This window comes from Delphinus delphis, chromosome 15, assembly GCF_949987515.2.
Source record: "Delphinus delphis chromosome 15, mDelDel1.2, whole genome shotgun sequence".
Lineage (NCBI taxonomy): Eukaryota > Metazoa > Chordata > Mammalia > Artiodactyla > Delphinidae > Delphinus > Delphinus delphis.
Genome location: NC_082697.1, coordinates 52,386,504 through 52,447,451, shown reverse-complemented (window position 1 = coordinate 52,447,451; position 60,948 = coordinate 52,386,504). Strand labels below are relative to the sequence as shown.

The 60,948-nt window shown below is 54.2% G+C and overlaps 3 protein-coding genes across 4 annotated transcripts; all 3 read left to right on the top strand.

Annotated features, from left to right (window-relative positions):
* Positions 1–1,943: 1,943 nt before the first annotated feature.
* On the top strand, positions 1,944–14,094 carry TFAP4 (transcription factor AP-4). Of its 2 annotated transcripts, none has more exons than XM_060033019.1 (7): positions 1,944–2,406; positions 9,698–9,863; positions 9,974–10,072; positions 10,481–10,651; positions 11,255–11,395; positions 12,038–12,193; positions 12,994–14,094. In XM_060033019.1, the coding sequence occupies exons 1-7, from the start codon at positions 2,318–2,320 to the stop codon at positions 13,198–13,200; spliced, it is 1,029 nt and encodes a 342-aa protein (XP_059889002.1). In that variant the 5' UTR covers positions 1,944–2,317; the 3' UTR covers positions 13,201–14,094. The 2 variants fall into 2 exon arrangements, with proteins under 2 accessions (XP_059889002.1, XP_059889003.1); XM_060033020.1 differs by having other exon boundaries at positions 1,946–2,406; positions 13,006–14,093.
* Positions 14,095–23,713: 9,619 nt separating this feature from the next.
* LOC138414275 (polysialoglycoprotein-like) lies at positions 23,714–47,365 on the top strand. Its single transcript, XM_069541386.1, has 2 exons — positions 23,714–23,774; positions 46,269–47,365. Exons 1-2 carry the CDS (start codon positions 23,714–23,716, stop codon positions 47,363–47,365), a joined length of 1,158 nt encoding a protein of 385 aa, XP_069397487.1.
* SRL (sarcalumenin) lies at positions 23,718–56,784 on the top strand. The gene is made up of 6 exons (XM_060033018.1): positions 23,718–23,774; positions 48,929–49,030; positions 50,151–50,246; positions 52,595–52,711; positions 53,701–53,934; positions 55,826–56,784. Exons 2-6 carry the CDS (start codon positions 48,994–48,996, stop codon positions 56,635–56,637), a joined length of 1,296 nt encoding a protein of 431 aa, XP_059889001.1. The 5' UTR covers positions 23,718–23,774; positions 48,929–48,993; the 3' UTR covers positions 56,638–56,784.
* The last annotated feature ends 4,164 nt before the right edge of the window (positions 56,785–60,948 follow it).

The following is a 60,948-nucleotide window of genomic DNA, read 5'->3' as shown; positions in this document are numbered from 1 at the left end:
TTCTTAGATATGGTCACTTGTGTCATATTTTAGATTCCACATGCAAATAACTTTTACACGCCCTTTATAGAAAGAGTTTGCTGACACCTAACTTAGAGCAAGAAGGTGAGGGGTAAAGTCAGGTACCAAGGATAAAGGGGATTTTGCTGAACACCCTTTGAGGGCTCCAGAGGGCACAGTGGACTGAATTAGGAGTTGGGAAGGGATCAGACTAAGGGGTGTACAGAGCCTCCTGGGAATGGAAAACGGCCTGGAGTCTGGGGACTTCTGGTGCTACTGCCGTGAAGCGGGTTAGCGGTGGGAGAGTGTTGGAGTGGGGCGGTGGGAGCAGTGATGATATTTCAGGCCTTGGGGCAGGAGCAGCTGAGCCAGGGGTGTGTGGGTTGGTGCATCTGAGACAGCAGAGGGCTGTAGATGAGAAGACGCCTTTGGCAGAAATGGGGAGGCCAGTCTGAGTGACAGTGTGCTCGCAGGAACTGGGCTCAGGCTGGGTCAAGGCATTTCTGTAGAAGACAGAGCAAAGGGTGGACACGCTTCTCCCAGCTCTCGTTCATTCATTCACCCAGGCACTGTGGACGCTGCTCAGTGTACACAGTTATGTGGCTCTGTATCCTATGTTGTCCCCAGATGTCATCCTTCCTGTCCCAACAGTGAAGCCTCCCAGGGACTGTGATGTTACACGGTCCGGGACCTGTACTTACAGAAGCAGCCTGACAGCTTACTTTAAGGATTGGAAAATATTCACGCAAAACTGCCAGGCATCTACAAGGTGCTCCGAATATCTAATAACCATAACATTTCCTAATAATAACAGTAATCCTTGTTATAAGTAGCAGTATTTCAATTAGGAGGCGCGATTTGGGCGGAACCTGGAAGGCGGATGGGATTGGGAAAGGCGGTGGGCAGGAGGGAGGACATTCCAAGGCAAGCGCGGTCTTCCTGAGCCAGGGGCCAACCTCCAGGAGCCAGGGGAGGGGACGCGGGAAGGGCGGACGGAACTCGCCGCCAAGGCGTCCCTCCCTTACCCGCTCCAGGCCTTCACCCCTAGTAGAGAGCGCACCCTGGCGGGGGAGCAAGTCTCGCACTGGCTTCGCCCTGAATGGGAAGATGCAGCCTTCGCCTGCCCGGGCCAAGCTAGGGCGTGCCGCCTGCTGTCCAGCCTCCCAGAGGAGGGGTAAAGCGAGGGGGCATAGGAGGCGACCCGGCAGCATCCACCAAACCTCCCAGCCGCGCTGGCAGCCCGCCTCCGGGGCCGCTGCTGTCCTGGCCCGCCTCCACCCTTCCCTCCCCGCTGGGGCCCCTGCTTCCTAAGGCAGCCCTGGGATCCGAGGCGCCCGGCGCGCCCCCCTTTGCCCTCCCCTCCCCGGCTCCGGGATTCCCAGGCTCCGGAACCCAGGCTGGGCGGGCAGTGGCGGGCAGCTAGGCAGGGAGCGAGTGAGGGAGGGGGCTGGCCGGCCTCTGAAGTCGGCCCCAAGTTACATGTGGGAAGTGGTGGCTATGACGCAAGTTTCCAGGGGGCCCTGGGCTCGGAGGGAGCGCGCCAGAGCAGCTCCTCTCTGTGCAGTTGCAACCGAAGAAGAAAAAAGCCCGGAGCAGCACCTCAGGCCGCCTTCGCCTTCGCCGGGCCCAGCTGCGCACCCCCGCCCCCCGACGGCCGCCAAGCGCGCAGACCCTGCACGGAGCAGTCCCCGCCGGACCCCGGGCGCGCGGACTGGGTTTCCTCGCTGTGGCTGGCTTTTTTTTTTTTTTTTTGCTACGCTTGCCAACCTGTCAGCTGATGGACCTCATCACCCATAGTGGCGCATGTAGCTCGGCCGCAGCTCGCTCCATTCACGCCGCGCCCTTCAAGCCCGCCCGCGGCCCCCGCACCCGGAACTCGTGGGGAGGCGCGCAGACCCTGGCTACCACTCGCCCCCGGGGGCCAGCGCCCCTCTCGCCCGGGCCTCGCGCCGCCCTGGGGGGCGCTGCAAATAGTCCTTTGTTTACATGCAATTCCTTACTCCGCGGAAGGAGGCCGGGGGAGTGCTGAGTTTTCACCAGCTGTTTCCCGCCTTGAAACAGACATCTGATCAGCTGCAAACACACACACACACACACACACACACACACACATACACACGCCCGGGGAGGCAGGCCGGAGAGACCTCCCTCCCGCCCCTCCCGCCCGCCTCCCTCCCCTCGCCGCCGCCGCAGCCAGCATCTGGGACCGGCCGATTCTGCACCTCCGTCCGGCGCTGCCCTTTGATTCGGATTTCCATCTTGTATTCTCCGGCGGACCGCGGGACCTGGCTCGTGCAGAGGAGGGGGGCCGATCGCTATGGAGTATTTCATGGTGCCCACTCAGAAGGTGCCCTCTTTGCAACATTTCAGGAAAACAGAGAAAGAAGTGATAGGAGGGCTCTGTAGGTGTGTACTCCTCCTCCCCCTCACCCCCTTCCCACGATTGCAGCCCCCGGCTAGTCCGCCTCGGCAGGCGCGCGTGTGCGCACGCATGGCCCGCGCCGCGGACCCTCTCGCCTTTCTTAGCCGCGGGGGTGGCTGCAGCCCTGCGCGCCAGGCTCGGGCCGCTCGGGGACCCTCCTCCCTCTGAACGTGGGGGCCCCCAGCGGCCCCGGTCACTTTTGTCCGCTGCAGGCGGGCGAGTCGCGACGTTTGTAAATTGCAAACAGACCCACGTGGTTCTGCAGCAGTCCCGGCCATGCTTGGTGCTGGTGGCTTTCCCCCCCCTCGCTTCCTCCTCCCCCCTCCTGCGGCGGCTTCCTTCCTCTCCCTCCTTCATCGCTCTCTCTGGGCGCCCCCTGCAAGGGGGTCTGGGGGGCCGGGGGCGCGCGTGGGGCCGCGGCGCGGACGGCTACAATGCAGCTAAGCCGCGGCTCCAAGCGCGGGGGGGGCGGGCGGGGAGCCGGGTGGTGTGAGTGTTTGCAGGGAGCGGCTGCAGCGGGGTCGGGGGGGCGTGCTGGAGTCGGGGTGCGGGAGTGGGCGGGACCCGAGGGGCCGGCGCGGCCCTCCGGGAGCGCCGTGGACCCGGGCACGTTGGCGGCCACTCGCTAGCTTGCCGCCCGCGCCCGGGCGCTGTTTACTAGCGAGGCCTGGACGTGACTCTGCAGCCCTCTTGGAGTAGGCGGACCTCAGCGCGCCGCCTCGCGGGAGCAGTAGTTCTCCGTGCCGCGTCGGTGCGGCATTGTGGGAGTTGTAGGCGTGCCTGGGCCACGCTTTACCCGCACAAAGCTCTGACCCCGCGGGCGGGGTGGGCGAGGCAGGCCGGGTGCGGGGCTTTTGCGGGGAGGGGCATCAGAGGTCGCCCCTAGCCTCACCAGGCCGCTGCCCGCCGCACGTGGGTCTCCGCTGCAAACTTTCTGATCTCGTGCCCCTCCCCCCAGCCATAAACCGAAAGCGTCCGGTTGCCCGGCAGGCTGGGTGGGTGGGTAGATGGGTGGTCCGAGATCCGTAGCCTTCCTCAGGAGGCACTTTCTTAGTTTGGCCCGGGTTGCTCCAGATATACCCTTTACCGAAGAGTTATGGGTTAGCGGAATCGCCCTGAACAGTTGTTAAAATGCACACGCCCGCAATTCCGATCGCTAGGAGAAGGGCCTGGGCCTCTGCATATTGAACACAAGCTGCGGGACGGCGATACTGCGTGGGTTGTTCTCTGCGGGTCCAAGTTTGGGACCTGTGGCCCTTTTCCTGCCGTGCTACTTTAGGAGCGAAATGGCTCCCCAGGGCTGGGGCCACGTGCTCTGCGGTCCTGGGCAGGCAAGGCGGGGATTGAGGGAGGAGGAGCCGCAGGCGGTGTGGCCCAGGCTGGTCGACACCAGGGGCTGCAGAAACCAGGTTGGGAGAAGGTTGCTGCACACGTATACACCCCCAACACCCCCCACCCACCCCCGCCTCCCGCACACACCAGGGCTCCCACCTTAACTACTCTTAAGTTCAAGGTGGTGGGCAGTCAGCAGCACCACCCTGAGTGTTGGCCCTTCCCTAAAGACCACCTGGAGGGCTTAGCTGTAATAAGTGGAAAGAAAAAAAAATTCTGGAGCACATAATGCATTGTAGGGATTCGTTTTGCGAGATTTTTCTCACTGAATTGTCACAATCTTCCCCTGAGTAAAGTGGCTTTATGATTTCTGTGTGGGTGGAGGATAGGTTTGGGAAGGAACAGGTAGGGCAAGTGGTGGGGCTGGGACTTGAACTCTGATCCCAGAGCCCTGCTCTTACCCTGAGCTGCTGATTGCTCAGAGGGTGCCTGGGCAGTAAGGAGGTGGGTTGAGCTGCCCCAGATGCTGGAGTGGACATTCTGGGCCTGATCCCAGGCAGGCTTGGTACCATAGGACCCTCTGGTTGCCAGGCCTGGACCTTGGCCGCGTTCTCTCTCGGCCCCCTAGGACTCCAGCTTGACCTGTTCCTCTTCCAAGCCCTCCTTCAGAGGAGTCCAGCAGTCCCTTAGGGACCAAGTGCCCCAGGGTTGGGCACGGGGACTACTCAGCTTGTCCAGCTGTGAGACAGTTGTCAGCCCATGCACTGGGTGTGGATTTGGGGCTTCTGGGTTTTTTCATTTTCAGGAGGAGCTGCCTGGTGAGGTAGGATTGAGTGTGGGTTGGGTGGGGCCTTCTGGCCGGATATACTCGCTTCTCAGGCTGGTGGACTTTGCTTCATCCCTCAGTGACTAGCAGGGCTCCCTGCTTCTCTCCTCAGTCTCCCCGAGGGGACAGTACCATACAGCGGGAGGCCGTACCCGACAGCGGCACGCACATAAGCTGTGTGGTTTTGGACATGTTGCCTAACTGCTCTCAGCCTCCCGTAAAATGGAGCACCTGTGAAGTTTGGCCATGTGTGTGGAAAGTGCCTGGTAGCTATTAAGTGGCACTCAGATTCTTAGAAGCAGGAGCATGGTGGTGTTAAAGAGTTTACCTACTGCCTGCCATAGGGGGGAAAGAGACCATCTCTCCTCAGAAGGAGTTAGAGAACAATTAGGGACTTTGGAGTGTGTTGGGTCCCTGATCTGGTATTTACGAGGAACCTACTTCGTGCTGGGATTGAGGACACCACAATGAACGAGAACTTGCTCCTGTTCTAAGAGCTGGAAGTCTCATGGTGCTACAGGACAAGTCAGTTTCCTTAGAGCCATGGGTTCTCCTGGGATCCTGGGTACAAACTCTGAAAAAACAAGGCATCCTGTTATCCTCAGTCTGTCTCCCTTATTTTTTTTCCTCCATTTCTTTTAAACTTCACCACGACCCTATGAAGTAAGGCAGTATTCCCCTGTTTTATAGATGGGGAAACTGAGGCTTTGAGAGACTAAGTGGCTAAGCTTGGGGTTCCACAGCTAGTAAGTGGCAGGGCTGGAGTTTCCACTTGAACCCAGTGCAGGGCTCCCTCTGAGGGGCTGGAGAAGCTGTGGGAAGGGGGTGTTTCTGATGGGAACAACCTGGACGTGGTTTGTTCTGGGACTGAGGGCAGGGTGTATGGATAGAAGCAGTGGGGATGGGCGGGGGCCCTGGGCTGCTTCAGTACCTGCTGCAGAGAGAAGGATGGGGGCCTTGGGCATCCTTGATGAGAGGGTCGTCTTCCTCCTGTCTTCCTTTGGGGGTATGGGAGAAACCCTGTGTGGGTTTTCCCATCTCTGACTGTGTAGACATTGAGTGGTGGGTGTGTGAGTGACTTCGGGGCAGTGTGAAATGAGAGTTCTCAGTGGCTAATTTGAGGCTGGAGCTGGGCAGGGGTGTGTGGGGATTAGGGGATACCAGTTTGCCCTTGGGCTAGGCAGGAGGAACAGGTACAGATCTGGATCTAGAATTGAAGAGCCGGCTTCCTGCCCTTGAGCCTCTGGTTGGGATGTGGGCATTATTCCGGGGGATGTCTTGGGGGCACCCAGGTAGAGGGGGTGGCAGCTCTGGTCTTGGCACTGGAGGCTGGTATGCAAACAGTTACTTGGCCATTGGCTGCCCAGCCCCAGGAGACTGGCTTGCTGAGGCTCTCAGGGAGGGAGACAAGTAAGAGAGAGCATCTGTGGACCAGGCCTCACTGCTCACCTGGGTGGGTCTGAAGTTGATGTGAAGGAGGTGGAGGACCTTACAATTACTGTAAATCATGTTTACTTCTGCAAAACTCAGAAAGAAATGTAAGAAACTTTCAGGCGTTTGCAGAAAAATCCACTTTATCTAGTAGAGTAGCAGCTAGAAATGGTAATTAGCCATCCTGCATAGGAACCCCTGGATGGCCATGATTCCACTCATCAGAACCCCTGGTTAGTCTGCATTCTATTAAAGAAACTTCCAGGGCTATTTAGGTGAGTTGGCCTTGGTGGCAGCCTAAGTCCCTATGAGGAACTGTGGCTTTGGGGTGAAGTCTGTTTTCTGGGACTTAAGTCTGTACTAGGTTAACCAGCAGCTGGTTCCTGAACCAGGAGGCTGGGCTGATGGACTTGGTGGTAAAGCGGACAGGATAGAACATTCGGAAGAGCTAGGATGAGGAGGCCCTTTCTCCCTGCCTGGACGCCAGGCCCCTTCCTTCTGAGAACTTCTGGGCTGGGGCCTTCAGGCCTGGGGCCCTGTGGTCTCCTTTGGTGTCTCCCAAGCTCGTGGGCATCCTGGAGAGAAGGGAGGGGCTGAACGTTGGCTTCCCTGGGCTGAGGTTTCATGGGCAGATGAGCTGGCTGGTGGGGCTGCGGCAGTGGTGGAGGGCAGTGGGTGTTGAGTTCTGGCTTCAGCCTGGGGAGTTGGTGGGACTTGGGGGCTGGGAAGTGCAGGAGGTGCGTTGCAGCTGTACCCTGCTATGCCCGCTCTCATGGTGTGATCTTGGGCAAGTCATTTCACTTCTGGGCCTCGTCCTGTCCCACCATTTGTCAGGAGGGCCAGGGCGCTGCCTCTTGAGGCCACACACAGGGCTCTGGGAAGCATGGTTATGTGTGAGCCCTCAGTAGAGGGTGCCACCCCTGGGTGGCAGAGGAGAGCATTCGTTTTGGCTCCTGCAGGTGCCTGTGGTGCCCTGGTGTGGCTGCCTGACCTTGGACCCTAGATTCCTCATTGCCACGCAGCCACCCAACTGGGTGTCCATGGTAGTCAGACAGGGAAAAATATAAAAAGTTCTGTGAGTGATAGTAAGAGCTAACCTGATGGCAGTGCACACCCATGCTCAATCCTTTCTACAGGGGTGACTGTCACCTGTCTCTCGGGGTGTCCGGCTCTGAGGGATGGTGCAGAGCCCACTCTGCCCTGTGGGTAAGAGCAGGGCTCTGGGATCAGGGTTCAAGTCCCAGCCCCAGCGCTTACTGTAGCTGTTCCTTTCCCAAGCGTCAGTGTCCTCATGCCATAAGGCCGCTTAACTCAGAGGAAGATTGAGATGGTTCAGTGAGAAAATTCCAGCAAAGTGAGTCCTTAGCACATTACGTTAAGAACTCAAGACTTTTTTATATTTTATTTTATTTTATTCTTTTGGCCATGTCCCTTGGCTTGTAGGATATTAGTTCCCCAACCAGGGATTGAACCCCAGCCCACCAAATGAAAGTGCCAAGTCCTAACCACGAGACCACCAGGTTAAAACAGTAACTCTATTGCTAGGGTCTCCAGGTGGGCCTTCTGGAAGGGCCAGCACTCAGGGTGACCCAGGGCTGGAGGTGGGTCTCCTTTTTGACCCCTTACCACTCTGGTCAGCTCTGGCCTGTGGGCATCACCAGGGAGTACCCAGGGGTGGGATAAGTGGGGGGGTGGGGCGGTCTCTCCCTGTATCTCCCCAGGGCAGGGATGGGGAAGCTCCCAGACAGATCTCAGTCACTCAGTGGCTTGGCTTCCTAAGGATATTTCTCCCTGTGTCTTTACAGTTTTTTTTTTTTTTTTGGCTGTGCTGTGTGGCATGTGGGATCCTAGTTCCCCGACCAGGGATCAAACCCGTGCCCCGTGCAGTGGAAGTGCAGAGTCTCAACCACTGGACCACGAGGGAAGTCCCCCCTCCCCATGTCTTTAATCCACCTGCCGCAGAGGGTCTGGAGGGCACTGCCAGACCCAGGAGCCTGGACTCAGTTCTGATCCACCCCCAACCCCCGCACCCCCACCCCACCCCGCCTGCAAAGGGGTAGGCAAGCCACTGTGTATCAGGTCTCTGACCTGCATCCTCCCCTTTTCACCATCACCCCCACTGTAGGGGCAGGGAAACTGACAGAAGGGAGGTGCCCCTGGCTCAGAAGTGGGGGAGCCAGATGCCCAGCTGTCTGACCCTAAAATTGTGTCCCTCCCACTCTGAGCCCTAAGTCTCATTTGTAAATAGGGGTCGTCGGCCACCTTTCCAGTGCTGTGAGGGAACTGTATCTTGGGGAGGGTCCCAGGGAGATGCTGGGGGTGCTGGTGGAGGACAGGGCTTCAGACACCCAGCAGCGGCTCATGTGGACCCTGCTCCCAGCCCACCCCCAGCGGACCACCCTCTCTGTGGGGAGAGGAGGCAGAGACCCAGGAGGGGGCAAGAGCGAGTTTAGGGTCCCTCAGGGAGCTGAGGGGGCACAGGTGGGGCAGGCCGGGGGGCCAGCAAGGCCTTGGTTGTATCTAGCTGTTACAGATGTGCTCCTCTCCTAGGTTTCCAAGCAAACTCCTTTTTGCCTAGGGATGGGCATGGGGGCCTGGGCACCTACCTCTTTGAGCCCAGGCTCCCCCACCAATGGAACAAGGCTGCCCAGAATCCTTTCCCCATTCTCCTAGACCCAGAGGTGTGAGCTCTCTTGGCCCAGGCCTGGACCAGGTCACCCCAGGAGGGCCCCTCAGGAAGAAGCCAGGGCTGTGGCTTTGGGTGGGGCTGGTGGCCTCTTCTGGGAGCCCAGCATCTGGAAGCCATCAGTTCAGGGGCGGGGGAGTTGCAGGAGAGGGCCTGGAAGGGGAGCATGCCTCCTCCAGGCCACACACAGGCCCACCTCTCGGGAGCAGTGGCGTTAGGCCCACAGGCCCTGCTGCCGTCTCTGCCTCCTGCCAATGCCTCTCGGCAGGCAGCCTCACCCCCTACCGCTCGCTGCCTTCTCTCTCACCCCACTGGCTGCCGCTCCTGCAAGATGCAATCACATAATATGCAATAACATCGCCTACTGCATGCTGGGAGCCTCGATTCTCTGGCACAGGGTGGGCTTGCCTTTTGGGATGGGTGGGCTTCAGGGAGAACTGTCCCCAGGGGAGGTTGGCCGGGTCCTCTTCCTGGAGTGAGTGGTACCTGTCTTGTCTTTGAAGCCTTAGCTCAGGGTCTGGGTCCAGGCTGGGGGCTTACGTAGTAGCTTGTGGCTGTGGGGGTGGGAAGGGAGGAGGGACATCTCCCTCAGTCCTCAAGCCTGCGACCTTGAAGGAGGGGGTCTAGGTGCATAGCAAGGAGCTCAGAGGTGTCCCAAGAGCAGGTGTCTCTGATTATCACCTGAGGCCACCTGTATCAGAATCACAGGGATTCTTAGCCATGTGGGTTTCTGGGCCCCACTCAGACCTGCTGGCCAGACACTGGGCTCGGGACCTGGGGTCTGCATGCTTATTTTGACACCCAGGCATCCCAGAGCACGCTACTCCATCAGCCCCCGATCTACTGGGGGTGTAAGCATCAGACAGAGCTGGTATCTTCTGTAGTGGGAGGGATGCCTGTTACACTTAGGCCCCTCTGGAGATGAATTGTAAAGGCAGGGGCCACTGGGGGCAGGGCATGGAGGGCGCCCAGCCTGAGCCTGGCCCTGTCCTCCCCGCAGCCTTGCCAACATTCCATTGACCCCTGAGACTCAGCGGGACCAGGAGCGGCGGATTCGGCGGGAGATTGCTAACAGCAACGAGCGGAGGCGCATGCAGAGCATCAACGCGGGGTTCCAGTCCCTCAAGACCCTCATCCCCCACACAGATGGAGAGAAGCTCAGCAAGGTGGGCAAGTGCCAGGAGGACTTCCTGGAGGAGGTGGTGGGCTGGAGCAGGGAGATTCGGAAAACACTGTCAGCCAGGTTCCCTGATTTGTCTGTCCCTCCTGCCCTCAGGCAGCCATTCTCCAGCAAACGGCCGAATACATCTTCTCCCTGGAGCAGGAGAAGACCAGGCTTCTGCAGCAGAACACACAGCTCAAGCGCTTTATCCAGGTAGCGCCCTGCCCTCCTCCTGGCTCCCTCTCACTGACATGGGTGTGTCCGGGCCCAACCACTGGCTTGGGACTGTGATGTGGCTGTGGGTCCCTTCTTCCCCACTGACCTGCCTACTTCTGGCACTTGCGTTCCTGCCCAGGCCCTGATTTAGCCAGGGTCAAGTGCAGTGGAGTGGGCTCTGGAAGGAACTGGGTGACTTTTGGGAAGCAAGTGCATTCTGCCTCCTTTCCCAGCCTTGGCTGTCTGGTGGATTTGCACACTGGGGCTCCCCAGTGCCGGTGCACCTGGGTTTGACAGCTTTGGGGGGCTGTGATGGAGCTTCCCACCCCCACTCCCGGTGGTGGTGGTGGTGGTGGTGGTGTATGCAGTGTCACAGCACACTCACCGACCCCTTGGGGTCCTCAGGAGCTAAGCGGCTCATCCCCCAAGCGGCGGCGGGCAGAGGACAAGGACGAGGGCATCGGCTCGCCAGACATCTGGGAAGATGAGAAGGCGGAGGACCTGCGGCGGGAGATGATCGAGCTGCGGCAGCAGCTGGACAAGGAGCGCTCGGTGCGCATGATGCTGGAGGAGCAGGTGAGGCAGGTGGGCGGGCAGGTGGGGGATGCTGTCCAGCTCTCTTCCTTTTCTCCTGTTATTTACGGGAGCTCCTGCTTTGTGCCAGGCCTGGGAGAGGGGTGTCCAGTGGGGAGCAAACCAGACAGGTCCCAGTCCTTGGGGGTCACCGTCTGCCTGGGGAGAGATGAGTCAATGGCTCTCACATCGTAATTATGCAGCTGTGATAAAGGCCACACCGGATGGGTGGGCATCAGGAGGGGGACCTGGTCTGGTTCCAGATGGGCCGCCCCATAGCTTCTCTGTGGAAGTGACCTGAGCCGAGGGTGGGAGGGCGAGTCTCACCGCTGACCAGGCAGAGAGGGGAGAAGGGTGCTCCAGGCAGAGAGAACAGCATGGGCAAAGGCCTGGGGCTGGAGGCAGGCAGGGAGAGAGCATGGCATGAGGGGGGCTGCACGGGAGGGGAGCAGAGTCAGGGCAGGCCTGGCTGGCTACGGTCAGGACTTTGGTCTCCACCCCGAGGGTGGCAGGGAGGCCAACCTCAGCAGTCTGTGGGCCCCGAGCTGGGGGAGGCGCCAGGGTGTGGCCTGGGTCCTACCCCTGAGCCTGCCGTTCCACCCTCAGGTGCGCTCGCTGGAGGCCCACATGTACCCGGAAAAGCTCAAGGTGATCGCACAGCAGGTGCAGCTGCAACAGCAGCAGGAGCAGGTGCGGCTGCTGCACCAGGAGAAGCTGGAGCGGGAACAGCAGCACCTGCGGACCCAGGTGAGCAGGAGGTGCCTGGAGGGGCAGTTTGGGCCTGGGCCTGGGCCAGGGCTCTCAGACTCAATGTTGGTGCCTCTGGGTGTCTAGCAGGGTGGACCCCGGGCCTAAATCATGGTAATGCAGATGTTCCTGGCTTCCAGGTGTCTTGCATACATTATTCCATTGAATCCTTGTTGTAGCCCTTTGAGGCCTGAGCTGTTATTACTCCTATTTACTGATAAGGAACTGGAGGCACAGAAAAGTTCAGTAACACACCCAGTATCCTCAGCAGTTTGGGGCAAGGATTTGGACCCTGGCCATCTAAATTCAGTCTGAACTCCCGACCACCACTGTATTTGTTAGATGTGAAGTGCTGGCTTGGCTCTGGAGAGGGAAGGGCCATGCAGTCTTAGACAGCCTAAAGCCCCTCTCCAGGCCACGTTTTCTTCATTCTTAAAATAAGAGGGGTGGGAGGGGTCACAAACTGGACAGCCCCCAGCGAGTGAAGGAGGCCGATGGGCTGGGGTGATCGGTGGAGGCTCTCCAGGAAGTGGGCAGAGGGAGATGGTTTTGGAGGGCCGTCCCACACCCTCTGTGGCGGACAGAAGGGAAGGGGCAGCTCCCAGAACCTTCGTAGAAAGACTGAGGGCCTCTGTCTTGCAGCTTCTGCCCACTCCAGCCCCTACCCACCACCCCACGGTGATCGTGCCGGCGCCAGCGCCCCCTCCCTCCCACCACATCAATGTCGTCACCATGGGCCCCTCCTCGGTCATCAACTCTGTTTCAACATCCCGGCAAAATCTGGACACCATTGTGCAGGTACCTGGCTTGGGGAGGGGGCAACGTGTGGGGGGTCGTCCTCTGGGAATGGGCCCTTTGTGGGGAGATAAGAAAGTGGGCGACTGGCGGGGATTGAGACAGAGCTTGAGCTTTGTGGGGAGGAAGTCTGGAAGCCAGATGGGTCTCCATCTCTGCATCTGGGGTGAGGGGCAGAGAGGGGGGACTGGATGGCCCGGAAGACCCCATTCCTTCTCTCCACGTGGCATTTGCTGAGGGGGGTCCTTTGTTCCCGGAGCCCCTGCTTTCAGAGTTCCTGCATCCAGCTCTTGGGTTGGTCCAGGACCTGGGATGGGGGTGGAGGGGGCAGTGACCGGTTGGGTGGCAGTGAAGCCTGGCTTCACTGTCAGCTCTGAAGGTCGAACCTGAAGTCACTATTGTGCCCAGCCTGGGGCAGAGACCTCTTGGGAGGCCCAACAACATTGCAAAGAAACAATTAACCCAAAACGCCCAAACAGAATAAAGGCCATCAACCCCTGGAAATTGAGTTGCACGTAAACCCGAAAAATTGAATAATAAAATTTATAACAGAGACCTTCCATAAGCCAACAGGCAGGCTTTGAAATATATAAGTGAGCGTAAGAAGCTTGTGACTTCACGCAGCTGGGCACTGTCTCCCCTCCAAGTCTTTTTCAGCTCAGCAGAGGGCTTCTGAAGTTTTTCTCCTGACTCTGGCAGGCTGCCCCTGCTTTGCCAGGCTTGCTTCTGGACCTTTCTGGGGGGGGGTGTGGGTGGTGGGGGAGATGGTGGCTGTCCACATGGCCCCGCCATCCTCATGGCAGCTTCTCTGCCAGGCGATTCAGCACATCGAGGGCACCCAGGAAAGGCAGGAGCAGGAGGAGGAGCAGCGTCGAGCCGTCATCGTGAAGCCGGTCCGCAACTGCCCCGAGGCCCACGCCTCCGACACCGCCTCCGATTCGGAGGCCTCCGACAGCGACGCCATGGACCAGAGCCGGGAGGAGCCAGTGGGGAACGGGGGTCTTCCCTGACCACCCCCCAGCCCTCCTCTCCCTTCTGGGGGCTGGAGGGGGCGGGGCAGCAACTGGGAGACATGAGGGTGAACGAGTGAGGAATTTTTACAAAATTACGGCATCATTTGGGTCTCTTTTATGACCTCTTTTTCAATACTGTAAATCGACCTTTGAGTGAAGCCACCCAACCCAAGGTCCGGGGCTGGGGCGGCAGGAGCGCGTGGCAGCACCGGGACACCTGGGGCTGGGCCTCGGCCCCGGAGGCTGGGGAAGCGGACATGGAGGTGCCTGGCCTCTCTCGCCAAAAAGCATTTTTTCATTGAAACATGTTTTTAAGAACAGGGAAAATCAAACAAAACCCCAAGGTATTTCTGCCCTCCCCAGAGCCAGCCCTATGACCGTCAGTTTTTAATTCCCCCTTCCCTCCTCTTTTTGGTGTTCTTTCTCCTTTAAGCACTTACACGGGTTGGGGGTCTGGCTGGGTTGGGGCTCTCGGGGTCCGGGGGTCTCCGTTGCTTCTCGGTTGGGGTTTGCTGCTGCCCTTCTTCCCTCCCCTCCCTGTCTCAGCACTAGGAATCGCCACTCTCCACCACTGTCCGGCCCCCACCTCTCCCTCCAGGTTTCCCATCTTCCACCCCAAAAAAGTCTTTGTCTTTCTCTTTTTGTTTTGTTTGTTGTTGGTTCTTTTTTGGTTTTAGTTTTGTTTTTGTTTTGTTTTGTTTTGTTTTTTTTTACAATCTTGAGGTCTTTGTGTTCAAGGAGAAGCTATTATATTTTGTTAAGAAAGTGGGGGGAAAAAACCAAGAGGCCACTGTGCCTTTATAAAGAAACAAAATAAAGTTTGTACTTTGTTTTTTAGATTCTGTGTCTCCTGGATGTGTGCTGTCATGAGGAGCTGGCGAAGGCTTCCTGGGGTAGCGTAGGGGGTGTTCTCTGGGCCCACTGGAGGGGATTGGATGTGGGTGAGTGTGATGACTCCCCCAACTTATGTGTGGTGTTATGATGAGAAATTGGCGTCCTTAGATTCCCTGGGTTTACTCTGGGGATTCTGCAAAGATGGGAGATGGTGTTGGGGCTGAGGTGAGTGGCTCCCAACTCCTCCTTGGTGGGAGGCAAGGAGAGAATGAACAACCACGCCATAGGTTCCTGTCTCCTGGAGAAAGGACACAAGATGCTCAGTGGTCCTGATTGATCCCTAGGCTTTGCAACTTCCTCACCTTGTGTAACCTCTTGGAACTTCAGTATCCTCATCTGCAGAAGAGAAGTGAGCACTCCCTTATGGTGCGGTGTTTAAGAGCTCAGGTCCTGGGGTTGGTCTGCTGGTGATCAGATCCACCTTGGGCAAACCACTTGATCTTTGAGACTCAGTTTTCTCTTCTGAAAGTTGAGAATCATAATGGCACAAGGACATTACATCTTAATTGGTAAGGAGGTGGTCCTTTAAATTCCTTAATCCTCCATGACCAGAGATTGCTTTATAATGTGTCCCTCTTGACCTGCTTTTCCTCAGGTACATGACAGGTACGTGGGGACTGAGGCCAGAGAGGAAGAATAGCTGATTCACATCTCACCCCACAATGAATGCCTCCAGACAGGAATTTGTTGAATAGAAAGGCAGGCAGGAGCCTGCATTTTTTTTTTTTTTTAGAACTTTTAATACTTTTTTTTTAGTGAAATTCACATAACTTAAAATTAAGCATTTAGAAAGGAACAATTCAGTGGCATTTACTACATTACTATGCTGTGCAACCATCACCTCTATCTCATTCCAAAACATTTCTCACTCCAAAATGAACCCCTTACCCATTAATCAGTCTCTCCCCATTCCTCCCTTCTCTGAGCCCTTGATAACCACCAATCTACTTTTTGTTTTTTAGTGTTTAAAGAAATTAAAGTGTGATTTAACTTCGGTAAAAATTCACTTTTTAGTTTTTGCTTGTGGGAGTTTTGACAAATGTGTAACCATCACCATAATTAAGATATAGTTTCTTCATCCTTGTGTTCCCCTATGTCCCTTTGTGGTCCACCCAGACCCTGGCAACCACCGACCAATCTATTCCTATGGTTCCTATAGTTTTGCCTTTTTCAAAATGTCATATACTATAAATATATTCATTTACAGTATATGACATTACATATTTAGCTTGAGTCTGGCTTCTTTCACTTAGCATTATTACTGTAGTTTTCTCTTTTGGGATATATTTAGATATATTTACATAAATTAAATGCGTGTTTGAGGGAACCGTCTTCGCTAGGATATGGGCAGGGACGCCCCTTCCCAAGGCCAGCAGAGCGACCCCTTTTGGCCAGGTGCAAGGCGCGTCCGACGGGTTCTAGGTAGCTCCTGAGAGGGTCAATAGAGGGCGCTATGGAACCAGGACGTCTGGCCCAGCAAGGCGGAGGCTCCGCCTCCTTCCGGTGTCTGTGGAACTACGCAGTTCCTATAGGCCAGAGGCGCGGCTCAGGGGCGGGGCCAGGGGAATACCCCAAGCCCAGACCTGTCGTGGCGCGCCCAGCGGCCGTAGGCTGTCTCACCAGCAGGCGGCGGGAATCAGGGGCGCGGCCTCCGTCCCGCCTCTTCCCGGACTCGCTCCGCCCCGCCCCTCGGTGCGCATGCTCCTTGGTGCCTCAGGCCATCTCGCGCGCTCCCGACTGCAAGCTCCTCTGGCCCAGGCTCGGCCCCGCCCCGCGCGCTGTCACGCACGCTCCGCACGCAAACGCTGCGAACCCGCCGTTCCTGCGTGTCCTCCGCGTGGAGGCGCTCGCCGGCTTTCCCGCTCGCGTCTCTCGGAGGACGCGGCCATGGGTGGTGGGGCCTGCGCTGCCCGGCGGAAGTCCGGCACGCTGCACACGTGACTTACGACGGTCTAGAGGCAGCGGTCAGAAAGGAACAAGAGACGTTAATTTTAATAGCACGTTTCCTTTTAACCCACAGTGTCTGAAACGTTGCCATTTCCGCACAGGTGATGAATGCAAGAAACTACCCACGAAGTATCTCATTCCTTTCTTCCTGCCGACTCTGGGAGCCCTGTGTGTATCTTGCACTGGCTACACCTCCATGGGTACGGCCGCGGGTCCGGGCGTCGGGGGCAAGTGGGAGCCAGGCCAGGGGGTCGGAAAGGGCACGGTATCCTGCGGGCAGTGCGGACACTGGCCTGGGAGGAGGAAGAAGTGGAGACGATGTGGGAACCAGATCGTAGAGGACTTCCAAGCCACGCTAAGAAGCTTGGACTTTATTTTTTGTGATGGGAAGGGGTCTAGGAGAGACACGATCAATGCAGAGTTCAACAAAACCTGTCTTAAAAACCTTTTTATTGAAGTACCGTATAAAGTACACTCAGAAGAGGGCTCATAACTGAAGTGTTTGGCTCCGTGAATTTTCACAAACTGAATATACGCCCGTGTAGCCGGCACCGCACCAAGCCCTCAAGTGGTTTGCTTCTTAAAACTTAATTTTTGGAAGTACAGAAATGTACAGGGAGGCCCCCTGCACCCTTCACCCCGCCTCTCCCAGTGCTAGCGTCTTGTTTGCCTAATGTATGGTATGGAAACCAGGTGATCGCTGTCAGTGCCCACCACAGGGCTTATTCAGATTTTACAGTTTTACATGCTCTCACTTATGTATGTGTGTGTACAGTTGCTCTGTACCATTTTGCAGCAGCAGTGTTTGAGAACTGGAGTTGCTGTGCAACCTCATCAGCACTTGATATTGTCAGATCATTATATTTTTCAGTTTTTTTTTCAGCAAATTTGGTAGGTGTAGAGTGGAATCTCACCACAGTTTTATTTATTTATTTATGTTTGTCCACACAGCCTGGCATGCGGGATCTTAGTTTCCCGACAAGGGATGAAACCTGCACCCTCCACAGTGAAAGCACAGAGTCCTAACCAGTGGATCATCAGGGAATTCCCCACAGTTTTAATTTCTGTCACTATAGATTAGTTTTGTCAATTTAATTAATTTATTTTTAAATTTTGGTCGTGCCACACAGCTTGCAGGATCTCAGTTCCCTGACCAAGGATTGAACTCCAGGACACAGCAGTGAAAGTGCTGAATCCTAATAACCACTAGACCACCAGGGAACTCCCTAGTTTTGTTTATTTTAGATCTTCATACAAATCATACAGTATATATACTCTTTTTGTCTGGCTTCTCTTAATATAATTTTTTGAGATTCATGTATGGTTTTGTGTATATTAGCAGTTTATTCATTTTTATTGCTAAGAATATTGCATTGTATGAACATACCACAAAGTTGTTTAGCCAGTCACCTAACAGTGGACATTTAGGTTGCTTCCAACTTAACGGCTATTATGAATATATTTTAGTAGATGCTGTCCCCCAAATAGATTGTGCTAGGCTATTGATTCTGCCACCAGTGTGGCTGTGGAGGGACATTCTAAGCGTGTGACTCTCTTTGGTGATGGTTTCTTCGGGAGAGAGCTAGGCATTCTTGGTTCCTGGTGGCCTCCCTCACCCTATTTTAAGGTCTTTGTTAGGGATTAAATCTCATGGGAAATGTATGTCTGCTCTGATCTCAAGGATCATTACATTACACCGTGTCCTCTTTGTGAAGATCCTCAGAAGAAATTCCTGTTGAGTCTCAGCAGCAGAAATAATTTCAGTTCTCCCGAACAGTTGTCTTGTTCTTATTTTAAGGACACTGTGAATTGGCAAGTGATCAAGTTACACACATGGGAAGACTTACGTATGTAGTGCCGTTTGCTTTTGTATCAGCCTTACAAATGGCTCCATTTTGTGTGCCTGCCTTTGTGTGGTTTTCATCTCCTGTTGCGTCCAATTCTTGCTTTCTTGGTGTACTTTATGGATATTTGGGAGTCATCTTTATGCTTTCCTGGCACAGGGTGGGTTATGATAAATAAATGCTGCTTGTTGCCCTGATTTCGGGGCATCCCTGTCAGCAGGGCATTCGCACCAGCTCTGTGAGATGTTTGAAGGGTTGTCTAGTGGAAAGGGGTGGGGGGGGCGCTTCCTGTGACCTTGGCCGCCTTAGCTGTTGGTTAACTGGCCTCAGACAAGTACATAAAGCACATGCAAATCCTCCAGCTGCCTCTTGGAGCTGGCTGGCCACGCTGTCCTTAGCCTGAGACTTTGTAGTCTCTGGCTCTCCCCTATCCCACCCGAGCCCATCCCATGGGTCCTTCTTTATCTGGCTGCCTCTCTGTGCTTTCCTGGATGCTACCATCCTTGTGGCATTTGTCTTTTTCCCTCTCTCTGGAGTTCTGTGTGCCTCCCTTGCCCTGCAAGTCCTGCGCTAGGGGTGAGGTTAGTGCCATCCCCTGCCTTGGTCCCCTCTCTCCTCTTGCCCTGCTGAGTTGCAGCTTCTGGTGTTGACTGACGTGAGCGTGTGCTGGCTGAGAGGAGGGGTAGGACTGGGGGCTGGGGGGCAGGTTGGGCCCTGAATCCGGCAGCTGTAGGAAGGAATGAGCTCCCCAAACCAGCTCTTCCCCCACCACACCCCTGGTGTTGAAAAGGAGCTAGGAGTGACAGCTGCAGAGTTTCCTGAATTAGGGGGCCTAGGTCACAGGTTCCTGCTGGTACGGCCTGTCTCCGTGGCAGCCTCAGGATCAAGTTCAAGAGGAAATGGCAAAGTGATTGGAGAAGGCTGTGGTGCTGTACACATTCCAGAGATTCGTTGTCTGCCTCACGTTGCCTCCCCTCCTGTGGGAGATAGAGAGGATGCTCTGAAAATTTGGAAAGAGAATTGACGAAAATCTGTTCCCTTGTAGGGAGGAGGAATTGTCTGGGGTGGATGGGCGCAGAGGGTTAGTGGGGGGCTGCATGTTTGAGATCAGGGGAGAGGCGGTCTCCATTCTCTAGGGGACTCTTGTGGTGCATGTCCCTGGCTTCCTGCGGGAAGGTGCGGTGGCAGGTGAGGAGGAGATCTGGAGCATTGTGGCTGGTTGTGGGCCTCACCTCGTATTCAAAACAGCAGAGTTAATGCTCTCTGGTAGTGAGTTCCCTGTCACTGGAGGTATTCAAACAGAGGTCTCTGTCAGAGCTATTGTGGGGGGGATTCCTGCACTGGGTATGAATTTGGGTCCTTCTAAGGTAGATAGCCTCTAATTCCTGAGGTAAATGGAAAGGTTCTCTCAGTGAGGGCTACTTCAGAAGAAATGAAATCTGCTGACACCTTGATTTTGGACTTAAACAGCCTCCAGAACTATGAGAAAATAAATTTCTGTTGTTTAAGTCCCCAGTCTGTGGTATTTTGTTATGGCAACCCTAGCAAACTAATATACTGTCCTTTTGTGACTTTTGTTTCACTTAGCATAGCATTTTCAAGGATTATCTATGTTGTAGCATGTATTAGTTTTTTTTTTTTAATGGCTGAATAATATCCCATCGTATGGATGGACCACATTCTGTTTATCCATTCATCTACTGATGGACGCCTCGGCTTTTTTTCACCTTTTGGCTGTTGTGAATCATTGCTGGCTGTACAAGGATCTGTTTGAGCTCAGACAGGGCATGTTTAAATTAAATGCAGTCAACCCTTTAAGCAGTGCTGGGCTCACCCTCCCCGTCTGCCTGGCTTGGGTTCCTGTGGTTTCTCTGACCCTCTCTCTGTCCTGCACCCTCCGCCCCCTGTCACAGCCCTCCACTCTCTTCCCTGCCCTGCTAATTCCTCTCCCTACCCCCCCATGGATGACATTCACTTGATTGATGGGAGAAGCCCCGGGTTTGTGAGTCGGGCAGATCCGGGTTCAGGTCCAGCAGCTCCGTTCTGAGTTGGTGACATTGAACAAGTCCCTTCAGCCCTGAGCCTCGGGCTCCACTGTGAGGTGGTGACGTCCGCCTCTTGTCCCTTGAAGCCCCTGGTGGGGCGGGCGCCTCCTTGGCTTGGACGTCCTTTTCTCTCCCGTGACCGAGCGCTGCCTCCTCCCTCACGGGGAGCGCCCCCCCAGCCCCCCAGCGTGCACATGGGTTGGAAGACTCAGTGTTGGTGTGTCAGTCAGGGTCTCCCGAGAAACAGCCAAGGGGACATGTGTTTACAGAGGGAGGTTGTGGGGACCGGAAAGTCGGAAATGCACGGGGGAGGTGGCAGCTGGAGGGTCAGGCAAGTCCATGAGTCCAAGTTGCTGTCTAGTCCAAACGCAGAACTCCTTCCCCTTGGGGGACCTCAGTCTTTTCTCTTAAGGCCTTCAACTGATTGGGTGAGGCCCACCCACATTAGGGAAGATGGTCTGCTTGAGTCAGAGGCTGTGGATTTAAATGTTAAGCACGTCTGAAAAACACCCACACAGCAGCACCAAGACTGATGTTTGACCACACAGCTGGGCCACATGGCCTTGTCAGGTTGACACATAAAGTTAACCATTGCAATCGATAACTCATCAGTTCTCTTCAAACTGATCTATAGATTCATCCTAATCCAATTAAACTCCAAGAAGGCTTTAAAAAAAACAATTGACAGGCTGATTCCGAAATTCATGTGGAAGTGCATGAAAGGGACGAGAATAGTCAAAACAACTTTAAAAAAGAAGATCAAAGTTGGAGACTTCACACTACCTGTTTTCAAGATTTATTAGGAAGCTATGGTGATCAAGATAGTGAGGTATTAGTGAGGGGATAGACACATAGATCAATGGAACAGAATGTAGTCCAGAAATAGATTCACACATATATGGTCAATTGATTTTCAAAAAAAGATGCAAAGGTGATTCAGTGGCCATTTTAACAAATGGCCAGTTGTGCTGGAACAACTGGACATCCATTTGTAAAAATCTAAATCTTGCTCCACATCTTGCAACATATTAAAAAAAATGGCAGAAAATGGATTATAGGTCTAAATGTAAAACCTGAAACTATTACATTTCTAGAAGAAAACAGGAAAAAAATCTTTGTGACCTTGGGTTAGGCAAAGAGTTCTTCAGTATGACACCAAAGGCGTAATTCATAAAATAACAAATTGATCAATTGTACTTGATAAAAATTAAGAACTTCTGCCATTTGAAAGACATGTGAATGAAAAGTTAAGCCACAGACTTGGAGAAACTATTTATGAATGATGTTTCTGATAAACAGCTTGTCTCCAGCGTATGTAAAGAACTCTTAAAACTCAATAAAAGAGGGGTCTTCCCTGGTGGCACAGTGGTTGAGAGTCCGCCTGCCGATGCAGTGGACGTGGGTTCGCGCCCCGGTCCGGGAGGATTCCTCGTGCCGCGGAGCGGCTGGACCCGTGCGCCATGGCCACTGAGCCTGCGCGTCCGCAGCCTGTGCTCCGCGGCGGGAGAAGCCATAACACTGAGAGGCCCGCGTACCGCAAAACAAAACAAAACAAAAACTCAATAAAAGAAAACAACCGGTAAAAAAGAGGCAAAAGGGGCTTCCCTGGTGGCGCAGTGGTTGAGAGTCTGCCTGCCAATTCAGGGGACGCGGGTTCGTGCCCCGGTCCGGGAAGATCCCACATGCCGCGGAGTGGCTAGGCCCGTGAGCCATGGCCGCTGAGCCTGCGCGTCCGGAGCCTGTGCTCCGCAACGGGAGAGGCCACAACAGGGAGAGGCCCACGCACTGCAAAAAAAAAATAGGCAAAAGATTTGAACAGGCACTTCATCGAAGATGCACTGAAGAAGTGGATGACAGGGACTTCCCTGATGGTCCAGTGGTTAGGACTCCATGCTTCCACTGCTGGGAGCCCGGGTTCAGTCCCTGGTTGGGGAACCTGCAAGCCGCATGGTGCGGCCAAAAAAACCCGCAAAAAACCAAAAGAGAAGTGGATGACAGATATACACATGGGAAGATGCTTAATATCATTAGTCGTTAGGAAAATGCAAATTAAACCTACAATGCAATATCACTACACACCTGTAAGGATGACTAAAATTTGAAAGACTGACCAAGTGCTGGTAAGGATGTGGAGGAAGTGGTGGTGGGAATGTAAAACGGTACAGTCACCTTAGAAAAAAATTTAAGGGGGCGAGGGATAAATTAGGAGTTTGGGATCAACATATACACATTACTATATATAAAATAGATAAACAACAAGGACCTGCTGTATAGCACAAGGAACTATACTCAATACCTTGTAATAACCTAGAATGGAAAAGAATATAAAAAAGAATATATATATATATGTAACTGAATCACTTTGCTGTACACCTGAAACACAATATTGTAAATCAACTATACTTCAATAAAAATTTAAAAAAATTAATTAATAAAAGAAAGAAAAAATTTAAACACCTACCAGCCAATCCACTCCTAGGTATTTACCCAAGAGCAATGAAAGCGTATGTCATAATGAATTGTACACGAACGTTCATAGCAGCTTTATTGGTAATAGCCAAAACTTGGAAACCACCCAAAAGTTTCTCAATAGATGATGGATAACAAACTGTAGTCCATCCAGGCCATGGAATCAGGATCAAAAGGAGTGAACTATCCATACGCGCTGCAATGTGAAGAAATCTCAGCGTAATTATGCTACGTGAAAGAAGCCAGATAAAAAGAGCGCATATGGGGAGATTCCATTTATATCAAAATCTAGGAAATGCAAACAAACGTGTAGTGACAGGAAGCAGATCAGTGGTTGCCTGAGAAGGGGTAGGAGGGAGGGACATGAGGAAAATTCGGCAGTGAGGAATCTTCGTTATTTTGATGGTGGTTATGTACGTGTGTCAAAATGTATCGAATTCCACACTTTTAATACGCTGTTTGCTGTGTGGCCGTTGTACCTCAATAAAGCCATTTTAAATGTGAAGCACATGAAAGATGCCAAACTGACTTTCGCCCTTTCCTCCACAGCCAACTGTCACCCCCACAGGGACCCCCCTCCCCAGCAGGACCAGCCAGTGCTACCCCTCCTAGAACTGGCTTTCGGGGCCATCATGTGCCCTCAGGAAAAGTGCATTAAGTAGCACATAGCAGAGGCACCGCTGGAAAGGGATCTGTCCCTCCACTGTCTGACCGACCACACTCAGAGCATCCAACGCACCTCCTCGCTCCCCTTTTTTCCCTCCCGTCAGCATTCTGTCTCTTCCAGAGGCCTGGGAAGGTGAAGCTCCTCACCATCGACCTCAAAGGTCGGGTCGCGGGGTTTCCTTAACTAACCATCGAGGCTCTCCCCTCCTGACCTTCGGGGAGGGGCTAAAACCTGTGTCAGTGGCTGTCGAATAGGCCCTTCGTTCACAAAACTGAAGCATGTGAAGGTCACTGATTGCCCAGACTTCAGCTCAAGTTACTGCAGATGCTGGGAAGACTCGGTTCCTGAGTCCCAGACCTGACCCAAAGGACGCCCCACGTTTTCTCTGTTACCCTGCCCCGTGACCCCTGTCACGTGACCCCAGGCAGCTAGGGGAGAGAATCCAGATGGGACCTGCCTTCCGGGGTCGGCAGCTGGCGCAGCAGGGTCACAGCAGCCTCCTTGCAGCCTCTGGGGTCTGAGCTGCTTGCCCATCATGTCCGTCCAGTTGCCCTAGTGACTGTGTGACCCTTCTCCCCCGCCCCGCGCTGCCACCCACCCTATAAATAGAGGCGAGGAGCAGCTGGGCTCTCTTGGCAGTCACGATGAAGGCGCTGGTCCTGCTCTGCTGCTTCGTGGCCTCGCTTCTGCTCCCAGGACAAGCAGGTATGACCCCTGCCCTGTCAGCCAGGCCAGACTGCGACCCCCACGAGCCCCCGAGGTTTTATGTTTACCATGGGGTGGGAGGCTCGGGCGGGAGATGGAGGATGAGGCCTCCGTGATTCCTGGAGCTGATGGCAGACCTTTGCTCCCAGCCGGTCTCACCGAGAAGGCACAGGGTGTGGAGACCTGAGAGCACTTGGGGCTTGTGGGGAGGCCAGAGGGAGCGGAAGCCGTGACCCGAGAGGTGCAGGCAGGTGCAAGGCCTGGAGCAGGGGGCCAGGGCCAGAGACAAGGGCTGGCCAGTAGATGTTGTGGAAGAGAACCCCAAAAGTCAAGACTAGAGCCTCCTAGATGGACAGAGACCCCGATCTTGGAGGTGGAGGGGCCCCTGGATGTCGTTGAGTTGACACTCCCACCTGGTGGAGATCGCAGAGGCCTGGCTTTGCATGAGTGAGGGCGGGGTGGGGGGGGGCACAGCTTGGAAACAATGGGACAGAGTGGGGGTCAGTTTGGGATGGGATTGGAGATAAAAGTTGGGGATCAGGCTGGAAACCAAATTGGACACAGTTCAGAGGAGGAATGGAACCCACTCGAGTGAAGCTGGGCTAGGCTGGGGGCTTCATTGGAAGGGGGCTGGGGCCTGCGTGCCGTGGTTTTCCTTTGACATCTCAGCACTTTGTGTGGCAGAGGCAGTGGCTCTGGTTACGGCATGGGGGTTATTTATAGGCATGGAAGGGGTACTCGAGCATTTTGCCACCTTTGTTCCCAAGATTCCTGGGGCTGAGTTCCTCTCAGGGATGCTCCAGGGGTGCTCTGGGGACCCCCAGGAACCCGGAACTCCTGCTTTGCCTTTTCGCGACGTCTGGCTTCCTCTGCGCTGGGGATCGTGGGGCCTGGGAGCTTCTGTTTCTTGAGGTCCCAGACCCAGGCAGGAGAGCAGCCATTCCCTGGGGGGTTAGAGACCAAGGTGGGGGGCTCTGGCCTCGCGTGTGCCGCTGGGCCCTGCCCTTGTCTGTCCTTGAGTTAATTTGGGCTCCGTGGGGCTGCAGTGGCTGGGGTGGCGAGGATTCCAAGCGGCTGTCAGGCGGCTAAGTATGGAAACAGTCGTGTCATTTGATCCTGAGCCCGGGATCCACTGCCACCCTCTCCCCAGCTCCGCCCGGCCCCAGCTGCCACCTCGCTCTGCTTCCATGCCGCTGCCCCAGGAACTTTTAGCCTTTTAGGGACATCCTTTATCTTTCCTTCCACGAAGGGAACTGGACATCTGGAATGTTCCACAGGCCTCATTGGGGGATCTTGCTGTTGGGAAAGGAGGCGGGTGGGTGCTCTGTGCAAAAATCCTCTCTTTGCAGGCCCTTTCCTTCGCAAACTCTGCGGTGTGACCCTGACCTGGCTTCCGGGAAAGGGTTGTCCACCAGTGTGCGAGGTTCCGCCCTCCTCACCCCAGCTCAGGACTTGGGCTGTGCGTTCTTCCCGGCGGTGGGCTTTCTCACCCCTCCAGATGCATATTGCACACCCCAAAGACTGCTTCCTCCTGCGATACCTGGGGGAGATTTCAGCCATAAGAGTGGCTTCCCCCCACCCGCATAATGACAGTCCTTCCTACTGGTTGACTTTCCCCTAAAATATGCCACCCGGTAAATGCCACCGTGCCCACAGGCAGCAGCTTTGGTCCTGAACTTCCCACCCCACTGCTGAATCCTCATTTCCATTCCCGTGTCACTCGCCTCTCACCTGTGGCAGGCAGACTTCTCTCTAACTCCCCATCCTGCTTCCTGGGGGGACCGTACAGAGCTGCCCTTCCTTCTCTTGTGCCCATGTTGCTCCCGTGGCCCTCTGATCTGGGGTGATGGGCTCCACAGCCTCCCCCCTGAACCCTGATCCACCCTAGTCCTTGGTCTCGGGGTCCTCCTCTTTGTCTCAGGGACCTGGCCTGGGGACAAGCCTGCTCAAGGACAGAGGAGAACAGCCCCAAGAGGGTTTACTCAGTCTGCTCATTGTCCAGGTAAGGGAGTGAAAGCCAGAGGAAAGAGAGCCATGTTCAAGGTCAGACAGCAATTCAGTGGCAGGCACACCCAGCCAGGGCTAGTCTTAGCCCACCTGGGAGTTTCTGTCCTCCCTCAGCTGCTCTCTCTCTGACAGGCCTCCTTGGACGCCCCAGTCCCTCTGTCTGTGGGCGTGAGGCCACAGGAGGCTAGCTTCCCTCGGGATACAGGTCAAGACTGATGCCTTTGAACTTTGACTCCTCAGAGAGCATGTGGGGTGGGATGGGAGAGGGGCTGAGAAAACATTGCTTTGGGCTTAAGCTGCTGGCATTTGTTAGGCCGAATTTGGGACATCCTTGTTTCCCATTACCTGCTTGAGGCAGAGATGGGGGGATGGCAGGTGTCCTGAGTCTGCTCATCTGTTTCCTCCAGCCCAGCCCTGGTTTGCAGACTTGCCCACCTGTTCTGGCCCCACCCTGACATCCAATGGAGAGAGGTTGGTTCACACTGGGGCTCCCCAAGGCCCTCCATGAGCGATGGGGGTCTCTCAGGAACTCCTTCGTGACCCTTCCTCACCCACCTGGAAGGAGGCGGTTTTCATATACCCTCCGCACGGCAGCCCAGATACCACGATCCACCGTGGGGAGGGCTCTGAGAAAAGGTCATGTGCTCAGGGGTCCTGGGGAGATAGCAGACCCCAGAAGCCTCTCCAGCCCTCCTGCAAGTTGTGTCCCCAGCAAGGTCCCCGACTTCTGGCTCAGTGCAGCTGGATGAGCCATAGGGAGCACGTGGTCCACCGTGTGAGGCACTAGTCTGGATTTGCTCAATGGATGCAGCCCTCAGATGTGGGCACCTTGCCTGGTGGCCTGTGGAACCACAGTTTGGGAAATGCTGGCTTTGTCTCCCATCTGGGTGTGACAGTGAAGCTCAGACAGCTAGTTCAAGGGCCAGAGCTGGAATTCTGGACCAGAAGGAGGCCCTGACGAGGCCAGTTGCATCCACCTGGCCCTTTGGTGCTCGCTTAGGTGTGGTGGGCTGGGAAGGAGCCTAATCCCTTTGGACACAGGAGAAAGATGGCTGGTCCTCCTTCAACATGGTCTGAGAGGCCAGTACAGGGCATAGATATGATGCCTTCTGGCCTGGAACAAGGGTGGTGACTGGGGCAGGGGGAACGGGTGGGGTCTGCCGCTGTGGGATGCCCCTCCCCTACTCCAAATCCAATCTAAAGCTGGACTCACAACCCCTTACATTTAAATATTGCTCGAGGATAGTGTAGGTCACAGCTGGTATGACCTTGCCAGAAAAAAAAAAAGACCAGGATCATAAAAGAACCAATTTTAAAAGTTCATCTGGGGTCCTTATGAATTTTGGGTTCTGGGGGACATCTGGATGGAGATAGTTAGCTTAGGAGGAAAGTCAGGTCTGGGGATCCAGAGATGAGATTTGTTTGAGTAAAGATGAGGGTGAGGCTGTGAGATTGCCAAGGAAGCTGTCGCAGAGAAAGAGATTCAAGGACCGGACCCTGGGGAGTGGGAAGAGGAAGAAGATAAATGGATTTCAGGAAGATGGAATGAGATCCAGGCAGAGGTGTGACCTGACAGCGGAGCGGAAGGATGCTTCCTGGAGAGGCAGTGAGTCTCACGGAGAAGCCATGGAAGGTGAGGTGTTAGCTTGGACACCAGGAAGCCGAGAACTGTCAACGAACGGCTCATATTATTCAGTGAGGACAGGGAGGCAACACATTCACCCAGTGAGACTTTTAACATTAAGTCTGTGAAGGATAAATGACCCTAAGAGGAGGTGGCGGTGGGTGGGTTTGCCAGAGGAGGCTGTGTGTTTATGGGCTGGCAGGAGGGCTCAGAGGAGCAGGAAAGGCTGATGAACACAGTGGATGGAGTGGCCTGGACCTCAGAGCTTGAGTGGGATGCACAGGTCCTAGGTGGGTCTGAGGAGACATGTCGTGGAGACCCCAGAGGGACACCATACACTCGAGGTCCCCTCAGCAGCCCTAGTACCCGTCAGGGAGCTGCACTAGGAAGTGGGGATCCTGGTCTATACTGGGGATTGCTATGGAGTGGGGAGGGCCATGGAGGGGAAGGAACCAGCTGATCTGCCCAAGAACCCTGTGGGGTGGAAAGGGAGGCTGGTTGTCCCAAGATGTGTGGACTTGCACAGCAGGGCCCAGACCAGAGCCTGGTCTCCAGTCCCGTCCGAGATGAGGCCAGGAGATGGCCAGTGAATCAGCATTTTAGTCACAGTGGATGTTGGTCTCTTGCTGTTGGTTTACCAGCCCCAAAATCCGACCCCAGGCTCCACACCCGAGGTGTTCATTCCGCAGATGTGCACTGGGCCTGCACCCGAAAGCGCTGTGTTCAGACTCGGGTTAGATTACCTCAGTGGAAGCCGCTGGGGGGCACACAGCCCAGAGGCAGCTGGGCTCAGGTTTCCTCCAGGGTGTTTTCCCGGTGGCTGCAAGGCCTCCCTCTGTGGCTCCCTGGCCCATCGGCGGGACTCATTTTGGGCTGAGGGGACCCACGATCTGCTCTGGGAGGCCAGGCCCCTCTAAGACCACTCACCTGCCTCACTTGCCTTCTCAGGGGCCATCTGGACTCGGGAGCTAGAAGTCTGGCTTCAGAATCCTACCTCTGCCCTGTCGGGTTCCTTTTCTCCCTCTTGGTGGTTCCCTTCTCTCCCCCAACACCGGCCCTGCTCTGTCCCCCCATAATATATGCCCTGAAACTTGTTCCAACAAGGGTCAATGGCTCAACACTTAAACTGTCACTTTCCCAAACCAGTTGTTTCAAAAGAGTCAGAAGATTTTACCTTAAGGAATGCATCTCTAACATGGAATTTCTCATTGCTCTGGTGGGCAAGGTCTTACCCAAAGTCCCTAATCACGGCATTGAGGCAATAGATAGTCCATCGATTTTGAGTGCCGAGGGGTGAGCTGTAGAGCGGGGCTTTCTCTACTGGACCCTGAAAGAGGGAGGCAGGGAGTGGACTGGAGCCACGGTGGCCACAGCTGCAGAACTTGCTCAGTCCTCAGGAGGCCCCATCCTCTCTGCTCACCCCCAGCCTTTGTGACCTCAGCTGGAGGTGAAGCGGGTAGCATAATTCGGCAAATGGGATGGGTCAGTTTTAGCTGAGTTTCTGGAGACATCCATTTCCTGGTCTGTGTCACCTGTGCTGTGTCTTTCTCTGGGTTCAGGGACATCCTGTTCCATTTGGTTTCAGCCGCATCCCTCTCCAGCCCCAAAGGAGGATTTGTTCAGAGTCAAGGTCCCAGGTACCCCTCTGCCCCGGGGACAAGCCTGCACTCTTTGCTTCCTTGTCCTCCCTCTCAGAGAGCTCCAGATTAGCCTGTCCTGAGCTGCCCATCCTCAGCATGAGGGGTTTGGTGGAATCTGCTTTTAAAATGCCTGAGCTGTTAGGTCAGCTGTTCACAGCCCCAGGCAGGGCCTACAGTAGCTACCTCTCTACCCTCCAGCTCTTCCCCGGCTGGGCTGGTGTGGAGGGGAGCCTGGTTGTGGGTGTGCCCAGAGGCCTGCTTCTGAAGACCAGGAGACCACGGGGCTGGCTGGCAGCCGCTGCCTGGCCCCATCCCAGGAGCCTGTCTTTCCTGGGATTGTGTCATCGGGACGACAGGAAGGCACAGTCGCTCTTGCTCTGTCCAGCTCTCAGTCCAGGACCCAGAAGGATTTTGGGTGGGAGGTTGGCCCAGCTGGGGCAGGCTCCCCAGGTTCATTTCAAGGCTGTTAAGTGATCAGAAGAGGCTTTTCTCCTCTGGCCGTTGGGTGGGCCCTTCCCCAGGGGTCCTTGTCTTTCACAACCTGGAGAGCACTTGACCTCTAGCCCTCTGTCAACTCAGAGAGAGTGCTCAAGGGCACAGAATGAGCACAGGCTGTGTGGCCAGTCCTGGGGAGAGGAGGGCTCCTCAGAAGCAGAGGGTCCTGAAGAAATGGGTGATGTGGCCATCCCTGGGGAGCCCACCCTGGGTCGGGAGCCAGGATGGACATGTGACTTGGGGTGACAGGCAGTACGTGATCAGCAAGAGGCATGAGGGTGCAATGTGGATTTGGACGCAGCAGGAACAGAGGGGAGGAAGGGTGGGGCTGGTTAATCACACAAGGTGGGCACTTGATGGGAGAGGCCGGAAAGATGAGGCGGATGGGGGCCCTTCTCTGAAAGGCCCAGCTCTCCAGCCCCAAGGCCAGGCTGTGCCCATTGTGAGGTCCCAGCTGGCCACGCTGTGCAGGCAGGAATGGGCTGTGGCCCTGCCCCCAGGAGCCACATTCTATTTAAGGAGACGACGCGCACTGAAAAAAAGTGTAACTAACACCCCCGGCAGCTCTGGTTGGAGTTCAGAGGAGGGCTGGAAGGTTGGCCTCATGGAGGGGCAGGGTTTCAGCTATACTGGGAGGAAGGGGACCATTGCTGGACTGTCAGCTGCAAGAGGACAGGGCTGCGCATTTGTTTAATTTGCTCACCACTCCATTACCAACACTTAGCACTGCACCTGGCTCACTGGAGGCACTCGACAATGTCTGATGAATGAGGATGCAGAGACAGTGGAGTATCTGAAGATGGTGATCAAAGCCAGGAGTGGGGGAGCTCGGGGCATTGCGCTGGCAGGGATGGGCTGACACCGGCTCTGGCTAGATTGTGGGGCTCCTGTTTGGGGAGATCAGACCACCCTGATGGGTTGGAGCCCATTTGGAAGGGCCTTGAATGCCAAGCCAAGTGGCTCTCTCCCTAGCCCTCAGCATACTCTAGCCTCCTCCCCTTCCAGTGAGCCCCTCCCCTTCTCCTCCCTCTCAGATATTTTTGGATACTTCTAGAGTGGGGACTGCATTTTGAGCTCAAACAGGTGCAGGCAAAGTCTGGCCTGGAGTTCTGGGCCTGCAGGAATTGGGTTGCACTGGGAGATCAGCCCACAACCAGGCCAGGGGAGAGCCCTGGGGTTTGGGAGCAAACCCTCCCTCCCGCACCTGGTCGCTGCCAAAACTGCTGCTCCTGGTTCTCCTCCAAGTGGCCATTCATCTGCCTCCCATAGAATTTTCCCTAGATGGCAATAGGTGAGGACAAAGCCATCGCCTTGATCACTAGGTCTCTGAAGTGCATCTGATTCCATAGCTGCCTGCCCTGTACACCTGCACTCACCAGAGAGGCTTTCAGCCACTGCTGGTTACTTGGTCTTTCCTTCTGCCCTTTGTTCCAAGGATCAGGTAATAGAAGATCGCTTATTTCTCTAGCTTATCCCAGGAGGCGAAGACACCAGGAATGCTCCCTGGGACCTGGGAAGGGGTCTGGACAAACTGGTGAGGGGTCACAGCCCTTGCTGTGGCCTGGGGGAGCCCATCCTGGCCTCAGGCTCCCAGCAGAAAGAGCCTGGGTCCCGGCTGTGACAGAAACAGAAGTCCTGTGGCGAATCCACCTCCTTCTCCTGTCTTTTCCTGCCTCAGTTTTGTTTTTGAGTGGATAGTTTAGGCCAGTGGCCTCTCCATCCAGACCCCCCTTCCCCAAGGCTGCCCACACGTGTGCCTGGGGTGGGAGTGGCATGCACTCTGGGACTTGAGGACAGAGCAAGCCCTGGCATTGTCATAATTCGCCACCAAGCCCCTTACCATCTCTGCACCTGTTTGCTTGCCCGTAAAACAGGATAATAATACTTGCCCTATTTACAGCCTGGGGTTGTTATTTGACTAAAATAAGAAAATGGTTATTGGATGCTTAGGATGTTTTTCGATCTTAGACACTTCTTAAGGTTAAAAGGACTGTGACAATGAGTACAGGGTCTCGCTGCGGACAGTATTCCTGTAGCTTGACATCTGCCTCTGGTTTCCTCAAATATCATGAAACTTGGACACCTCGGGGAATCCATCAACACATCTGCCCCTTCTCAGCACTGTTAATATCCTCGGGATTCTCTGTCCTCAAAAAGCTTACAAACCAGGAGGGGAGGCTGTCCCCGCTCATGATAGGAGTAGGGAACCATATAAGGCAGATGTAATCAGGGGCTAAAAATAAGTAGTCAGAGCTTGCCTGGAGAGGGGGAGCAGGGGATGGGGCCGGGGCCCTGGGGCTGGTGAGCGTGACCAAGTTAGCAAGAGAGGGACCGGGAAGCTTTTGTAGGGCTGAGTTAGGTGTTGGTTCCTATATTATTTTCCTGGGGCTGCCATAACAAATGACTCCAAACTGGGTGGCTTCAAACAACAGAAATGTATTCTCTCCCAGTCTGGAGGCCAGAAGTCTGAAATCAAGGTGTGGGCAGGGCCGCGCTCCCTCTGGAGGCTCCTGGGGAGGATCCTTCCTGCCAGCTTCTGGTGGGTCCGCAGGCCTAGGCCTTCCTTGGCTGGTGGCTGCATCTCTCCAATCTGTGCCTCTGTCCTCACATGGCCTCTTCTCTGTGTGTCTCCTCCTCTTTTTTTTTTTTAATATATATATATATTTTAAATTAATTTAATTTATTTATTTATTTTTGGCTGCGTTGGGTCTTCGTTGCTGCACACTGGCTTTCTCTAGTTGCAGCGAGCAGGGGCTACTCTTCGTTGAGGTGCGCGGGCTTCTCATTGCAGTGGCTTCTCTTGTTGCGAAGTACGGGCTCTAGGAGCGCAGGCTCAGTAGTTGTGGCACATGGGCTCAGTTACTCCTCAGCATGTGAGATCTTCCCAGACCAGGGCTTGAACCCGTGTCCCCTGCATTGGCAGGCGGATTGTTAACCACTGCGCCACCAGGGAAGCCCTCTCCTCCTCTTATAAGAGCACCAGTCATTGGATTCAGGGCCCACCCTAATCCAGTATGACCTCATCTTGACTAATTACCTCCGCACAGACCCTATTTCCAAATCATATCACATCCTGAGGTTCCAGATGGGACGCTCTTCAACCACTATGGTTCCTTAGCTCTGGACCCAGGCTGCTGAGCAGTTGCTTGCTATGAACAGATTGTTCTCGTCTCTCTCCCAGGTGGTCGCACCTGTTTCCTTGGTCCTCTCTCGGGCCCCACTGCCTATGCGATTGCACTAGCGGCTAACCTGGAGCTCTGCTGACATTCCCTGGACAAGTGTGTTGAATGAATGGATGGACAGCTGGCCAGGGGCAGGGGATTCCAGGAGCAGCACCTAGCCTAGCGGTGGTGCTGGGGAGGACAGTGGGGAGAATTTTCCAGGAATAGACATGTGCTGAGGGCAGGGGGTCTGGTTTCCGGCTGGTCGTGTGATGGGGAGAGTGGTGAGCTGAGAACCCAGAAACTCTCCTGGGGAGTGAGCACCAGCACCCACCCCTGCACTGTCTCCTACGTGCTTGGCAGGGGAGGAGGAGGATGCAGGCCCCTCCTACTACTCTGCAGACGCCACTTGGAGAAAGAACTTCCCGGTGACCCTCTGCCGCCATCCACGAGGGGTCCACCTCTCAGCTTCTGCCTTCCTACGCTCTCCTTGCCGGCAGGAGCCCCTAGCTGGAAGGTGTCTGGGTTTCCTCACAGCAGAGTTAGGGGTCCCCAACCCAGAGACTGGGGTGTCGGCCAGCTCTGGGAGCTGGTGACTGTGGCTCTGTGGCGCTCTCTGTGGTTTGTCCTGGCTCTGGAGGAGTGCAGGGGTGGGGGCAGTTCTCCAGGGGCCCCTCGTCTTTCCAGAAATGCTCACCAGCATTTTGCTGGTCATTTTGCATCCAAAATACCCTATCCCTCCTACCCCAGGAGCTCCTACGATGAGCCCCCGGGGTCCACATCCCTGCCTGGCACTGAAACTCTGCAGCCAGGAAGCAAGTTCTCTCTTCCTGTCTGCCCGCCGCCGCTCCAATTAGCTGCTATTTCTTTAAGGGGAGGATCTTTATATTTAGGAATCCAGATCGTGGTTATCACAGCAACCTCCTGAGCTGGTAAGGCAGATACTCCTAGGACCCTTGATCACAAAATAATAGGACTGCGCAGGTAAAGTGACCTCGCCCGTGGGTACTTCTCTGGCTCTGAATCCTGGTCCTGAATCTCCTGTCTTCTGGAACTTTGAACTTTCTGAGTTAAGGGAAGGCCTCATGTTTTGCCACCATCCATCCATCCATCCAATGGCTGTTCAGGTGCTGAGATACAAAAATCTCTGATAGACAGGAAACCAGATAAGTAAGTTATCTAGTTCATTAGATATTTATAGGTGCAGCTGAGAAAGAGACTAGGCTGGAAAGAGGGGAAGGTGGGTTGGGAGGTAGCCTCACCAGGGTGGCCGGGAGGCCTGGCAGAGAAGCTGACCAGAAGCCAAGACTCAGGGAAGGAGCGGAGAGAACTAGGCAGTTATGTGGGGAGCATTCCCAGCAGAAAGCACAGCACAGGGAGGAAGGGGGGCCTCACGCTCCCCGGAAGAGCGAAGCAAAGAGACAGAGACGGGTGGGGGTGGGCAGCGTTGGCGGGTGAGTGCAGAGGGGGGCAAGGGGCTCAGGAAGGGGCTGTTCCACAGTCCAGGTGAGAGACAACAGCACCTGGGGCCAGGGCTGGTGGGGGCGGGGGAGAAACAGTTAAATTGAGGATAGATTTTGAAGGTAGACAACAGGTTCAACTAAGGTTTTGGAGAAAGAAAAGAAGTGTAGATGCTTTATGTGCTTTTTTTTTTTTTTGGCCAAGCCCCGGGATCTTAGTTTCCCGCAGTGAAAGTGCCACATCTTAACCACTGGACCTCCAGGGATGTCCTAATGCTTTTTTTTTTTAAATTTATTTATTTTTATTAATTTATTATTCTTGGCTTTGTTGGGTCTTCGTTGCTGCGTGCGGGCTTTCTCTAGTTGCAGTGAGCGGGGGCTACTCTTCGTTGTGGTGCACGGGCTTATTGCGGTGGCCTCTCTTGTTGCAGAGCACGGGCTCTAGAGAGTGAGGGCTTCAGTATATGCAGCACATGGGCTCAGTAGTTGTGGCTCGCAGGCTTTAGAGCGCAGGCACAGTAGTTGTGGCGCACAGGTTTAGTTGCTCCGCGGCATGTGGGATCTTCCTGGACCAGGGCTCGAACCCGTGTCCCCTGCATTGGCAGGTGGATTCTTAACCACTGCGCCACCAGGGAAGCCCCATTTTTGGAACAGCTTTATTGAGATATAATTAATATACTCTACAATTTGCCCATTTAAAGTGTACAATTCAATAGTTTTTAGTATATTCACAGAAATGTGTAACTATCAGCACAGTCAATTCTAGAATATTTTTCTTCACCTCAAAGAGAAACCCCCGTGTCCATCAGCAGTCACCCCACCCCCTGCCCTGTTCCACCCCTGCCCAGCCTCCCATCCCCTGGCTGCCACTAATCTGCTTTCTGCCTCTCTGGGTTTCCCTGTTCTGGACATTTCATGTAAATGGAATCATGCAATATATGGTGTTTTGTGTCTGGCTTCATTCACCGAGCATCATGTCTTCAAGCTTCATCCACCGTGTAGCCTGTGTCAGTGCTTCATTTCTTTTTATGGCTGATAATATTCCACTGTATGGATGGACCACATTTTGTTTATCCATTCATCCATTGATGACCATTTGGGTTGTTTCCACTTTTTGGTTATTGTGAATAATGCTGCTGTGAACATCGGCGTATATGTTCTTGTGTGGAGATGTGTTTGGGTGAGAGTTTATCCTACCAGTAGAAGTTCCGTATACTTTTCTAGTAGTATCGGCTTTCAGAATTCCATCACATGTCATTTAAGCCTCCCACCCTCTGACACGCAACAGGTGCTCCATCAGTAACAGTGGAATGAAGGTAGAACGAATCTGGAGGTGGGGAGGGTGCATATTTTTCTCTTCTGTCTTATTAGTGATGAAACGGGGACAGAAAACTAAAATACTTGTTCGAGGCCCACCTGCTGATTAGGGGAGCAAATTCGAGTCCTGACTCTGTCCTTCTCTTTTCTTCTTCCTCCCCAGAGTCACAGAGTTTCCAGGGCTTCCCCCCCGAAACTGCAGCTCTGCCTGGCCACTGGGGTTCCATCCCAGGGGTAAGGACTTCCCACCCTTTTGTGCTCTCCTTCCAGAAATATCCCCTGGAAGGGTAGCAAGGCCAGTTAGACCCCAGACCCACGATGTTCTTGGAGCTCATGGGCATCAGCCCTGCTGGCCGCCTGTGGCCTTGGAGATGGGCCGTTGCCTGGGATGGCGAGCCAGGGTCAAGCCTGCTACAGCCTCCTGCAGGGAGGCTCCACTGCGCCACCAGGGAAGTCCTGAGCATGATTTCTTAAAGAATGCCGCAGGCGTCTGTTGTGTGAGTCTTGGTGCTCAGAGCTTTCTCAGGCTCTTCTGTGGGGTGTAAAGAGATAATGGGCCTACCTTCTGCGCTGGAGGGGATGACAAACTAGAAGGGAAGGAATGACACCCTCCTCTGCCCCGCCAACACACACAGGTCACAGCCACACAGGGCAGGGGCTGCGTCACCTGGCTCAGTGTGGACAGTCGTGGACACTGAGTCAGCTGAGGTCAGCGGGCCCCGTGTAGCCTGGGGTAGTGAGGCCCGGGAGGTGTCGTGGGGCGGTGGAACATAGCTGGTTTGAGGGACTGGGTGCGGCTGGATCCACAGGAAGAAGAGGGCGACCCAGGCATGTGGTGATGTGGCCGTCAGCAGACCTGTTACAGGTTGGATTGTGTCTCCCGAGAAGATATGCTGAAGTCCTAACTTCAGCATCTCAGAATGCGACCTGTTTTGGAAATAGGGTTGTTGCAGATGTAGTTAGTTAGTCTGACTGGTGTCCTTAGAGGAAAAGGATAAGAGACACAGAATAGAGGTACAGGGAGAAGGCCACGTGTGATGGAGGCAGAGACTGGAGACACCCGTTAACAAGCCAAGGGTTGCTGGGAGCCACCAGAGCTGGAGGAGACAGGAAGGCACCTCCCCTAGAGCCTTTGGGGGAAACAGCGCCCTGTGACACATTGATATTGGACTTCTGGCCCCAGAACCAGGAGAAAATACATTTCTATTGCTTTAAGCCACCAGGTTGTGGCACTTTGTTATAGCAGCTTTGGGAAAGGAATACAAGACCAGGCTCAGGCTTCAGTGCAGGGATTTGGGACTCCTATCCGGCAAGGGTGGGAGGCCCTTTGGGCAGGCAGCCTGCTGGATCCTCAGGTGCGACCTGGCAGAGCCTGCATGGGGCCCATGGTAATGACCAGGAAGGGTCACCCTGGGGACAGCATGTGCGGAATGTCCACTCGCTCTTGCCCCGCTCTCCATCCTGCCCTTGGCTTTAACCTTCCTCTCTCCAGAGGAGCCACAAGAACTAAGGAGTAGATGGCCCGTCTGCATGGCCACCAGGTGCCAGAGGAAGAGAAGGCTCATGCGTGGTGAGAGCCTTGTCTGGTTTCAGTATTTGAAGAGACGAGATGGAGAACCCAGGGCCTTGGTGACGCTGAGCCCACCTGAGAAGGAAGCTGCTCTCGGGTTTAACTGCTTTAATGATTCCTCCCCGGATGGGATGTCCCGAGAGGGAGCCCCCCTAGAGGGCTGAGAGTCCTGGCCTGCGGGAGAGATGGAGCCCGGGCTCTCCAGGAAAGTGGGGCCCACATGTCTGGGGTTCAGGTGTATTGGGGATACAAACCGGAAACCAGTCTGCTTCCAGTGGAGATGTGAGCTCTCTAGGACATTCCACCAGAGAGCAGCCTGGGTGTTCTAGCCATCTTTGTCTGTGGTGTCCAAGCTCTGGAGCCATAACTGAGGGTAACGGATGGATTTGCTCCGGAGGCTTTGGAAGTTTGTACTGCTCAAGGAGCAGCATGTGGGAGGTGGTCTTCTGCCCTTTCTCTGTGACCTGGACGCTGGAAGACTCCTCTGGTCCAGTCTTGTGACCTCTGCTGTCCTGAACTCAGAGAACTAAAAGCTGGTCTCACGCAGCTTCGCAACAAGAGAAGTCACTGCAATGAGAAGCTCGCGCACCACAACGAAGAGTAGCCCCTGCTCGCTGCAACTAGAGAAAACCCGTGTGCAGCAATGAAGATCCAATGCTGCCAAAAATAAATAAATTTATATTTAAAAAAAAAGCATAAAAAAAAAGATGAGGATTTCCCTGGTGGCACAGTGGTTAAGAATCCGCCTGCCAATGCAGGGGACACAGGTTTGAGCCCTGCATTGGGAAGATCCCACATGCCGCGGAGCAACTAAGCCCATGTGCCACAACTACTGAGCCTGTGCGCCTAGGCTCCGTGCTCCACAACAAGAGAAGCCACTGCAATGAGAAGCCCGAGCACCACAATGAAGAGTAGCCCCCGCTCGCCACAACTAGCGATGCACAGCGATGCACAGCGATGAAGACCCAACGCAGCCAAATAAATAAATACTTTTTTTTTTTTTAAAAAGATGAGGTTTGGGGAGCCTGTCTGTCTCAAATTTGGGGAAGCCCTTTGTGAGAGAAGGTGGAAAGATCTGGCATCTTGGCGTCTCGGTGGCAGTTTTTCTGGAAGGCTCTGTGGGCCAGGCACACAGGGCGGAATATTCATGTGTTATTGCTGCCCTACCCTCTCCCCTTGGCTTGACCTTCCTGCCTAAACTCCTCTGAGCGGACCTGGTGTCGGGGGCTCCTGGGGGTGAGATTTGCTAAGGATGACGCCTCACCCCTGAGCTGGCATGGTGGGGGGAGAGCTGTGGAGGTGGGCAGAGCTGCTGGCGGTGCCAAGGTGAAGGGGCTGCGGTAGTCGGGGCATGCAGGCTGGTGTGTGAGGCCCTTCCAAGCCATGGAAACATTAGCTCTGATTGCTGGACAAGCAAAGTGCCGCTGAGGGGGAGATGGAGCTGCTCTCCCTTGTCTCTGGGATGGCCATAGCAGTGTCCTGGAAGCCTGAGTCGCTCCTGAAGGGCGTACTGTTTTGCTCCTTGCGCTCACTGGTCTTAAGGACGGCGGTGAGGCCATGTGGGCAACTCGAGTGGCCTATCTCCTATCATGCTGCCAGTTCCCAGAGCGGGGAAGGGCCCTCACCCGTTCTCACACAGATGTGGCCCTGATATGCCTTTGCATTGGGGCAAAGTGCAGGGTCACCTCACTTCAACAGCTGGATGGGAGGGGCCTGGGAGGCAGAAAACAGAGGGGGAGGCAAGTGTGGTCGCGGAAGTTTCTGGGTGAGTCAGGGCTGCCTGGAAGTGGGAGTCAGTGGCCGCAGGAATTAGCCTGGGGCTGAGGAGGCCGAGGACTGGGCCCGGGAGTGTTGGTAGCCAGGTCTGTTCCCGACCCAGGCCAGCGGGAACCGTGGAGAGCTGGGTCACCCCCAGGCGCCCACAGCTCCTTGTCTGAGCTGCTTCCAGTTGGAAGAAGGGGAGAAGGACCCCGGGCAGAAAGACCTCTCCTGACCCACTGACTGACCCCCAGAAACAGGGGGTTGAGTGGAGTAGGGTGCAGGTGAGCCAGCTTGGTTTCTGTCCAAAGCTCGTTCTGTTTTTGTCCTGGCATCTTTGCTCTTCTAGGAAATTATTATTATCATACCTGACATTCATAGAATGCTTTTTTTTTTTTTTGGCCATACGACTTGCAGAATCTTAGTTCCCCGACCAGGGATTGAACCCAGATCCCGGCACTGAAAGTGCTGAGTCCTAACCACTGGACCACTGGGAAATTCCCCATAGAATGTTTTTAAACATCATCTGATGTTTAAAATACTCCAAAGGGGTTGGCAAAGCAGGTATCATTCTCTGCGTTTTATGGGTGAATGGAGCTGGGTGTGGGGAGTGAGGGGCAGCCCATATACTAACCTGCGTGGCAGTGAGGAAGGCTCCAGGGAGCAGAGCCCAGCTCTCCTGGCTTCTGACGGTGTCCAGAGAGACCAGTCTGGCTCTGGGTCTCGCGGCAAAGGAAAGCCCTGAGATGTGGGCCTGGCCCAGGAAGGTGTCAGATCTGGTTCCTGAGCTCGAGAACCAAGCTAGCTTCCTCCCACTTCCCTGGCTCGGGGAGGAGGTGGGTCTGTGTCATTGCTCCCCCACACCCGCCAAGCCCATGACGGCTCCGACCTGAACCCAAGGCGTTTATCTGACGGCGACCTTGGGGAGCCACACTCCTTTAGCCCCCAGTGGGTTGCTCCCTGCCTGGTACCCCAAAGTTAGACCATCAGCCCTCCCAGAGGTGGTCTTCGAGCTCTCGGGTGAGGAGGTGGAGGTGGGGGAAACCACCCGCCTGCCTCAGAATCCAACTTGCACTCCTCCCTCCTTCCTTTTCCTTCCCACCCACCTCGGCCCCTCTGAATGGAGGAAGTATTGCCAATGACTCCTGCAAGGATCTGTGCTCACTTCAGGCAGGGAAAGCTGAGCATCCCTTTAATGATCGAGTCACACCCAGGGCTTAGGGCTTAATGTTTTGCTTCTTCCAAAGGTACTTGCCTTTTGAAAGTGAGTACTCACCCATATTCATGAATCCTCCGGGCGTCAGTGCTGAGCACGTGTGTACACCATGGCTGTGGGGTCCCGGGCGATTTCTCTGTGTACCTCCCAAACCAAGAATTCCCAGGAATTAGGGGTGGGGAAGAGGGATGGAGTTATTCTGTCAATCTCTGGACTTCATGGGTTAAAAACAATTGTCTTGAAGTCTTGAACATCCTTTTCAAAGGGAGGAAGAAGAGGGTAGGCAGAGAAGTCGCTGTCCGTCTGAGGCTGACTCACCCCCTCTCATTTCGGGGTGGGCGGGGGAGTGGCCAGATGCTGGGACAACTCAAGAGACCTGGAATTGGTGGAGAGCTGGGTTCCAGAACCAGCCCACTGCTAACTAGCCTAACTAGCCCTGTGGTCTTGGGAAAATCACTTATCAGAGTTTTAGGATCCTGATCAGTGAAATCAAACCAGTTCGTCTGTGAGGAGGTCCCTTTTGACCCCCATCCCATGGTTCCCACTGACTGCTGCCACATCATTGTGTCCTATCCCTTGGGTGAATTATTTTGGGGCTAGAGTCCAGCCCGGGACAAGCTGTCCTGGTGGGATTAGCCTTGACTTTAGGAACTTGGCCAGGAAGTCAAAGAACCTTCCGTGAATGGCTGCCTGGTCTCCTTGTCTGGGGGGAGGACAGAGGGGCCCACAGGATGGTGAGGGAGAGGGTCTCAGGGTCCCAGGAGGTCCCACTTCCCTCCTAAGTTCCTTTTCAGCATCAGCGTCTGTAAAGCCATCTGAAGACTCATCCAAGAGGTGAAGAAACAAGGGGCCCTGAGCAGTGAACATTCACTCTATAAATAAGGCCAAGAAAGGGCTTCCCTGGTGGCGCAGTGGTTGAGAGTCCGCCTGCCGATGCAGGGGAGGCAGGTTCATACCCCGGTCCGGGAGGATCCCACATGCCGCCGAGAGGCTGGGCCCGTGAGCCATGGCCGCTGAGCCTGCGCCTCCGGAGCCTGTGCTCCGCAACGGGAGAGGCCACAACAGTGAGAGGCCCACGTACCGCAAAAAAAAAAAAAGGCCAAGAAAAACTGTGATGCCAGAGGGGTCGCTGCCATTGGCTCAGTCCAGGAGTGCTCAGGGACAGGATCTAGAACACGGAGGGGTTGGGCTGCCGCTCTGGCCTCGTGAACTTTGATTCTGAAGTGCCCTCCACTGCACCTCAGGCACCGCAGATGAGACGTCCAAGTGTGTGGGCAGAGGACAGTCCCCTGTGAAAGACGGGGGACTCCCTGGACGACCAGACCACTATTCCTGACTCCCAGGGACAGGTGTGTCCAGAGGTAGAAGAGGAAAGTGATTGTACCACCAGGACTCTTTTTTTTTTTTTTTTTTTACTGATGACGCATCTGCATAATCATGTATGAGTAATGGTGTATTCTACCTGTGTGTGACTTTGCACTCAATGGTTTCACTTCAAACGGATGAGAAGTCACGTCGACAGATGCTTGGAAACATGTGCTAAGGAGACTTGGAAGGTTGGAACTGAGCCTACATTCTGGTCCGTGAAGAGGTCGGCCAAAGCAGGTCAACCAAACAAAAGATCTTGGGCGTTGACCTCCCTTTTCCCGAGGTCCAGTTCCAAACTCGAGACAGACTCCCTGACACTTGGTACTGAGGGTGACCCAGAGCAGGGATTCTCAAACTTTGGTGTTCATTAAAATCACCTTGTGAAACACCCAGATTCACACTGACCCAACCCTGGAGATGGGGCATCTGTGCCGAGAAAGCCCTTGGAAAGGGCTTGGATGCCACTCGCTGTGGTCCAGAGAGCTCAGCTTTGTTTCTTGGCCCGAGTGCTAGCCCAGCCCTGGATGGCCTGTTGAGCCAACACTTGACTTTGCTGTGTCTGCTTTCTCATTTCAAGAGAAGTTAATAATCCTTGCTTTCCCTGCTTCAGAGGACTGCTGGGGGGGATGAAGAACATGAAGTTACTTGGGGAAGTATGAAGTTCTGTGTGAAGGTCAGATGTCATCTAGCTCTGTGCCGGGTGCATGTTGATCAGCAAAGTGAAAAGATGCTGTGACAGGGGGCTTCTTGGGCTGCTGGAGAAAATGATCAAGAGGAGGAATTTTTAGGGAGAAGGCAGGGGAGGCAGGAGAGTGGTTGTCAACCACCCCACCCCACCTGACTTAGGCAGTGGGACAGACAGACCCAAGGAGAGCTGCTGGGCAGGAAGTACCAAGGCAGTGGCTGAACCCCAGCTCCTTCATCTCCCCTCACCCACTAGGCCCTTCCATGGAACCTAAGCATCTCATGGGACATGGTTTGCAAACCATGTGGGAGCAGAAAGAACTCTAGACTGAGGGCCATGAACTTGGGCTCTGTCCCAACTTTACCCCTGATCTTGGGCAAGTCTCTAAAGCTCTCCAGCCAGAGCTTCCTCCTCTGCAGTGGACTCACCAAGTCCCCTGGCAACTCCACAGTAACCTGAGTCTGCACAAAAGTGTTTGGGAAGAGTTAGGAGCTGGAAAAAAGTCCAGTGTTTGGTGGTGGAGAGAGGAGAGAGGAACTGAGCCTGGGGTTCCCACTAAGGCTGTGGGGGGGGGAGCAGCTGAATGGTTGCCCCCCCCATCCCCCAGAGAACGGCTGACGGCAGAGGGGGCGTCAGGAGAGAAAGCAGAGCCAGTTTATGCTGTGTTTTGCCTGGGGCACCAGCCTGTCAGGCTCAGGGGCCTTCCCATGATCGCCCAGGCTGGGCTGGGGACTTGCTATTCACGTACCCTGTCCAGGGCCCGGGCGGCTGCCTTGACATTAGCACATACAGTGTGGTACCACGTGTCCTGGGGTAGACTGAGACTCATCTTACCAGGCTCTCACACTGGCCAGCATGTCCTGGGTCCTCTGCGTCCCCCACCCCTCCTCCAGGGCTGCTAGGGGGCTTCAGCAAGACCCTAGGGAGGCCAGGGTGGGTGGTAAGACACTGGGTTTGATTTCACAGAATTGAACTGAGTTTAACTGGAGGCTCTTGAAGCCTCTGACTGCCTCCTGGAGGAGAGATTGGGCCCAATGGCACAGCTGCTTCCTGGGGATTGAGCTCTGCGGACCCAATGGCATGGCTTGTTCCATTGAGAGACTTTCTGTCAGAGAAGTTATTTTTAGCCTGGGAAGGAAGGTCACAGGGCATGAAACCATCACCCTGGGTTTTTTTTTCACTCCAAATTGCTTAGCGGAAGGGCAAGGGCAGCTTGGCACTAAGTCATAAAAACCAGGGAAGAGTATGGATGTAAATGTGTATACACACATGTACCCACTTGACTTCCTGTCCGGGGTCCAGGCGTGGAAATACACAACAGTGAGAAGGTCACGTATACCTCCAAAGTCTGGGGTCCTTATCTCCCTACAGAGGATGCAGCTCTCTCACCCCCACCAGGACAGATGGTGTTTTGACAATATTAGAAATGCCACAGGCATTCGGACCCACAGTCTCTTCAGCCCGGTATCATCACCATCAACAACACCATCAAAATCACTATCACCACCATCATCATCACCATCATCATCAACAACATTAATAGTAGAGGGTGACAAGGCCTGTTGGAAAGGGCTGGATTCCCTAGAGGAGAATCCTTGACCACTGCTATTTCAAGGTCAAATGCAAAGGCCTGTTGACCCATCTAATTTGGGAGCCTCCAGTGGGCACGCGAGCGGGGAGGGGCCAAGAGCAGAAGCCTTGAGGTCAGGATGATTTGACTGAGCAGAGGTTTGCAGCTTTGGCTGCATGTTAGAATTGCTCCCCAATTATTTTTTTGGGGGGTGGTAAATTCTGATGCTGGGGCTACACCCTGGACTAATTGAATCAGAGCCTCTGAGGAGGGGGAGAGGAGTGGGATCAATACACAGCCAGTGTCAAGAACCACTGGTTCAGAGGCAGTTTTCTGAGCTCATGTAGACTGTGCTTCTCAAACTGTAATATGCAACAAATGAATTGTTAAAATGCAGATTCTGATTCAGTGGTTCTAGGCTGGGGCCTGAGAGTCTGTGTCTCTACCAGGTTCCCAGGTGATGCTGATGCTGCAGGGGCCTGGACCACACGCTGAGTAGCACGGGGGAGGGGGGGTAGGATGGGGTAGGGGGCAGGGTAGAACCCTTCTGTAGGGTCAGGCAATCTCCTCGGCAGCTCTGGAGTTAAATGGCCTCAGCCAGTTGCTAGCTGTGTGATGTTGGGCAAGGCATTCAGTGCCTCTAATTCCAGTCCTCTCATCTGTAAAATGGGGATGAGTAAGACTTGTTTTACAGAAGTAAGCAAGTTGAGTAAGATCAAGTAAGTTCATGTTTTATACATAAAGTGCTCAAGCATTGCCTGGCACACTGAATAATTGTGCAAATGTATCTCACATTTATCTTGCTGCTCAGAGGCCTGTCAATCTCTTGGATTAAACCAAATTCCTGCCATAAGATTTTTTTCCAGAGGTTCTCGGGGGTGGGAGGGTGGGGGTGGGGGGGAGATAGAGATGCAAGCAAAGGAATCAGGACTTACAGGTATTCAGGTGGTAATGAAAGAAAATTTTAATGAGTAACCTCCAGCTCCCCCCACTAAGAGACCAGGAATTCCTATTGTACCCAAATCTCCCCATGGACCTCTTCATAGCACTTTCTGGGGGTCAGGCAGTGTCCCAGCTCTGGGAACAGAGGGAGGATTAAGCCTTGGTTCCTGCAGTCCAGGGGTCAGAGAGGGCGCATGCAGGGAGGGGCGAGGTACCAGCGGGAAGGGGTTCCTCTATGCTCCCCTCAACACAGTGTAGCATGGAAGGCCTGGACAAGGAGCAGGCAGTTCTGGGTTCCACTTGCCCTCTAGCCACCTGGTGTTCTGGGTAAATCAAAGACTTTCTCTAGACCTTCACTTCTGAAACCTGGCTGACAGTAATAAGGGAGGTGAATGTGGTCACAAATGCGAAGGTTGTTGGGGGAAGTGTTATATCAACATGTGGGCTCCTTTATAATAAAAGGCACCCAAACTTCCCATCCTTCTGAATTTGACAGTAGGTTGTATCAGTGAGGGTTAATGAGAAAATATTTGTTCCTGGCCTCTGGAGGCTTCCGCAGCTTTCAGGGAACAAGGGGGTGGGTACCCCGAGGCAGAAGGGGTAGGTACCTCCAAGAAGTGGTTTTTCTTTGTGGGAGGCAGAGCTGGGCCTGAGAGAGGAGGCGCTGTACCTAGCAGGGAGGAGGGATGCTGCTTCCTCAGAAAGAGTCCTGTGAATCAAGGGAGACCTGGGGATGTCTCAGCTACCCTGAGGCAGGGCACCCACGGTCCCGTCCCCTCATCCCCATGTGTCGGCAATGTTCCCCCTCTGTGGGTCTCCTCCTTAAACAGGTCCCAACCTGGGTGGGAGGGGGCAGAAGGGTTAGGCCCCACCCTCTCTTTTGACCCCATTGTCCAAATAAATCACACTTGTCCCTTGACAGAGGCATCTGACACAGATTGGGCCCCTTCCTGCCTTCTGCTTTGCTCTCCCAGTGCCCTTGGCTCTCCCCGTAAAGCTCTGGGCCCTTAGAAGGGGATCCCCTCAGGAGGGGTTTGCTAAGGCCACCAGGAAGCCCAGGCCTGCCCGTTTTGTGTATCTCTTCCTCCTCAGGCCATGTCCCCTCTAATCTTAGGTAGAGAGGCCAGCAAATGCCTGCCCTTAAGGGGACAGAATTGGATGTGTGACTTAAGGTTGAGAGCCACAAGTAATCCCCTAAGTGCTCTGCTCCTTAAGCTAAGAGGATCTGGCCAGCACACACCTGTTTTCACTACTTTGCTGGTAGCAATATAAAAAGCACGCTGGTTAATGACTCTAGGAACTGATAAGGGGTGGGGTGGACATGCATCTGTCCTATCCTGGAAAGATCTCCGGGTAAGCCAGGCTGCACGTGTCTGCCCGCAAGGCTGAGGAAGGGCTGGAAGGGCTCGCCCAACTTCCATCCCCACGGGGAGGCTGGAGAGGCAGGGTCAGGGGCGGGGCTCGGGGTGGGTCAGCTGTTCGCTCTGAGCCACGGCTCCCATCAAGAGGGAGGCTCTGCCGGCCACGCAGGGCGGTAATGAAGACCAGGGAGGGAGGAGCCCCACAGTCCCGCTGGTCCGCACCGCTCTCCTGGAGACAGGAGCTAGGCTGAGTTAGACTTTTGAGAAGCAAAGCGTGTGCCAACCCCTTGACATTTACCAATCGTGTTCTAATCATCTAGAACTGCAAGTTTCCGCTTCGGGTGGCACAGAAGATGTTGGCAGTTTGTTGGAGAATCATTTCTCTGCTGGAGACCCAAGTCTAGAGGAGAAGGAAAGGGCGCTTCAGGCAGAAGCGTCCCCTGGAGAGACGAACCCGCTCCTTCACCCCACAGATGGCAGGGAGGCTGGGGGCTCGGAGAAGACAGCCGCCGGGGCCCCCGCCACCAACCGCCTGGGCTCTGATCCTGAAGCCAGCCTCTCCAAAGCCTCAGCCTCCGAGTCAGCTCCCCCCGGGGAACCTGCGGGGTCTGGGGAGGAAGATACGGGCCCACCTGGAGCAAGCGCCCTTCCCCCAGGAGGGGAGGGGGCGCCCGGGGAGGAGGGGGCGCCAGAGCTCAGCTCAGGAGAGGGCCCAGGACTGGAGGCGGAGGGACAAGCTGGGAGTGGCGAGGTCTCCGAGGAAGCCGCGGAGGCGCTAGGGGACGACCCCGCGCAGGAAGCAGCAGCAGGGCCCCCAGAGCCTGAAGACTCAGGGGACTCTCCCAGCAAGGAGGTCGAGACAGGAAGGGAGGGCAGCCCAGGGCCCGGTCAGGAGCCAGAATTGCCAGATGGAGTCGCGGACTTGGACGCAGAAGCCGCGGAGGGGGCGGAGGACCAGGGGGAGCCCAGCCCCAGCCCAGCGTCGGACACGCGCGCAGAGGTGGGGGGTGCGCAGGAGGACCGCCCCGCAGAGGGGATGCCCGAGGACCATGAGGACGCGGCCTCCTACGAAGAAGAGGGGGGCGAAGAATCCGAAGAGGACAGCGGCGACGGGGCTAGTTCGGAAGAAGCAGGGGGCTCCTCGGAAGAGGAAGAAGCCGGGGAGGAAGTCGTGGAAGGAACCCAGGAAGCGGCGGGAAGCGCGAGCAGCGGGGAGGAGGGGGCCCGACCGAGCGCTGAGGAGTTGCACGCGGGGCCCGAGGGGGCCGAGGCGCAGGAGCCCAAGGAGGAGGGGCCTCAGGGTAGGGGATCCCAGGGCTGCTCCGGGCACCTCCGCGGGGGAGGAGGGCTGGCGGGGGCGTGGCGGCTGCTCTGGGAATTGGGACGGCTGCCGTCTTCCCGGAGGTCTTGTGTTTAGGGGCAGGCAGGGTCCCACAGGGCGGGAGAGCCCCCAGCCAGCCCCGGGTTCGTGGGGTGGAGGCCCCATGGGGGTTGCCCGGCCCTTGGGGTGCCTTCGGGCTGTTCATTAGCCACTTATCCCCACTTCGGAGGGACCCTGGAGAGCCCAGAGGAACCTGATCACGTTATAGGCCATCAGAAACTTACCGGTTAAGGTCCCTCAATGCACTTTAACACAGACCGGTTCCTTAACCCAAAGGACGGGGTGGCGGTGGGGGCATAGTGGCAGGATTTCAGGCCCAGAGGCAGGCTGGTGGGTGTGAGGGGGCACTGCGGGACCATGTTGGTGGGCTAGCTCCTGGGATCTCCCCTTGAAGACTAGGCCATGTCAGGATGGTGATAAGAAACCTCGGGCTGTCTGTGACACTGATGTCCCACAGATGTCCGTCCACCAGCTTGCTCTCAGTGCTGGGGAACGGGGTGGGGGGGGGGGTGGGGGGGCAGGGCCAAAGCTGCTGGGCAACATTGGAGGCTGTAGCATCCTAGGGAGGTGTGGCCTCATCCACCAAGTACACTGACCGGGACCAAGAACTGGCTTGTAGGATGGAGGCACTGGGGTCAATCTTCACTTTCCAACACAGGTTTTCTTGCAGAGTTTAGTTTCCACACCTGTCAGGTACTCACGCTGGGGGAGCAAGCCCCTCCCCTTTCCCTGGCCTCCCAGTTCTGGATCTGATCTCAGAAAGAATCACTCTTTTGAGGTGCTGCATGAGGCACATTGATTCTTCTCTTCTCCCCTCCCTCCTGGAACTGGTCTCCCTCTGCCCCACAGGCCAAGTCTATCCTCCTTCTATCACCTAAAATCCTTTGTGCAATCAGCCCCCGTAGAAACAGCTGTGATGTTAGAGGCCCAGGAATGTGAGCACCCCTCCCTGGAGCCTCAGGTGGTCAGGGACATCTCTTGCTGGGTCAGAAGCAGCAGTGGTCCCGCCTCTCCCTCCCCCCTCCCCACCCCGCTCCCCAAGACTCCCTGTAGCAGCTCTTCCTGATAAAATGCACACCTGACCAGGCCAATGGTTCTCTTAGAACCCCAAATGCAGACTCCTATAAACCACTCCTCTCAGGAAGTTTTCTAACTCCCCCTGCTAAGACTTCGTAGGCACACTTCTTAGGCCCTCCTAGCTTCTGGAATCTTTCCTTCCGTACGTACACACATCGCTGTCTGTAATTATATTACTTTCCAGGTTATTTCACCCCCTCTCCCCTCCAGACTGTAGAAAACTCCACAAGGGCAGAGCTGGGTTGGTTTTGGGCACCACGGCATTCACAACGCCGTGCTCCGTGCTTGGTGTATGTAGTAGGTGCTCAATCAACAGTTGTTGAATACCTAAAATGGATCGAGGAGCTTAACAAGTTGAGTTTGAATTTTAAAACTCCCTCCTAGAAACAGGGCTCCTTGCAGTTGAAGTTGGCAAGCCTTGGTCAGCACTTGCTCACAGCCCCACCCTTGCCTGACTGGAGGGAACCTAGAGCCACTGGCTCCTAGTTCTGCCCTAACCCTGCTCTCTGCTTCTCTCCCCAGAAGAGGCGGAAGATGTGAGTGAGGAAACCCCGCTGAGGGACCGCTCCCACATTGAGAAAACTCTGATGCTGAATGAGGACAAGCCAACTGATGATTACTCTGGTAACCAGGGGCAGGAGCTGGGAGGTGGGGGGGCTGGGGTGGTAGGGGTGGGGCGGGGGGTGGGCTGTGTGGTGTGTTGGTGAGGACCTGGGCTGGGCTGGGAGAGCCCTGTGGCCAGCGGCCACAGAGCACCTGGCGGGGCATGGCTGCAGCTCTGAGACCAGCAGGCACCCCAGGGAGGAGGAGTGCCCTGGAGATGGGGGGCTTCATGGAGAAGGCTCTGTGCGCAGCATCCAAGGCTGGGGGGCTCTGGGTTGGTGGGGAGGAGGAAAGGCGATCCAAGCAGAGGGACCAGCGAAAGGGTGGGAGGCAAATCCCAGTGCTGCTGCCTGGGGACGGTGCAGCCTCCAAGTCATGGCCAGGGAGGGTTGTTCATCACTTTGGCTTTGATTTTTTCAGTTGATAAAGCCCTTTGGTGTCCAGTATTTCATTTCATTCTTGTAATAACCCAAGGCTTTCAGCAGGGCTTACTGTCTCCTCTTAATCGATGAGCTGGTGAAAGCTCAGAGCAGGGCAGGGCTTTGCTCTGGCACACAGCTGGAGACGGGCAGCTCACGGGCAGGGGCTGGAAAGACTGACCCTCGGTGGCCCCATGTTCTTCCCTCCCTGTGCCTCACGCCACGAGTCCCTTCTCCCTGGAGCCACACTCTTCTCAAGAAGATACTTGGGATGTTTGAATCCTCCCAGGGGCACCGAGGATGCGGTGAAGGGTGCAGGGCTGGGGCGGCCATGCCTCCTTGCCCTCTAAACCTAAGGCAAGCATGAGTACAGTTTGCGGGGGCAGAGAGAAGGAGATGGGGTTCCCATCTGCCATAGAAAGGGCCTTCAGGTAGCTGCAGGCCGAAGTGGTGCTTCTGGACACACTGTTGAGGGGAAGGAGAAGAGGGTTAGGTTAAAAAAAAAGCTCTGGAGACTTTCAGGGGTTGGGGGGATGCCTTTCGGTTTAAAGATTTCTGAGGGTTGGAATGTGCACCAGCTCCCCCCAGGAACACTGATGTACTGCACGGCCCCTGCTCCCCACCAGGCGGGGCCAGAGCCGCCCTGGGGAGTGAGATGGATCCACAGCGGTGAAGCCGCCCGGTGAGGCCCCTGCCTGACCCTTGCCCTTCTCTGCCCCCAGTGGTGCTGCAGCGGCTTCGAAAGATCTACCACTCATCCATCAAGCCCCTGGAGCAGTCTTACAAATACAATGAGCTTCGGCAGCACGAGATCACAGGTACCTCTAGTGTCCGGAGGTCGGAGGTCGGGCCTATACCTCTGACTGTCCACACTTCCCTGAGCCCTCAAGGGGAGTTCTCCTGAGTTATCAGGGAGGGGCAGAGACCTCAATGGCACGAACCATCCTTTCCCAGCAGGTGTGCCCCTTAATTTGCACAGGGCTTTATGGGAGAGCAAGTGTTTCATCTGTGAGCATGAAGGGCTCCCCATTCACATACAGGTGGTGTCTTCAGTCCCCTGATTGGCCTAGAATCCTTCCCTCCTCCTAATGGCTTCTCAACTCAACTTCCCTTGGGTCTGGATTCTTTCAGAAATTGATTTTCAAAATCGTAAATATAAGATATACTTGTTGCCAAAAAAGTTCTGTGCAAAATAGTATAGATTGAAAAATAAAAATCTCTTTCTTGATTTCCAGCCTCTCTAATTCCACTCCCAGAGACAGCTGCTGCTATGGTTTCTCATGAATACTTCCAGATAGCGCTCTGCTTACATGAGCATATCCAAGGGTGTCTTTTCGTTTGTTTTACAAAGATGGGATGACACCACAGAGCTGCTCTTTCTGGTCCTTGTGAACCCACCACCCTAAATAACATACCCTGCTGATGGAACACGGGGTGTTTGCCATGTTCTGTTTTTAAAGCGTTACAAACACTGCTGTAAGTGTTATGTATTTCATGGAAGTATATTTGAGGGATACATTTTTTAAAGAAATGCTGGAATTCAGTATTTTGATAGTTGTTGCTCAGTTGCCTTAGGTTGTCCTCTGTGTACCCACAACAACAGGATAGTGTTCTTGTTGCCCCACAGCAAGGCCATTTTTAAGTGTCGCTTGTCTTGGAAACCTGTTAACAATGGCATCTAATTGCCATTTAATGGCTAGTGGTTTGCACGTCTCTTCCTGTGTTAGTTGGCTGTTTCTGTATCATCTCCGTGATGTTCCCAATGGCTCTACAGCGGATGCGGTGTTGTAGGGCCTACATTATTCCTGCTTTACAGAAGGTGGACCGGAGGCCCTGAGAGATGCTGGGCTACTCAGACCACACAGCTGGAATTAGGAGTGGTAACTTTCTCCTTCTTCCTTTTTCACAATTCCCTTGCAATCTTCTTCGACAGGCGGCCCAGGGGGATGGTTTCTCTGTAGGGAGAGCATCCCAGTGTCCTGATCTCACTTTCCAGGCTCCCTCCTCTCCCTTCGTCTCTCGCCAGTGCCAGGGCTCCTCTGTGCCCCTGGGCAGCCTCCTGTGTGACCTCCCTGCTGGGTCCCTCACTTGCAGCCTCCTGCGTGTGCCAGTGCCGCCCCCTGCTGCAGAGAGCGGGAACAGCAGCCAGCAAAGCCTGCTGGAGTGGTCTCGGGGGAGAGCTGGAAGGCCCAGTTCCCCTTGGCGTGGCCTGGGCCTGGGGAAAAAGGCTTCTTGTAGGAACTCTGTGGCTGTAACTGGGGACTCCTGCCACCCCCAACCCCCAGCCCGCCAGTCCCTTCCTGTCCCCGAGCCAGGGGTTGACACCCAGCAGTGCGAAGGACTCACTGAGTGTCTTTACCAGCAGGGAGGAAGGGGCATGGCCTGGTACCAATTTCAGGTAATAAATATGTGCTCTCCCCTCACAAGACACCATCTTGGTCTCAGGGCTCAAGGAGGGGCTGTAAGTCAGCAGGAAGAAGCCTCTCACTGCCCCTTCCCTGAGCCCTGGAGAATTCTGCTTTTCCTGCTCAGGGACCCCAACTGGGGAAGCCCAGGCAGGGTGTTCTCCCCAACATGGGACAAGAACCCGAGAATTGCCGAGTCAGCACTTGGTCTCGGAGACGGGCAAATGTGCTGTGGACTTTGGAGACTAATATTTGAGACCGGCCCTGGAGCCTGGCTTGGGCTGAGCCTGAGGAGGGGTGTCGAGAGGTGCAGTTAAGGGGAGGCAGGCAGGGGACAGGCAGCGCCCGAGTCCAGACCATCCAAGGGTGTATAAGCCTCTTCTGTGTCCTTTGTTTGGTTACCAATCCAGATAGCGGCATTTCAGCCTCTCCCTGCATGGCTGCTCTCTCCTGCCCCTTTTATGAACCGTTCGCCCCCAGATCTGAACCAGGAGGAGTTGACTTCAATTGATCCCTTCCACTCTGGGGCCGGTGTGCTGCGGATCTGTGCATGGCCCAAATGCTGTCTTCCCATGTCCTCTAACTGGGTCATTGCACTAACATAGCATGAGATGTGCCCCTGATGGTGACACGCTCTCTGGTCCAGGGTAGAATCCCATAACTCAAGATGGACTGTCTGGGACGCAGAGTGAAGAACCCTGTCCCTCCTCAGTAAGGAGCTTTGTGAGTTCACCTCCATGTCTCATCCCTGCTGCCCACAGATGGAGAAATCACATCCAAGCCAATGGTGCTGTTCCTGGGACCGTGGAGTGTTGGCAAATCCACCATGATAAACTATCTCCTTGGGCTGGAAAACACTCGCTACCAGCTCTATACAGGTAACAGTGAGACTTTCTTGTGTGATTGTTGGTATTTTAGTGTCATATGTAAAAAGCATTTTGAAGAATGAAAACATTCAGGGGACGTAATGTATAGCACAGGGAATATAGGCAACAACAGTGTAATAACTTTGTGTGGTGACTGATGGTAACTAGACTTATTGTGGAGATAATTTCGTAATGTATGAAACTATTGAATCACTCTGTCATATACCTGAATCTAACATAATATTGTAAGTCAATTATACTTCAATTAAAAAAATAAAATATGACAGATTAAAAAAAGAAAAAAGAAAAATTAAAATATTCATACGTGTCTTCAATATAATAATGAAGATTACATGCAAGACACCAGCAGTTACGCCCATGTTCACAGAGCATTATTCACAAGGCCAAGAGCTATAAACAACCCAAACGTCCATCAATGGATGGTGGATAAAAAAACATGTTCCATCCATGCAGTGGAATATTATTCAGCCTTGAAAAGGAATGAATTTCTAATACATGCCACAGCATGGATAAACCTTGAAGACATTATGCTAAGTGAAATAAGCTAGACACAAAAGGACAAATATTGTATGAGTTCACTTATATGAGGTCCCAGAGTAGTCAAATTCATAGAGACAGAAAGTGCAGGAGAGATTCTAGGGGCGGGGGGTCGGGGAATGGGAGTTAGTGTTTGATGGGGACAGAGTTTCAGTTTGTCAAGATGAAAATATTCTGGAGATGGATGGTGGTGATGGTTGCACAACAATGTGAATGTTCTTAATCCCACTGAACTGTATACTTAAAAATGGTTAAAATGGTACATTTTATGTTATGTATATTTTATCACAATTAAAATAAAAGAAGCCACTAGGTTAGCAAACATAGTATCCAACGCCTGTGGCAAGCCCTCCGTGAAACATCTTGCTTGTCCATGTCCTTGGTGGTGGATTGCTTCCCCAGAGATGACTGTGTTCCCTTTAACCCCATGCCTGTGTGTGCAGGCGCCGAGCCCACCACCTCCGAGTTCACGGTCCTCATGCACGGGCCCAAGTTGAAGACCATCGAGGGTATCGTCATGGCTGCTGACAGTGCCCGGTCATTCTCGCCCCTTGAGAAGTTTGGCCAGAATTTCCTGGAGAAGCTGATCGGCATTGAGGTTCCCCACAAACTTCTGGAGCGGGTCACATTTGTGGATACGCCAGGCATCATCGAGAACCGCAAGCAACAAGAAAGAGGTAATTTAACAATCATTTCTGAACAGCATGAGCGCTGTCTTAGAAAACTGTTAATATTTTAGACAGTGGATGGTAGGCAGACGTGGGAGAGGCTAGTGTTGTCCAAGACCAGGGGATGCATTCTTTGCTTCCAGCCCCTTGTTGTCACTGTGGTGCCTCTTAGGTGTGGGGTACCTCATCCTTTTCCCTTCCCAAGGACTGATCAGGTTTGGAGGCCATCAGCATTTTCCCAAGGGGAAGCCTGGTCTTCTCTGTCAGGAGCTCCTTGAGGTCTGTGCTGGGGCTGAGCTGTCTTTGGGAGGCCCATGGTGTCCGGGTGATCGAGAGCCTGGACTCGTTGGATCCCAGTCCACATGTACTTGACCTCTGGCTAACTTGGATCTGAGTTAAACCTGACTTTCAACTCTTCCTAGTCCCAGTACCTGCTTTACCAGGCCTGCTTCAATAGAAGCCTGTCTCAGACTTTCCAAAGCTCTGCTTGCCTTCAGGTGGCAGGGGAGTGCCACTTAGTGTCACTATGATGCAGGGCCGTCTGCAGAGATGAGTCATAACGGGGCATTTGTAGGAATATATGACCAGATGGTGGATCTCAGTTTATGGTTATAACTCTCATTTTGGTTATAACCAGAACCCTGTTTTATGGCTAGTAATAATATTATCACTAATAATTATAATAATAAATTAATCTTTATTGCACTCCTATAATGCATAGGATAATTTTATGCATTACTGATTGATCATTGTAGAAACATTTCAAGACAGGTATTCCTAGTCCTCTCATTGTGGAAGTAAATTAAAGGATGTATTGAGCTGGCTGTGTGACAGGCTGGCAGTTTTAGTTTGGTGCTTTGCTAAATTTATAGCAACATCGTAATCTTTATATCATCTTAGGTGTTATTGTTCTTCTTGTCATTTTGCAGCTAAAATGCTAAGGCTTAGAAGCATTTAATATTCAGCTGGCCAGTGGCAGGGCCCAAGTTCTAGTCCAGGTCTTGATGGCAGGTCCATGTTTCTTTCCCCTAAGTAAGGCACCTTCTCTTTTATTCCTTCTAATTCCCTGACATTTTTCCTTCAGCATCTTTGCCACTGCCCAGATCTTTGCAGACAGTGGGAAAATCTCCATTTGGAAAAAGTGTTTTGCTTTCCTGGAGTCTTGGATTCCATTGTGGATTAAAACAAGGATCAGGCCATTCTTTTTTTTTTCCCCTGCCTTGCCATGCGGCTTGTGGGATCTTATTTCCCCATCCAGGGATTGAACCCTCAGCCTCAGCAGTGAAAGCACGGAGTACTAACCACTGGACTGCCAGGGAATTCCCCAGGCCATCCTTTTTTTTAATAAAAATAAATTTATTTATTTATTTATTTATTTTTGGCTGCGTTGGGTCTTCATTGCTGCCAGCAGGCTTTCTCCAATTGCAGTGAGCGGGGGCTACTCTTCCTTGTGGTGCACTGGCTTCTCATTGAGGTGGCTCCTTTTTGTTGCGGAGCACAGGCTCTAGGCGCATGGGCTTCAGTAGTTGTGGCACGTGGGCTCAGTAGTTGTGGCTCACGGGCTGTAGAGCACAGGATCAGTAGTTGTGGTGCACAGGCATTGTTGCTCTGTGGCATGTGGGATCTTCTTAGACCAGGGCTCAAACCTGTGTCCTCTGCATTGGCAGGCAGATTCTTAACCACTGCGTCACCAGGAAAGTCCCCCCACCAGGCCATTCTTGATTGAGGGTTGACAAGGGACAGGAGATATGTAATTAATTCTTTAAAAGTCTTTAGAAACCCAGAAACTCCCTGATGCCGTTACTCCCTTTGAGCCACGGAGTGGTCTGGTTCTGGAAAGAGGGGTGAGGGGCTTGAGGTGGCGCCTGCCCAGCCTGACTTCTCGCTTCCTCTCCCCAAGGTTACCCGTTCAACGACGTGTGCCAGTGGTTCATCGACAGAGCGGACCTCATCTTTGTTGTCTTTGACCCAACCAAGCTGGACGTGGGTCTGGAGCTGGAGATGCTCTTCCGCCAGCTGAAGGGGCGCGAGTCCCAAATAAGGATCATCCTGAACAAAGCCGACAACCTGGCCATGCAGATGCTCATGAGGGTCTATGGGGCCCTCTTCTGGAGCCTGGCCCCGCTCATCAACGTCACGGAGCCCCCAAGGGTGTACGTCAGCTCCTTCTGGCCATATGACTACAAGCCCGACACCCACTGGGACCTGTTTCTCAGGGAAGAGATCTCCCTCCTGGAAGACCTGAATCAGGTGATTGAGAACAGGCTGGAGAACAAGATTGCCTTCATCCGCCAGCATGCCATCCGGGTCCGCATTCACGCCCTCCTGGTCGACCGCTACCTGCAGACGTACAAGGACAAAATGACCTTCTTCAGTGATGGGGAACTGGTCTTTAAGGACATCGTGGAAGACCCTGATAAATTCTACATCTTCAAGACCATCCTGGCAAAGACCAACGTCAGCAAATTTGACCTTCCCAACCGCGAGGCCTATAAGGACTTCTTTGGCATCAACCCTATCTCCAGTTTCAAGCTCCTGTCCCAGCAGTGTTCCTACATGGGAGGTTGCTTTCTGGATAAGATTGAGCGGGCCATCACCCAGGAGCTCCCCAGCCTCCTGGGAAGCCTTGGGCTGGGGAAGAATCCAGGTGCTCTCAACTGTGACAAAACAGGGTGTGGTGAAACCCCAAAGAATCGCTATAGGAAACCCTAGGTTGCTGTGTCACCATTCTCGGGCTCCTGTTGGTGAATGAGCTTGTGTCCTAACTGTCTGAGAAGTCCTGGTTTATTAACCCTTTGAGCCACACTGGCAGGAACCGTTACGTGTTGGAGATTTGGGAGTTAATTGAGGCCAGTTGGTGGGGTAAGGGGTGGGTCGAGGTGGGAGAGTGGAAACTGTGAATTGTGGCATGCTTGTCTTGTTGCTTCAATTAGGGGCCTGACTGAGGCACATCAGGCCACACCTGCTTTTCCTGGCTCCCCTCTTGGAGGGACAGAGAGCAGCTAAATTCTAGTGTAAACTGGATTAACAAGCATCACATGAGCTAAAAGCAGCTGAAATTCCTTTTTCCCCCTGGTAAGCTGGGAAACTAGAGGAGATTTGAGTTCCGTAGGGCTGTCTGCTCTGTCCACGTGGCTGCCTTCCACACAGTCTTCTGTTTGTCCCCAGCCCTCGGCTGCCTCTTGAGCTTGGGTTGGATTCAACAGGAGACAGTCTCTCAGGGTCTGAATCAACCTGGGTGTTGAGCCTACCCCCAGGCCTCTCCCCTTTCCCCAAGGGGTGTGGAACGATTCAGGATACCAGAATGCTAAGACAGAACAAGAGTTCCCGGCTAGAAGGATCTGCCTCCCCCAGGCCATTTCTCTGGCATTGTTTTCTAAGCCAGCCAGGAAGCTCAGTCCCTTCCTTGGCCCCAAGAGGAGGGTGACTGTTCCATGCATTCAGGTAATTTACTTGTTGGAAGTGACTTCAGTGAGAGTCCCGGCAGGGCTCAGAGGGTTAATTGGTTTGCAGTGTGTCTGTGTCTATTGCATGTCTTGGAAAACTCAGACCCCAGAGGCTTTGGGTTTCAGAGGGGACAGTGGAGAGCTTCTTGCTGTTGCCACAGCTTCTCCGTGGAGACACTTGGCAGAAGATTCGTTCCTTCCTGGTTTTCATCACATGGCTTTTCCTTTCCCTTCTTCTCCATTCCCTGATGCGCTGACACTCAAAACTCGGAGCAATTTCCCAGGAGTCAGAACCAGCACCAGCCGCTTGGTGCTGGTGGCAACCTAGGCCTGACCTTCAGTTTCCCACCTGAACTTGATGCCGATACCCACCGAGCGCACATGGTAGGGGAGCCTGGCCTTCAAATACCAATGAGTGTGAATGTGTGTGTATTACGTTGTCCAAGAGAGATTAGGGAGACAACAGATGCCTGAGGGCACAGAGGAGGAGCTAGCTATGAGAGTCACGCCTGCCTGGCGGAGGGCAATGGGGATGGGGGACGGAAGGAAGAGCCTGGAGGGGACAAGCCTCTTGATGGGAAGTGGGTGGGTGAAGAGTCTAAGTCCAGGAGACCCGGGCCGGCCCGGCTGCCCCAAGGGCCTCCTCCTGCCAAGTGACAACTGAGCCGGCCCCTCCTGGGAGTGACCTGTCTTCACCAGGAGGACCCACCAGCACCAGGGGGTCACCAGGACCAGAAGGACAGTGAAGACGAAGCAGAGGGAGAGGCGCCCTGAGGATTAGGCAGTGGAGGCAAATTGGCAAATTGGTGATCAGATTAGGCCCACATGGAGAACTGCAATCCCGGAATTCCTGTTTCTCAGAACGATTAGCACTCCAGCGAGTGCTGCATCAGAGGCTGCCTCTTTTGGCTTTTTGGAGGACCCGGGACCTCCCACAAGAAGACCAGAGGCCCCACTGCCATCAGGACGTTGTCTCTAAGGACAGAGGCAACCAGAGAAGCAAAGTCTGCCAGGGGCATCCAAGGAGCCTGGTGACCAGCACCTGGGGAGCTGCTTCCTTCTCATTAAAAAACAGCCCTGGCTTCATCTCCCATCCTTTGCACTCTCAAGGGGCTGCCCTCCCACTTTGCTCCTTAATGCCCCTTCCTGCCCTCGGCTACTCTTGGCATATCTGTTTTTCCCAGTGAAGAAGGGGAAGAAAAAGTGGAGAACTGGGCATTGTCATAGCTGCTGCGGTCACCACTGCTTTGGGGGAAGCAGCTGAAATGAGACGAACACATTCATACAATATTTATATTTTCTGGGGGGGGAGGGCGACATCATCAGCGATCTTTCCCCCCTTTTCTTTTCTCCATCCAGCTAACTTTTCTTACTCCTTCTGTTCCTCTGTTCACCCCTTGACTTCCCTTCTTTCTAACTTCCCGCAGGCTTGTCAACCAGCTGGGGCTTTAAGTGCTGTTTTGTGCCCTGCTCTGTGGAGGTGGATTTCGAGCAGAATTCTGACTCTTTGGGTGAGGGTGGGGGGTAGTGGGGAACTGGGGGGGATTCGGAATCCAGAGATTCCCCCAGGAGGAGTATCTATGAACGTTTGTGCCTGAACAGTTGCTGTTTCTCTCCGAAGCAGAACCTTTCCAGTGCTCTTTCCGTTCTGAGTTCATCAGGGAGAAAGTCTCAATAATAAAGTTCCAATCTCTCTTTAATGCCTCGTGCTTTCTCGTTGCCTCCAACCAGTGTAATCTCTTTTTATTCCTTTTATCTAGTGGAGTGTACTAATTTTTATTGACTTTAAGTTTTTTAAAGAGCAGTTTTAGATTCATGGCAAAATTGAGAGGAAGGCAGAGATTTCCTACATACCCCCTCCCCACACAGCCTCCCCCAATATCAACGCCCCACCAGAGGGTACATTTGTTACAACTGACGAACCTACATTGACACGTCATAGTGACCCTGAGTCCAGAGTTGACATTAGGGTCCCTCTTGGTGTTGTACCTTCTATGGGTTTGGACAAATGTACAATATGTGTCCATCTCTGTAGCATCCTACGGAGTAGTTTCACTGCCCTAGAAATCCTCTGTGCTCCACCTATTCGTTCCTCCCGTCGCCTCTCACCCCTTGTACTAATTTCGTTTTTTTAAAAAATTTAATTTAATTTTTGGCTACATTGGGTCTTTATTACTGCACGTGCGCTTTCTCTAGTTGTGGCGAGTGGGGGCTACTCTTCGTTGCGGTGCGCGGGCTTCTTATTGCGGTGGCTTCTCTTGTAGCGGAGTGTGGGCTGTAGCACACAGGCTTCAGTAGTTGCGGCACGTGGGCCCTAGAGCATGCCAGGTTCAGTAGTTGCGTTGCGCGGGCTTAGTTGCTCCGCGGCATGTGGGATCTTCCCAGACCAGGGCTCGAACCCGTGTCACCTGCGTTGGCAGGCGGATTCTTAACCACTGAGCCACCAGGGAAGTCCCCTGTGTACTAATTTCTAAGTTTCTTGGGGATAGACTGAAAATGTATAAGTTGCCCACCCTTGATTGGGACGCCCTCCCAGCATTTTCTGGAACCTCCCTCCTGCTTCTAGCCTCCTGGTGTCAAAGGTGACTCATTCCTTCAGCTGGCTCTGAAACTAAGGCTGTTGTACAATTGGAAACTTGAAGTAATACTCTCTCCTCATCACCTTGAATTTGTCATTTTCCCTGGCCTCTGTAGCAGTAGCCCATTAATAGGAGTTATTGAAGCTTCTGTCCCACAGAGCTGGCCCAGGCGGTCACAGCATTTGGTCCATGCCCTCAACCACGTGGCTGCCCACCTGGCACCTGAGGCTCAGGTGGAGATGCTAGAGGTCAGGCCTGAACGTAAGGATGGTGCCTCCCCTTGGCTTCTGCAGAGAGTGGTGCCCCCACAGCGTGTGACACTCCTGCTGGTACCCGCCTTTACGGAAACCCAAGCCGGTCCTTGCCTCCCCGGGCTGTGCCCTTCCCGCCACACCTTACTGTCCTGGCGTGAGCATGTTCCCAAAAGGAAAAGAACCGGGCCCTGGGGTGTTGGTGGGAGGTTGGGGATAAGCAAAAGGGGAGTGTGAGAGCTAACCCACGCCAGCACTGATGGGCTCACACCGGAGAGGATGCTGGACTCAGCGAATTCAGCGCGAGGCCGTCTGCTCTGGCTTCTCCTGAGGTGGGGGCTGACCTTAAGGCAATGCCCTCCTCCCCTTGGCCTCCTTCCGATTAGGGGGCCCACATTCCACAGACTGATCAGCTGAGCAAGCTGCTCTAACTAAGGCTGCTGCTGCCACCCACCCCACAAAGTCACTGGCCCTGCCCGTAACTGCAACCATCGTTTTCCCACGAATGGAAGAACATGGAGCTTTTCCCAGGAAAAGGCAAGGTAGGTGAGGTCTGTTCTGAAGATAAATAAAACACAACAGACCCTGCTGACATGTTCAAAATTGTGCTGTTTCACAAGCCTCATCCTACTACATTTATGTTAAGTCTGTCGTTAGGATGATAGAGAAACAGAAGGGCAAAATGCAGAAAGCAAAATCAAAGACCATTCTAAACATAGCCTGATGATATGAGGGATGTTGTGGATG

Excerpts from the sequence above, each read along its gene's own strand:
- LOC138414275 (XM_069541386.1), top strand. The coding sequence starts at position 23,714 with ATGAAGGCGCTGGTCCTGCTCTGCTGCTTCGTGGCCTCGCTTCTGCTC. Across the intron at positions 23,775-46,268 it reads TCTGCTCCCAGGACAAGCAG|AACTGCAAGTTTCCGCTTCG; the intron begins GTATGACCCCTG and ends CTAATCATCTAG.
- TFAP4 (XM_060033019.1), top strand. The coding sequence starts at position 2,318 with ATGGAGTATTTCATGGTGCCCACTCAGAAGGTGCCCTCTTTGCAACAT. Across the intron at positions 2,407-9,697 it reads GTGATAGGAGGGCTCTGTAG|CCTTGCCAACATTCCATTGA; the intron begins GTGTGTACTCCT and ends TCCTCCCCGCAG. Across the intron at positions 10,652-11,254 it reads GCATGATGCTGGAGGAGCAG|GTGCGCTCGCTGGAGGCCCA; the intron begins GTGAGGCAGGTG and ends TTCCACCCTCAG.
- SRL (XM_060033018.1), top strand. The coding sequence starts at position 48,994 with ATGCTGAATGAGGACAAGCCAACTGATGATTACTCTG. Across the intron at positions 50,247-52,594 it reads TCGGCAGCACGAGATCACAG|ATGGAGAAATCACATCCAAG; the intron begins GTACCTCTAGTG and ends TGCTGCCCACAG. Across the intron at positions 53,935-55,825 it reads CCGCAAGCAACAAGAAAGAG|GTTACCCGTTCAACGACGTG; the intron begins GTAATTTAACAA and ends CCTCTCCCCAAG.